General features: G+C 41.6%; 1 protein-coding gene across 3 annotated transcripts; it reads left to right on the forward strand.

Annotated features, from left to right (window-relative positions):
- The first annotated feature begins 28,078 nt into the window (after positions 1-28,078).
- On the forward strand, positions 28,079-60,584 carry LOC147616871 (transcription initiation factor TFIID subunit 15-like). 3 transcript variants are annotated; one of them, XM_086776518.1, is made up of 7 exons: positions 28,079-28,334; positions 57,283-57,367; positions 57,566-57,969; positions 58,753-58,950; positions 59,060-59,143; positions 59,693-59,774; positions 59,895-60,584. In XM_086776518.1, the coding sequence occupies exons 2-7, from the start codon at positions 57,329-57,331 to the stop codon at positions 60,408-60,410; spliced, it is 1,323 nt and encodes a 440-aa protein (XP_086632644.1). In that variant the 5' UTR covers positions 28,079-28,334; positions 57,283-57,328; the 3' UTR covers positions 60,411-60,584. The 3 variants fall into 3 exon arrangements, with proteins under 3 accessions (XP_086632644.1, XP_086632643.1, XP_086632642.1); XM_086776517.1 differs by lacking the exon at positions 57,283-57,367 and having other exon boundaries at positions 57,566-57,789; positions 57,891-57,985; positions 58,824-58,950; XM_086776516.1 differs by lacking the exon at positions 57,283-57,367.
- The last annotated feature ends 364 nt before the right edge of the window (positions 60,585-60,948 follow it).

The following is a 60,948-nucleotide window of genomic DNA, read 5'->3' on the forward strand; positions in this document are numbered from 1 at the left end:
ATCCCTTCATATAGAACTCATTATCAGATAACAATTCATTCAGAACATATCATTCATATCCTTAACACAATAATGGTCCACATAAAAGAGCCATGGACTCCATATAAAAGAGCCATGGACTCATCCGTTGTTGAGGACCAGCAAGGTCAATCAACCAGATCCATGCCTGAATTCAGAAAACAACTCTTACTCCTTATTCCAATATCTTCCCCGATGCACATGTGGGTATCTTCGACGACCCAAAGCCCGAGCACCATATGGTCAGCACCCTCTAGGATCCTTCGCAGGTCACCTAGCGCTTCACTCATAGGCCGCTTCCTTGGTCCCTCATCCACCGTACTGGAAGCTCACCATTTAAATTGAACCGAGGCTGGTCAAGACCTCGGCCAACCTTGCTACGTGAGACATCCTCCGTTGACTCTCCGTCAGCCATTGCAACTTTATCAGCCACCACGACCTCATTCATCCTCACAAGACGGTCAAAATGCTTCCCCAACATTCTTGATATAAAACAGTCATTTAAAAACAAGTCATAAATACAGTTTCTATAACGAACTCTCGTCTTTCCACATTACTTAATCCACATCCAATTCATATGTATTCCCATTCTTATCCAATAACATCATTTTTTATTTCATCACGTATTTCCTCATTTATCCTCATCACATCTAATCCACTCGCATCTACCCATATCCACATCTCATCACATCTAATCCACTCACATCTACCCATATCCACATCTCATCACGTCACATTCATTCACATCTTATCCATTCATATCTACCCCGATCCACATCACATCTCACATCCATGTTGCCTCACATCTCATTCATTCACATCTATCCCGATTCACATCCCATCCATTCACATCACATCTCATTCATTCACATCTATCTCGTTTCACATTACATCACATCACATTCATTCAAATCACATATCATCCATTCACATCTATCCCAATTTACATCACATCCATTTCACATCATATCTCATTCATTCACATCCATTTCACATCATATCCCAATTTACATCACATCCGTTTCACATCATATCTCATTCATTCACATCCATTTCACATCTATCCCAATTTACATCACATCCATTTCACATCATATCTCATTCATTCAAATCACATATCATCCATTCACATCTATCCCAATTTACATCACATCCATTTCACATCATATCTCATTCATTCACATCCCGATTCACATCTCATCCATTCGCATCCCATATCATTCATTCACACCCGATTCACATGACATCACATCTCATTCATTCACATCTCGATTCACATCACATCTCATTCATTCACATCTCGATTCATATCACATTACATCTCATCCTTTCACGTCCCATATCATTCATTCACGTCCATCACATTCATTTACATCATATCCATTACATCACATTCATTCATATCCATCACATTCATTCTCATCACCATTCCATCACATACATTCTATCCACATTACATCACATCCACATCATATCTCATTCATACACATCTCATCTCATTCATCCACATCCATCCAATCATTCACATGTACGATTACCCACATCTATTCATACATTCACATTTATCACTTCACATCCACATATATTCACGTCACATCACCTCTTTACATCACATCACATCTCATCCACATCCACATTTCATTCACATCCACGTCCCTTTTCATCACATCACATCTCATCCACATCCACATGACATTCACATCCACTTCTCTTTACATCACATCACATCTTATCCACATCCACATCCACATCCATTTACGTCACATCACATCCTTTCACATCCACATCCACATCCACATTCACATCCATTTACATCACATCACATCCTTTCACATCCACATCCACATTCACATCCATTTGCATCCACATTCACATCCATTTGCATCACATCACATCCTTTCACATCCACATCCACATCCACATTCATTTATATCACTTCTTTCACATACATACCCAGGTCCATTTACATCACATTCTTTCACATGCACATCCACATCCATTTACATTATATTCTTTCACATACACATCCACATCCATTTACTTCCCATCTCATCCTTTCACATATCCTCTCATCTCATCATTCACATCCACATCCATTTAGTTCACATCTCATCCTCATTCATTTTCACATCTCATCTCATCATTCACATCCACATCCACATCTCATCTCATCATTCACATCCACATTCACATCCATTTAGTTCACATCTCATCCTCATTCATTTTCATCACACCACATCCCATCACGTCCCACTCACATCTTATCGCATCCTACATCATATCACATCCATTCACATCCTATCGTATCCCATTTACATCTTATCACATCCATTCACATCTTATCGCATCCCATTTACATCTTATCACATCCATTCACATACTATGCCATCCCATTTATATCTTATCACATCCATTCACATGCTATTCCCATTTAGTAGCTTTTTCTAATTTGATACCGATAATATGGGACTTTTCTAATTTGATACCGATAATATGGGACTTTTTCTAAATTTCTCCCGATTGCTTGGCCTAGAGAAAGGTTCTTTTTCTCGACGACTATTTCCATATTCCTTCTTAATTCCTCAAATGAATTATAATCGATATTCCTCTTTGAATAAGAGAATTCATGGGATTTACAAAAATCAATTCTACCCATATTTCCACTTTTGATAAATAATCATAAATTGAATTATACTAAAAATTTCTCTTCTTCCCATTTAATTTCTTAGATTCAATTACCATGGGAATTCCTTTTTTTACATTTAATTTTTTGCATTCCAATGTCATGGGAATTCCTCTTTTATCATCAAATATTTCTCATAAAATAAATTCATCTAAAAAAATATCCATTAAATCAATATGATAGGAATTTCTCTTTTCTCATTTAATTGATTGAATGCCAAATGTCATAGGAATTTCTCTTTTATCATTTAAATATTCCTCATATATAAAATATATTTATCTAAAATTCATCTTTGAATTTAAAAAAAATATCCATTAATTCCAATATGCTAGGAATTTCTCTTTTCCCATTTAAATGATTGAATTCCAAATGTCATAGGAATTCCTCTTTTATCATTTAAATATTTCTCATGCATAAAATAAATTTATCTAAAATTCATCTTTGAATTTAAATAAAATATCCATTAATTTCAATATGCTAGGAATTTCTCTTTTCCCATTTAAATGATTGAATTCCAAATGTCATAGGAATTCCTCTTTTATCATTTAAATATTTCTCATGCATAAAATAAATTTATCTAAAATTCATCTTTGAATTTAAATAAAATATCCATTAATTCCAATCTGCTAGGAATTTCTCTTTTCCCATTTAAATGATTGAATTGCAAATGTCATAGGAATTTCTTTTTTATTATTTAAATATTTCTCATGCATAAAATAAATTTATCTAAAATTCATCTTTGAATTTAAATAAAATATCCATTAATTCCAATATGCTAGGAATTTCTCTTTTTCCATTTAAATGATTGAATTCCAAATGTCATAGGAATTCCTCTTTTATCATTTAAATATAATTACCATAATTTTCTCTTTTTTTAATTATTTAATTACACATAAACTTAAAAATTAGTTTTCCATTGAATGTGACAAAAACCATTCTTTTTGCCTAGGATATTGAATCCTAGAATGTGGTAGGAAGTCCTCTTTTCACGTTATGCATAAGAATGAATTATGTATCAATTTCTTAGAAATTTTACCATAGCTCCGCTGCTATTGCTAGCAATTTTTAATTTTTATGAAAAGAATAAGACATAGTAATGTAATTATGATAATATAACTGTCTTTTACCTGTAAATCCAATTTATGGATTTATCTCATAATATTATCATATTTTACAAGCATATAAGTATAAAAATCATTTTCTTAAACCTCTAGCTTCACAAGCCTAGAGTTTGATTTATGAATTGAGAATTTCTCCATGAGAAGCACTAATCGAATAGAGAATTGGTCATAGGAATGACCACTCTTTGGGGGAGAGAGAGATAAACATAAAAGCATTCTAATTTAAGCATAAATATAAACTTTATGTGATTAATCACTAAAATTTGTTAGAGGGCTTCATTTGCATTGAAGAACCATTCAATTGAATACTTCTCAAGCTTGAGAGGGGTTGAGAAGTGAAAAACATTTAGAAGATTGAGAAAAAGACCATAAAATCACATTTTACCTCTTGCTTTGCTTGATTCTTTAGTCATTAGAGAGGCCCCCAACCAGTCAATTGGTTAGTATGTTGAGGAAGGCTCCAAAGAAGGTTGAAGAGAGAGAGAGAGAGAGAAGCTCCAATCTCTCCAAATTGTAGAGGAGTTTTAGAGGTAATAGAAAATAATATTATTTTAGTATAATACTGGCATGTTATAGTTCATAGATTTTTTTACAAAAGACTAAGGATCTATTTATAGGTGAGGGAGGCCTCTAACCAAGTCCAACTAGGTTATAGGTGAGGGAGGCCTCTAACCAAGTCCAACTAGGTTATAGGTGAGGGAGGCCTCTAACCAAGTCCAACTAGGTTCTAGAATTTTACAGGTTCAGTTTGGCTGAATTTGGACAAGGTTTATCTCCCTTTTAATTTGTTTTGATTCAGGAGAGAGGAGAGATAAAAATATCACAATATTTTTGAGTTAAAAACTCCACCACATGTGTGAAATAGGCGCCTCCTTGAAGTTCCCCCTTCTCCTTACCAAGGTGTCAAAAATGTATCATTATACCCAAAATATCTCATTTTTTTAGTAATATCTCATAGTTTTTTACTAATAAACCTTGTACTCAGTCAACTCTTCATCTTATGTGGGCATTTACTCATTTTTGGGTATTTTTCTTTTATAAATTGGATTTATCTCCTCCCCACCTTTGGATTGATCCTATTGGCCCATAGGAACCTTAATTGGACCATAATCCAAAAATTTCTTAAAATCTAGACCCTTAGGCTAAGGTCCTTTATACCTATTTTTAATTAATTCCAATTGCACATTGGAAAGTTCTTTTTGAATTTCTGTTTCAAGGGAAACCATTTTAGACACTAGGAGGAATTTTATATCCAAAAATATCTCAATTTTGGATTACCTCCCTCTAGACATTTTCTCTCTCCAGGCCAAAACAGGATCTTTCTTTTATTTCAGAGAGGGAAATAATTATAAGATCAGAAGGGGAGGTTCTTACACTTGTACACCTCAAAAGCTGGAAGGGAGGAATCGTACATCCTATGCCACTTAAAAAACGCGAGATGTCCTCATCTCGCAGCTAGAGGACAACTCTTTCCCTTAAGATCCAACTGATTCTGGGGTTTCTTATAGTCTGGTCAACCCAACAGAATCTTGGGATAAAGATCCCTTCATATAGAACTCATTATCAGATAACAATTCATTCAGAACATATCATTCATATCCTTAACACAATAATGGTCCACTAGATCGAAAATTCCATCTGAACATTCCTCCACGGGAATTTCAGGTATACAGGTTCTCAATTTGTCATCCCTTAATTTGAGCCACGGTCAAAGGTCAAACAGCAGCAATCTGTCAGCACAATCCACTAATCTCGTAGTGATTTGCTGAAGTCATTATCACTATTCCAGTTATTAACATCATTACTGGGATTCGTCCCATTCATCCTTGTTCAACTTATCACCTTTCAACCAAAATTCAGGAATCATCATTTTTCGATCAGAATCCAAATCAACTCATCAATTCTCAACCAGAATTTTAAAATCATATCAATCAGCATTCGAATCTATCATCTGGATAGCGTTTTTGCTTATAATTTCAAGGTCTTAGATTTACTCGTATATACTGCCAGTAAAGAGCTGTAGTTATACCCTCGATATATACGAGTAGTCACACTCCTTGGAATCATCTTATCTAGGCCTCAAGCAAGTCAGGGATTCCACATAATTGGGGTACTTCCATCTGAAGACCCAACTACCAATTTATGAATTTCATTCTGAATATCAATTTGTACGAGTTTCATCACACAATTCCAACCTTTTACTACTACTTCATAAATTTTTGACATTTCTGGCTTTCCGGTTGATCCACTTTAGCCAATTTGCTCTGATACCAGCTGAAAGATCCCCGCCCCCTCTACGCGACGAATTCGAGGGTGCTAGCAGCGAAAGTAGCACTTCTTGCGCAAGGCAGGGTCCCTCACTCAGGGCCTCGCCCACGGATATCCGGACAAGAGACTAATCCCTCGGTTCTTCCAAAACCGAACTCGAAAAAACTTCCCCCGCCCGAAAAGCACGGGCGATTTCTCCATGATATTTTTACTCTAACGTAGTCAAGGTCATCACTAACCAAATTGATCCGACCAAACCTGTAAGTCACTTGGTCAGATCAAGGAAGAAACTTGCACTTGGATCATAGAGACCAACGCTTTTTTCCTCATCGAGAGGCACAGCCGTTGATTCTTTTCCATAAAACAATTTCTATCCAGGATTTACTTCATCTATCGTACCATAACAGAATTGAGTCTCATTTTAGGGATCTATCAGTCCAACCTAACCCCATCCAGTCCCATGGGTTAGCCAACCGCCCAACCACTTTAGTGATGGGATCCAATTAGGAATTTGATTAGGTTTTGTCCCGGGTACCAGGGAAAAGAGTTCCCAGGCCCCCTAGCCGGCTCTTCATGAAAACTTCAAGATAGTCACACCACTTACACACACCCAATATGAAATTGCCTGTTTCACAGATTCAGCTGACTTTAAAATAGTCTTTTAATGAAACCATAGTATCACTGATCATAATCCTCCAAAATATCCGGTCGAATTCTACTTTTCAATCATTCCTTCATCGGTGTACTTATGGCATCATTGACAACCAGAACACTCACCACCTATCCACTCAAGGGCCTTTTCGATAGTTCCTAACTCATAGTACCCGGTAATATATTCACGTATAAAAATCCAGATGGAATCTCCATTGAAGATCAGCAAGATCAACCAACAGATCCATATAAAAGAGCCATGGACTCATCCGTTGAGGACCAGCAAGGTCAATCATCCAGATCCATGCCCAGATTTAGATCCATATAAAAGAGCCATGGACTCATCCGTTGAGGACCAGCAAGGTCAATCAACCAGATCCATGCCCGAATTCAGAAAACAACTCTTACTCCTTATTCCAATATCTTTTTCGACACACGTGTGGGTATCTTCGGCGTCCCAAAGCTCGAGCACCGTATGGTCAGCACCCTCTAGGATCCTTCGCAGGTCACCTAGCGCTTCACTCATAGGCTGCTTCCTTGGTCCCTCATCCACCGTACCGAAAGCTCACCATTTAAATCAAACCGAAGCTGGCCAAGACCTCGATCGACCTTGCTACGCGAGACGTCCTCCGTTGACTCTCCGTCAGCTGTTGCAACTTTATCAGTTAGGTCTCCACGACCTCATTCACAAGACGGTCAAAATGCTTCCCCAACATTCTTGACATAAAACAGTCATTTAAAAACAGGTCATAAATACACTTTCTATAACAAACTCTCGTCTTTCCACATTGTTCCACATTACTTAATCCACATCCAATTCATATGTATTCCCATTCTCATCCAATAACATCATTTTCCAATTCATATGTATTCCCATTCTCATCCAATAACATCATTTTCCATTTCATCACATATTTCCTCATTTATCCACATCACATCTCATCCACTCGCATCTACCCATATCCACATCTCATCACATCACATTCATTCACATCTTATACATTCATATCTACCCCGATCCACATCACATCACATCCATTTTACCTCACATCTCATTCATTCACATCTATCCCGATTCACATCCCATCCCATCTCATTCATTCACATCACATCTCATTCATTCACATCTATCCCATTTCACATTACATCACATCACATTCATTCACATCATATATCATCCATTCACATCTATCCCAATTTACATCACATCCATTTCACATCATATCTCATTCATTCACATCGCGATTCACATCACATCACATCTCATCCATTCACATCCCGATTCACATCACATCCCATCCATCCATTCACATCCCATATGATTCATTCACATCCCGATTCACATGACATCACATCTCATTCATTCACATCTCGATTCACATCACATTACATCTCATCCTTTCACATTACATCACATTACATCTCATCCTTTCACGTCCCATATCATTTATTCAGGTCCATCACATTCATTTACATCACATCCATTCCATCACATCACATTCATTCATATCCATCACATTCATTCTCATCACCATTCCATCACATACATTCTATCCACATTACATCACATCCACATCTCATCTCATTCATACACATCTCATCTCATTCATCCACATCCATCCAATCATTCACATGTACGATTACCCACATCTATTCATACATTCACATCTATCACTTCACATCCACATATATTCACGTCACATCACATCACATCTCATCCACATCCACATCACATTCACATCCACGTCCCTTTTCATCACATCACATCTCATCCACATCCACATCACATTCACATCCACTTCCCTTTACATCACATCACATCTTATCCACATCCACATCCATTTATATCACATCACATCCTTTCACATCCACATCCACATTCACATCCATTTACATCACATCACATCCTTTCACATCCACATCCACATCCACATTGCATCACATCACATCCTTTCACATCCACATCCACATCCACATTCATTTATATCACTTCTTTCACATACATATCCACGTCCATTTACAACACATTCTTTCACATGCACATCCACATCCATTTACATCATATTCTTTCACATACACATCCACATCCATTTACTTCCCATCTCATCCTTTCACATATCCTCTCATCTCATTCACATCCACATCCATTTACTTCACATCTCATCCTCATTCATTTTCATCACACCTTATCCCATCACGTCCCATTTACATCTTATCGCATCCTATTCACATCCATTCACATCCATTCACATCCTATCGCATCCTATTCACATCCATTCACATCCCATTCGCATCCTATTCGCATCCTATTCGCATCCATTCACATCCATTCACATCCTATCGCATCCTATTCACATCCATTCACATCCTATCGCATCCCATTTATATCTTATCACATCCATTCACATCCATTTACATCTTATCACATCCATTCACATCCTATCGCATCCCATTTACATCTTATCGCATCCCATTTACATCTTATCACATCCATTCACATCTTATCGTATCCCATTTACATCTTATCACATCCATTCACATCATATGACATCCCATTTACATCTTATCACATCCATTCACATCCTATGACATCCCATTTGCATCTTATCACATCCATTCACATCCTATTCTCATTTAGTAGCTTTTTCTAATTTGATACCGATAATATGGGACTTTTTTTAAATTTCTCCCAATTACTTGGCCTAGATAAAGGTTCTTTTTCTCGACGACTATTTTCATATTCCTTCTCAATTCCTCAAATGAATTATATTTGATATTCCTCTTTGAATAAAAGAATTCATGGGATTTACAAAAATCAATTCTACCCATATTTTCACTTTTGATAAATAATCATAAATTGAATTATACTAAAAATTTCTCTTCTTCCCATTTAATTTCTTAGATCTCAATTACCATGGGAATTCTTCTTTTTGCATTTAATTATTTGCATTCCAATGTCATGGGAATTCCTCTTTTATCATCAAATATTTCTCATAAAATAAATTCATCTAAAATAAAATATCCATTAATTCAATATGCTAGGAATTTCTCTTTTCTCATTTAAATGATTGAATTCCAAATGTCATAGGAATTCCTCTTTTATCATTTGAATATTCCTCATATATAAAATATATTTATCTAAAATTTATCTTTGAATTTAAATAAAATATCCATTAATTTCAATATGCTAGGAATTTCTCTTTTTCCATTTAAATGATTGAATTCCAAATGTCATAGGAATTCCTCTTTTATCATTTAAATATTTCTCATGCATAAAATAAATTTATCTAAAATTCATCTTTGAATTTAAATAAAATATCCATTAGTTCCAATATGCTAGGAATTTTTCTTTTCCATTTAAATGATTAAATTCCAAATGTCATAGGAATTCCTCTTTTATCATTTAAATATTTCTCATGCATAAAATAAATTTATCTAAAATTCATCTTTGAATTTAAATAAAATATCCATTAATTCCAATATGCTAGGAATTTCTCTTTTCCCATTTAAATGATTGAATTCCAAATGTCATAGGAATTCCTCTTTTATTATTTAAATATTTCTCATGCATAAAAAAATTATCTAAAATTTATCTTTGAATTTAAATAAAATATCCATTAATTCTAATATGCTAGGAATTTCTCTTTTCCCATCTAAATGATTGAATTCCAAATGTCATAGAAATTTCTCTCTTATCATTTAAATATAATTACCATAATTTTATCTTTTCTTAATTATTTAATTACACATAAGCTTAAAAATTAGCTGTCCATTGAATATGACAAAAACCATTCTTTTTGCCTAGGATATTCAATCCTAAAATATGATAGGAAGTCCTCTTTTCACGTTATGCATAAGAATGAATTATGTATTAATTTCCTAAAAGAATAAGACATAGTAATGTAATTATGATAGTATAACTATCTTTTATCCTTAAACAGGGCAAAACAGGATCTTTCTTTTATTTCAGAGAGGGGAATAATTATAAGATCAGAAGGGGAGGTTCTTACACCTGTACACCTCAAAAGCTAGAAGGGAGGAATCTTACAATGTAAGTCTACTATGTGGGTTCAAAAGGAGGAGTTTTTAACTCAAGATTTGAAAAATTTTTACAGAAATCTATTTGCATAAGGGGTTTTTTAATAGCACTTTGAAAAAAAAACTCCTAAGGTTGTAAAGAAAAAGGGGTCGTTTTATTAAGCCAGAATTCATACAAAAGAGTATTCTTTAATACCCTTTGAATGCATGTTATATATAGGTATTCTTAAGAGTGCACCCCCCGAGCCCACAATCCTTATGCACAACCATAAGTTCACAAGCTACAAAGGGTACAACATGGTTATTTGGGAAGTTTATAAGCCAAAAGTTTACAAGCAAGCAATCTTAGTAAACAAATTTCTAAGCTATACATAGTTATAAATTGAGAAGCATAGTTGTTAGGGAATGAGAATTTAAACATGAACATGGCTAGTGGAAGAAATCAGAACGAGTATTCTTGGGAAAAAATGGGAATGAGAAAACTACATTTTTTAATTTAAAAAAGCATAGCAAACAAGATAGTGCCTAAGAAAATAGTAAACATCAAGCTAGAGAGTTTAATTATAAATCGATTGTCTTATCTATCACATGCATTAAAAACATGTTCAACAAAATGACATTGAGAAACAAGAGAACATAGATCATATGCATGCACATATATTAAGAAATGAGTTCTACAAAATGACATCTTGAGAAATGGGAGAACGGAGATCCTATGCATGCACACATATAGAGATCTTATGCATGCTCAAACAAATGCATTAAAATGTACACATATTATCTCTTCTACAATACCATAATGCATTAACCTATTCATTATACTATTTTAGGCCTCATAGATTCATTGGGACTTTTAAAGTTATTAATCTCTCTCTCTCTCTCTCTCTCTCTCTCTCTCTCTCTCTCTCTCTAAAAGAAGAAAAAAAATTTAACAAATGGTTTAAATTTACTTACGTGCATCACAATGCCATCTTCTTTGGTCTACTTATCTCTTCTTTCCACAAACAGAAGGTGTCAAAGTATGTGTTTACATCTCAATCACATCTCAATGGGTGGCTTTTAGATAGTAACAAGAACCTCCCTCTGCCTAATCGGTCTCCAGTGCAAAGAGTCTATTTATATCTCAAATTGGGTCTACAGTGGCATTGGCCATAAACGCCATGGCATCCTCTAGAACCTCTCTTTATGAATCCTCCATCTATGAAGATCTACCTAAGCAAATGCTAGGATCCATGGGCAAGGGCAAATGCAGGTGTTTGCAATATATGCAAAGTCTAGAGAGAGAACGCAACGTAGGTTGGAGAAGTAACTCTTAGGAAAGGGTGGGCAGGTGAAATTTGAAGTACATAGCTATAGGATAAACCTATGATATTACATGATATTCTTGTCGCTTCTTTTCACTAACATTGTCGCTAAAACAACACCTCACTCTTTTTTTTAAAAAACCTTTAGTGTTATAAGCCTAAAAGTGTCACTAGGAGTGCTTTAAAGTGTTGCTAGGAGTGTCTTTTAGCAACACCCATAGCTTTTATTGCTAACCCCTGTCACTAAACCCTTGCATGACTTTATGGTGATATGAGTACCATACTACCCTAGTTACATCTATAACAAGAAGTAGACTTCCTTTGATAAACCCCTATGACTTTTATCATTAACCCCTATCTCACTAAACCCCTATATGCCTTGTGTGGTGATATGAGTACCATACTACCCCCCTAGTTACATCTATAACAAAACGTAGCCTTCCTTTTATATGGGGTGATGCAAGATGATTGACCATTTCACACACTAAAAGAGAATGGCTGGTCTAATCAGGAAACTCAACCATGTAGTTTAGAGATAGAAGGGAGTGAGAATTAACAAAAAGTAGACTTCCTTTGATATGGAGTAGTGTAGGATGATTGACCTTTGCACACACTATAAGAGAATGGGGGCTCTAATCATTAAACTGAATCGTGTAGTTTAAAGACAGAAGGGAGTGAAAGAAGTCGTTCTCATCTCATAGTATCATTTCGTGGTACAAATTCCACATACAGTTATACATATCATGCCAAGTCGAAGCAGTTGTGTATATAGTCACAAAACCCTCGGACCCTAGTATAATCTCCCAAACCCAAAAGCATTGCCATAAAACCTTGGGATAATCTCCCAAAGCTAAGAGCAAAGACTAATGTTACAAGAAATACATGGTACTTATTACTATGCAAATTTAACTCAATTTCAAGCCAACAATTATGAAAAGCTATATAGCAATGAAATAAATGAATTGGTGATTAGTTAGATTTACTGTTTATTGATTAGATCTTGAATCAAATCCATACATGCCAATGAGTTTTTTTGAAGATCCATGGCCCTAATGTCAACAAAAAGGCCAATTCCAATAGTGAAATCATCATCCACATCGCTAGCATCTTCTAATATATTTGCTTCATCATCTTCTTGGACATGAGAACCATCTACTGAATTGGCAATTGGTGGTATCTCATGTTCTACTTCATCCACATCTTGCTCTACTTCCACTAGCTCGTCTATCCTAAACGTCCTCATTTTAAAATATCATTGTTGATCGAGGAGCAATTTGTATAGCATGCCACTCCTTTGGCATCATTTAGGTCTGGTTAAAACACAACCTAGTCAGAGGAACATGAAGAGCATTAATTATGTATACATAAAGAATGTTTATTAAAATCTTCTCATAGCTCTACCAGCTTTATACTAGGATTAAAGATATCATAGAGTAGTTGGCATGTATTGATAAGGCCTATCGAGAAAATCATTTGGTATTTACTATTCTCATAGCTCTACCAAATTCATACTAGGGTTTTGTATCTACACTCTGGCTCATGAGTGATGAAGAGTAACCCCAATGCATTTTACTTTTATGAGTTAGTTGCAATGCTCTTACAAGAAGAGCATTGCAAGAATGGTAACTCCAAATGTGTTTTACTTTTATGAGTTAGTTATAATGCTCTTACAAGAAGACCAATCTTGATAAAATCAAACTAGTATGCATGTGGGAGATCAGTCATTTGTTGCCACAAAAGGTAAAGGCAAAGTCTTTTCTCATGGCCACTATAAGCCAAAGGTGGAATCAACCCAAACTTCTAGAAAGGATGCTGAGAAAGGGGTTAAAAAAACCTAAGAAGAAAGGGCAAATGTAATTACTATCAAAAGCAAACCATTACACCAATGAATATAGACAAAGATTGGAGACAAAACAAAAGAAAGAGTCGGTCATGGCTATGGCTCGTATGCATCACCACAAAATGCTGAAAAGAAGGATTTAATAAACTATGTACAAGATTAGCTATGATCCTTCTGTCCATGATGTATGCATGCCAATGATAATAGTCAGCATGTCTAGTACTTTGATAGTGGTGTTAGCAAGCACATTACTTCACTACATGATTTATTTTCCTCACTTGAGTCTTCTCCTCAAGGAGGAACAGTCACATGTGTAAATAACTCCTTATATCTAGTAAAAGGAGTTAGTAAGGTTCTTTGCACTCTGCTCTACTAAAAATGGTGGGACAGTCACTCTCTCAGAAGTCTTATTGATGATGAGGCAATTATTAATGATGCAGTGAGATGAGGAAAGGGAAATCATATAGGCATCCAAGAGTATGCCAAAATGGATGAGGAAAGGGAAACCATACAGATATCCAAGATTATGCCAAAATGGATGTGTAAAGGGAAACCATACATGTATCCCAAGAGCATGCCAAAATGTCTAGTGTGGACATTGTGGGGCAAGAAATTAGCTACTCCATTACCTAGCAAGACATGTGCAGGTTCTCATCATGTATCTTATACTTTTGTGGATCATTCTCTCATTGCTAGTATATGCAATGAAGAGGAATCTATTTTCTTTATGGAAGCACATGAAAATGATCATTGGTTGCATGCCATGTAGGATGAGTATGACTTAATCCTCAAAAATGACACTTGATATTTAGCAAATTTTCCTTATGGTAAAAAGGCCATTGGCCTTGAAATGGGTTTATAAGCTAAAGCATAAAAAGCAGAAGGTACTGTTGATTGTTTTACAGGGCAAGACAAATGGTTATGCTTAAGAGAAGGGTATATATTATGATGAGACCTTTGTACCCATGTCTCGTATAACTATGATTAGGTGTATTATTGCACTGGCATTGCATATAATGGTTGGAATGTGCATTAGTTGGATATCAAGAATGCCTTCTTAAATGGTGACTTTGCATAAGGAGGTTTATGTATCTCAACCTCATGGTTTTGTTAAAGAGGGTTAGGAATCTAGAGTATACAGAGTGGTGCAATGTCTACATCGATATACATAAGCACTATAGCCAATGTGACCAATGTTAAAGGATAGGAAGGCCCATGCCGAGTGACATGATGCCTCTATAGCCCATACATGCATTAGAACCATTCATGAATTGGGGGCTACCTTTCAAAAAGGTGATGTCGAGATGAAACAAGTATATCATAGTTGTAACGAATTATGTAACCAAGAGGGAAGAAGCAAAGGCTTTACTAGACAACTTGGCACAAAACACAACATGGTTTATTTAAGAATCGATCATAACAAGGTTTGGTTGCCCTATTGAAATTGTGACTAATCAAGGAACTCATTCCCTAAACAAAGCCATAGAAGAATAATTAGGAGAGTTCATGTGCATAGAAAATCAACTACATACTATCCAAGGTACAATAGCCAAGAGCACAAAAAAAACACTTAAGGGAATTTTAACCAAGATTGTGTAAAACAAGGCACATAACTAGGATAGAAGATTAATAACTCCTCTATAGGCCTGGGATAACCTATAAAGTCATAATAGGCCACACACACTTTAGGCTAGTCTATGGCCTTGAAGCAGTAGCTCCCCTAGAGTTTTTGATCCCTAGTTTAAGACTTGCTCATTGAGCATAAATTAGACTACGTGGCCAATCTCCGAGAAAGGCAAGACCATCTCACCACCAAGCTCGATGAAACAAGGATCCAAGTAGAGTCATCTTAGCAAGTAATGAAAAGCTCGAGGAAAGAATGGCACAATAAACACATCAAAGAACGGGAGTTTAAGGACGGGGATTTAGTGTTATTATACTGTTATGGCTCACCCAAAAACCTCTCGAAACACATCCAACAAGAGATTACTTGCTGGTGAACCACAATGTCATGTGAGGATATTTCCAATGTCCTTTGAGCTTGTAACCCTTGAGGTCTTCAATCTCTACAACTCCTTGAGAAGCAATTCCATCATGCCTCTCGCGAGCGTTGTCATACAGTCACATTGCACTACGTGTACTCGTCCCTCCTTTCACCTCACTTCACTCACACACACACTCACTAGCATGCATTAGAGATATATTAGCAAGATGATTTTAGCAAGAGCAAGACTCTATTGCACAATGGGAGAGTCTCTTGTATTATGAGAGATATTCACTTATATACATGGCCATAAGTGTTCACACTCACTTAAATTGTGGCCGACCAGACATTTTAGGCTCATAAGAGGCCTAATGCTATTACAATGACTACTCTCATGATATATCCATGAATTAGTAGCTCTTGTTAACCACAGGAATGAGTTAATATTCCCCCCTTCCTGATGTCGATCGCATCTTCGTGATCGCGTTGAAGACCTTTGTGGGGAGAATTGGCAAACTTCGTCGATGGCTTTTAATGTGTTGAGTGATGTTCGATGGTCTTTGTTCCTCTGGAAGGAATAAGAAAGATAGTTAGTAGATGAGAAGGTTAGAGATTAGCAAAAATTCTTACTGATCTATGAAGCAAATAAACATGAAGTACATTAAAGGAGTCAATTGGACTCTTATTGAGTTGCTGCTTATTAAAGTAGCCACTTGTTGGTGAGGCATTAAAGAAGTACTCATGGAGTAGGTGCTATATTAACTTAGCCAAAAGAATAGTAAGCCATAAGCTTAATCAAAATGTATTGGCTATTGAAAATTGTTGGGAGTTTCTCGTGATATTCTACCGTGTTTAGGTAGGCCATTTGTGTGACTTCCTTGTGTTTTTATTGTTTTTTTTTGTCTTTTTCTTTGGTGATCAAAAGAGTGTTAGTAAAGTGAGCAATAACAACACTGGAGTGACGTGGGCAATTAGTAGAGTAATTAGTTTGTGCCGAGAAGCTTAACACATTAAAGCTTAAAGCGTGAAGTGTTAAGTGTTAAGTCATGAAGTGTTAAGGCATGAAGGCTTAAAGCGTGAAAGCTTAAGGTGTGAAGTTTTAAGGTGTGACGGAAGGGCTTAACCCATGAAAGGCTTAAGGCATGAAGAGCTTAAGGCGTGAAGGGCTTAAGCCGTGAAAGGCTTAACTTGTGAAGTGTTAGGATGTGAATGCTTAAAGCGTGATTTTTTTTAAATTTTTAACTACCAACCTTGCGACAGGTTCTTGTGTCCACTCCCTATTTGAGAGTGGGTTCTTATGTCTATCACGTAGCATTTACACTTATGCTTCTCATCCAAACTTACACGTATGAGGGTTAGATTCTATATACATTGTATGTTCAAAGTACCCCAAACATGGCATGTTCAAGTCTTGTGTTAATGGAATTCTATCAGGATAAGCCGTGAGTGTTGGTTGACCTAACAAATCCCATAACTTGAGGGTCATGAGATTGTGCTCTCGTTGGATAAACCTGTGCTTGGATTGTGGTGATTTTATTGCAAAGTTCTAATCCACCATAATTCTTGGGACATTATAAGTAAGATATATTGGAAGTTATAGCTCCTCCAAGGTCTCTCCTTCCAGTAATAGCAATTTCACAATGCCTACAGGAGTGTTCAAAGGTGAGTGTTTTCATGGATTCATCAATTGAATACAACGAGTCTTCTCACGTACCCAAGGTCCACCGAGGATGACATCATACTCAAGGGAATTTGGGGTAACATGGAATCGAAATTCCACATTTCCACCAATTGTTTGAGTAGCATAGTTAAAGCATCCTGGAACTTCAATGTTTTGTCCATGGGCATCTCTTGCAAGACCATTGTCTTTAGGAATGATTTTAGGTTGTCCCAAATGACACCCAAGTGTCTATTGTCATGATGTTATGACTAGCTTGAGGGCTAATCAATATGTATTTGTTGCGCTTAACATCATTGCCCATAGGGAAATCTAATCATACCATGATAGAAACTTCAAGAGGAACCATGGATGTTTCAATTTTTGTTTCAGCTTTCAGATCCCATGTCGGTTTCATATTCCCATTCACTTTCCTCTTTTTGGCTCTCAGATTTTTCAATAGTACCCATGTATATAATGGCATGCTCGGTCCTTTGAAAATTTTAACTGAGGTTTGTTTGGAAACTTCTGAATCCTTACAGTTTTGTTCTATGTAGCTCTTGATGTCTTGGTATAATGCATGTTTAGCCTTTAAAGGTGCAAGGGCTGAAGCTATGCTAGCTTCACCACAAGAGAAGAGCACTACTCCAAATGAGGATTCGAGGGATTGCTTTAATTTTATAGGGGATTCATCGAATTCCTCACGTGCTTTTTCAACCGCATCATTCGTGCAATCATTCTCTAATGACTCTTCTATAGAGAGTACGTCTTCCTCTTGAAAGGAGAAGCGATACTCCTCCGATTTTTGTATTTTGTTTGCTTTTGTATGTTTGACATTATGAGGTTCAATCACAACCAGTGATCATGTATGACACTCAACAATGCTAAGCATGCTCTCCTGAGCTTGCTTATTGCGTTACGCATATGTCATGTGATCATGATTTTCAGTTTGGGGTGGTTGGGCGGGTTCTAGTTTCGTGATTGGTCTATGAGGTGCACATGGTGATGAGTCAGAACTCGTTTCATCCTCACTTAGTGACATACTAGAACTTGTTTCTTCTTTTGACTTTCCTTGGATTATTGGGTTTTCATTATGTTTGTCCATGCAACGAGAACGAAGTTTCTTTTTTGCTTGTTTAATCTCTATCTTACATGTGGGTTTGTGGTTTGAGTGGTAGCCTTTGAGGTGGATGCTTCTGCATCATGTGTAGCTTTTGGCTCTTTTGGAGTTAGGTCCTCCACAGGCTTCTTTCCCATGTCCTTTATTTCAACCTTGGTTTCAACAGTTTGTTGCCCCTTGTTTTTCTTGGGTTTAGAAGGTTTTGCTTCCTCTTTTGGTTTCTTCTTTAAAATGTGCTCTTCTACCCATTCCGAAGTGTTTTCTTTTGCATTCTTTTTTACTATTTCTCATGCCTTGGCTTATAAGCATGTAAGCACATTCAAGGGTACCATGGAAAATTGCCCATTTTGCACACTCAAGATGTTAAGAGTTGTATTCTATAAGACAGGTTGCATTGAAGCAATGTGTGTTAGGAAATCTTGGAATATGTGATCGATGCCACATCGTTCACATATGGGTTGCAAAGTGTCAGTTACTATGCACATGGAAGTATTCCAAATAGTGGAGTGTGCCACTTTGTGCGGTTCATGATAATAGAAACACTAAAGTGTTTGCTACCCTTTGGACTGTTTCTGTTTAGGGTATGATAGATGGAGGTTTTGAGTTAATTGTAGGTGCATTGGGACATTACGGTGTGTCATGACCAAAGGTTTTACAATATATATAGTATAGAAAAATAGGATTGTACATACATTGGGGATTGGATGGATGTAGCGATGGCAATGAACAGAAGGCATTTCACCCATCACTTTGAGAGGCATTAAGGATGTTTGGTTTTGAGGGGGCTCACCCGGCTCAGCCTCTCTTGGAGATTCTAGTTCAAAGCTTTTAAGCAAGGCTGTGTAGAATTCAAAGAATGACAATTCCGAAGTCAATTTTTCTTTAGCCATTGCTTCACTTGGTTTAGATGAGGAACATCTCATATCGTGATCATCCTCTATCATGTTGTTATCTAAATGTATTACTTCTTTACAACATTGATCGAATGTTTCCAGGTTGGAGACAATGATCAAGTTGTGTAAGCTGTTTTGCTTTATGCCCATCATGAAACATCTCTTCAATTGAGCATCGTTTAGTTTCTCCCATGGCTCACATCATGAGTCCAAGATTTTTATCCGAAAGGATAAAATCTCTAATGGTTTCATTTTGTTTACCCTTGATTGAATAGAGCTCTTTTGCTACACTCAACCAATCACCTTGTCTTGAAAAGTCGTGGATCGAATTGCGAAGAGCTCGATGCTGGCTTTTCGATGAGCACTAGAGCGCATTTGTCGGATTCACGGTTTAGGAGATATGAGCCTCCAAACATGACTATTTTCTAAACTCTCATAAAAAAAGTATTAAAAAAAACCAACGGACTCTCTTTCACGACATGAACTAGCAAGGTTTCACGACGGGAAATGGAATTCACGTAAAAAATTAAATTTAATTATAAATTTTTGGGCGTAAAATGCTTAATCCATAAACTGCTTAAGCTGTAAAACGTTGATTTTTTATTTTTTATGTTTTACGGTGGGGGTTGTTTCACATTGTGAAACAGGCACGTTTCACCCAAATTTTTTTTTAAAATCGCGGGCTGTTTCACGTGGTGAAACCCTTGTGTTTCAGGCTGTGAAACATGCACGTTTCATTTTTTTTAACCACGTGGACTATTTCACACCGTGAAACCCTTGTGTTTCACGCCGTGAAACATGCACGTTTCACGATTTATTTGTTTTTTGCCACCACGGGCTGTTTCACGTTGCGAAACAAGCACGTTTCATGATTTTTTGGGAAATCTAGTGAGAAATTCAAATTTTCTTGTATGGAGGGAATTTTTTTTAATTTTTAAAATGAGAAGATATGGACATTTTCCCAAAAAGGCAAGTGGAAATAAAAAAAGTCAACACTTTTATGACACCCCCTTACACCCTTCATAAATGACCCCCAAAATGGATAATTTAACTTCATTGGTATATTTTCATTCAATGCCTTAATGAGTTATGAAAAAAAAGCGCTTAGAAATGAATCAAAGATTAATCCTTCCACTAATCTTTCCTCCTTTTTGGACTAACTAAGAGATTTAATTAACCCCACTAATCACTAAATACTTCACACCATTGAGCACATCATTGGATAGAGCATGAAATTGTTAAGCTATGTGCAATTAATCTATAATTAGAGATTAATCAAAATCTTAATTTTAGTCTCTTCTCTTTATGCAAAATTAAGCAAAAGAGAGGAAAATTTCTCCAATTGATGTAATTAGGTGTTTTGATGCATATAGATGCTCTCAAAACACTCAAAAACACTAACTTTCAACCTCTTACATGATCAAATTTGACCCTACAAAACATATTTTCTAATCTTTTTGCCTCTTGAACTTGATTAATCACCCTTAATGGTAAAAACCAATCAATTAAGAAAGATTAGTCGATTTCAAGAGTTTTTGTGAATTTTTTTAAAGGATTAAGCTACTCCTTATACTTTCTAACACTCTAATGCATACAAATCAAACAAAAAACACACAAATTAAACAAAAATTAATGATTTGAGCTCTATGTTTGACTCTAAAGGGAGCTAAAAATCACTAAAATTGCATTCTATTGCATTTTTTGTTGCAATGGAAGCAAACAAAGCCTGAAACACTCTATGTGCAATCCCTAAGACCATTAAAAATCACATTAACATCCACAAAAACAATGATTTAAGCTAAAATTTAAGTAAAAATGCATTGTTTACAAAACAAAAAAGAGGGCTATTTCTCACCAAATCACACACAAATCTCCATCAAAACCACATTTTTTTCATGGAAAACCACTAATCAAGACAATGGGCAATGGGTAATTGTAGATTAGAGGAAAACAATGGAAAAAGCCAAGGAATAATTCCCCGGCAGCAGCGCCAAATATGTTATGGCTCACCCAAACCCCCCTTAAAACACATTCAACAAGAGATTACCTGGTGAACTGCAACTATCGTGGATGAGGATCTTTCCAATGGCTGAGCTCATAACCCTTGAGGTCTCCAAGCTCTATAACTCCTTGAGAAGCAATTCTACTATGCCTCCCGCGAGCGTTGTCACACCGTCGTGTTGCACTATGTGTACTTGTCCCTCCTCTCACCTCACTTCACTCAACACACACTCACTAGCATGCGTTAGAGAGAGATTAGCAAGAGCAAGACGCTATTACACACGATGGGAGAGTCTTTTGCATTATGAGAGATATTCACTTATATACATAGCCATAAGTGTTTACACTTACTTAAACTGTGGCCAACAGGGCACTTTAGGCTTATAAGAGGCCTAATGCTATTACAATGAGTACTCTCATAATATATCCATGAAGTACATCACTTGGGACCTCACCCTAACTTGCTACCACACGCTCTTGAAGTGGAAATCGCCAATAAGTATTTCATGGGACCATTATGGGTGCTCGTCCAAGTTGTAGATTTGGGCACCATTGCTTCATATCTTGAATGTGTGACCCTTTAGTGTATCTACCTTGACTCCTTGATATAAGATAATGGTAGTAGCTCTTGTTAAACCTACGAATGGATTAACATATACCAATCCAAGCTAGGACCCAAAAGGTGAAACCTCAAAATAGCTTGGTCTCAATACCATACAAGTGCATCATGTGTATATTAATGGGAGTGTGAAGTTAATTGATCTTGTAAGAAAACTCATACCCAAAATTTTCAGTGCAAGAAAAATCAAAATCTATACTCCCATGGTGGTTCAAGTGCACCCATGTCCATACACATAATAGTATGAAGAGACAACCACCAATGACTCTCGTACTGAGGAAGACTTCGTGAGAGGGAGAACGAGAGTGTGGTCAGGAGAACAACTCCGAGTCAAGGAATAGTCTGAGATAACAAGAAACCCCAAGCCGGTTTCAAATCGGAGAGGTAGAAGGCTGAGGAGATAACCTTAGCTCTTGGAACAACTAGGGGGGGGGGAACTCAACTGAAAAAAAATATAGGAAAAGGAAGCTGAGGAATCAAGCATCATCGATGACCACACGAATCTTCATAGTATAGATAAGGACTAAGAGCGAGAAAATTCATCATAATCATTTAAAACTCCAAGCAACACAAGATCCATCAAAATAAGCGAGTGGAGAAACAATCACTCAAAAAGGGTAGCTAGATCATAGAATTGTGGAAATCATTCCAAAATTTATACAATTGTGGGGAATTCACCACCAAGAAAAGACCACATATCCATGGCACAAATAACACTTTTAATATTCTTTACTAATTTTGTGTGATTCATGTTTCTATTTCTCCCACCTTACACAAAATCTTAAGCTTTTCATTCCAACTACATTCTCTTTGCCATTTGCTAACTCTGTAGAGAACCAAGCGCCTATGTAAAGTGTCTTGTGCAGCCATGGTAATGGTTAACCACATACCCTTGCCTGTAGCATAATAGAAATAAGCGATAGTCAAGGGAGATGGCCAACTCCAAGGAGGAATAACAAGCTGAGATTCATAAAAAAGAGGCTAGAGAGAGAGAGAGAGAGAGAGAGAGAGAGAGAGAGAGAGAGAGAGAGAGAGAGAGAGAGAGAGAGAGAGAAGCAAAGTTGAAGCTGATAAAAAGAAAGAAGAAGAAGCCACCCAAATATCACTTCAGGAAAAGCTTGACAAAGCAAAGGAAAATCTAGAAAAGGCTGTATAAAAGTTAGAACAAGCAAGAAAGAAGAAAAATAGAATCGAAGAGATCTCCAAGAAAGCTTCAATAGGCCGAGCCCAAATATAAATCAAAAGTCTAGAGCAGGAGATAATCTGGGAAGAAGCAAAGGCAACGAAGTAGAGGCAAGTTAGAAAAGGAAGGCCAAAAACTCCCAAGACCAAAGAGAGAAGAGAAGCAAAGAACTGAGCTTACGAACAAGAAGAACAAGTAGCTCAACAGGAGGCACAATAATTAAGCAACTATTATTTACCTATTTTGAAAAAAGCCCAAGAGTGTTGCTTATTAGTGATACTTGTAACTTTTGTTGCTATGCTACATCTATGTCACTACTACAGCCCTCATAACCTTGAAGTGCTTAGATGTTCCTTTGGTTTGCTACCCTCGTTTTGGCTTGAGTCCTTATTATGATGGCATTAAGGGGGGCAATGTGAATAAGTCCTCCTTATGATGGCATTATGGGGACTGTGTGAATAAGTCCTCCTTATGGCATTATGGCAGACTGTGTGAATAAGGCTTTGATCCTTCTTATATGATTAACAAGTTAAGGCTCATCAAAGTGTTAGCAGAAGCTTATGCCATACAGGGGTGATTGTCTTGGGATAATCCTTGTAAGCATGGTCGAATTTGCACTTATAGCATGTTCTTTCGTAGGAATTACGTTGGGATTTGGCATGAGATTCCAAAGTGCTTGGAGAACTTTGGGGATTTGGTTTAGGGTCTTTGTGGGAACACTTTGTAATATGGTGTTGGCCTTTGCATTGAAAACATTACATTGGTGACCTCTGTAACCTATTATTGAGGTCTCTTGCTCTTTTTGCACCATGCCTTCAAACAGAGAGGCACAGTCTATGGGTGAAGCCTGTTCAAGATACATATAGGAATCATATTGTTGCTGCTTACATGGATCTTATTGGTCATAAGACCCATAGCAATCTTGCTTCTAGTTTTTTACCTTTGTAGGCAATGTCATTGAGTATTGTTAAATGGGCATAGTCCTTGGTGGAGGAACCAGTTTAGGTGGTAGTAATAGAGGTGGAGGAACTAGTTGAGGTGGTAGTACTAGCTAGCGGTGGATATAGCAATTGGGGCAGTCAATACATACCTCGTTGGGGGTTTTTATAGGTAGGCATTGGAGCTTATTCTTGATGAGGAGTGACTAGTGGGGCTGGCAAGGCCAATGGTTGCCGGTTGCCTTAGCACGGGAGCATTTATCATGCTACTGACATCCACCCTGTTGGATTTCCTTAGTACCAATAATGAGCTTGTCATGGTTCTCGTGGTGGCGCTAACAATAAGCACAAAATTATTGATGACTAGGCCTCAACATTGGACACTCTATCAGTAAGACTTTGATGAAATTGCACACCAAATTCTATCTCTTCATGGGAATAGATGTAGATGTCCTATTTGAGGTGTAGGCTAGGGCTGGCATTGAGGTTGCCCTTGGGCCTGGCCCTACCACTGCTCGCTAAAATGGTTAGCTGGGGTGGGTGTCCTGTATGACTTCAATAGAATTGTGCACCAAGCTCTATCTCTTCATGGGAATAGATGTGGGTACCCTACTTAAGACGCAAGCTAGGCGATCCCTTTATGACAAGGTAATCCCTAACTTTGGCTCTTTACCCTTCCTAGGGTTCCGTGTTTCTCGTCCAAACGGAGATGAACTAGAACTTGGTTTCTATAATGAACTCATGTGGAGAGCAAGACTCTTACTTGCATAGTGTGCACTTGTTGTTGGGTGATTTGAGGGATATTTGTCTGTGATGGTATAGAAAAAAGAGATATGTCTCAATTGGGTTCTGGTTCGTAATGGTTTGCTTGGGATAAGGCTAGCTCAAGATCAACACCAAATGTTTGAAGCATTGTGGCATCGAGCATGGATTGACTGCTTCCTATGGGAGAAAACCTTGAGTTTCCTAGTCATGTTCCTCCTCCTTCACTGGAGCTTCGACCAAAGATAGGGTGGTTAAATTCCTTCTTTATAAAATTTATGGCGCTATTGACAAAGCGAGTTCATAGTTTAATTGCATTATATACAATTAAACTATGGATGGCTAGGGTTCCCAATGCTTAAGTGACATATTCCTTACATAATGCAATACATGCATGAAGCACATTCATCAAGGATTCATCCGAGCTTGCTAGCACATGCTATTAGAGTGGGAAACTACCATAAGTATTCCCTCATACCATCACACGCATGCCCGACCAAGTTGTAGATTTGGACACTATTGCTACATAGCTTAATCATACATCCTTTTAATATATATGTATTTTCTCTTTGATGTAGAATATTAGTGGTGCAACATCTATTAATCGTAAATGGGTTAATAATAAGTTATCCCATGTCTTTGAGTCTTTTGAAAAATCCACATATGAGTTTCTTGCTTTATGTGTTTCTAAGCACATTGGAAAAGCCCTTTTCATGAATTATCTTCTTTGAGTAGCATTGAGAACTATGTGGAACGCATGGACAACCATTGAGCATGTGGTCTCAAAGTGCTATAAGTACTTTTATGCATGGCCTTCTCAAGTTTACTTATAAAGGTGCTTAAGGCAATTAAGAATATATTGGAGTTAACAAATTGCTGAGAGTACATCACATTAGAGTGTAGCATGAAGCAACCACAATAAGGAAAGCAAGAGAAAGAGTTCACAAAGTAAGATAATACATGTGAGCTCCATTAGTGCCACTTCACATGCAAGTGATGCCTAACAAGTGAAATATTATGAACACCACATTTGCATCCATGTAAATGTGCTACAAAGCTTTGTTTCCATCACCTATTAAACCAACCCCCAACCCACTATCATATCAAGTTAGGACTTGTTCACACACTTGCACTCAAAAGCCAAATCTCTCTTCACACTAAAAACTTAAAAAATGTTTCCATGGAGGAAATTTTCTATTATACGATGGATAATCTTTTATTAAATACATCAACAAAGGACATCGTGTTTCAAACTCCTTATTAATTTTTACATTCCAAGGCTTAATATGAAATATTATCATCGAGGTCATTGGGCTATTGACTATCCATTATAAGTTCCATTTCAGTAGTCAACATGAGAAAGCATGTGCTTTATTCTTTTATATCTAGAATATTATCATTGAGATCATTGGGCTATTGACTGTACACATTAGAAGTTTCATTTCACTAGTTAACATGAGAAATCATGTACTTTATTCTTTTATCTTTCTAAAATATTCGATGTAATTACCTGTAAGTCTTTTTCCTATTGCTCTCAAAAGTAATGCTTTGAAAACATGTTGCTCGAATATTATTCAAGGGTCCTCTTTTGTATCTTCAAAATATTGGAGAGGAAGCGCTCCAACCAGATTTACTCATTATCTTATGGATCAATAAATATTGATGGGTGTTGACTTTGTCTATCATCGACAAGTTGTCAATTTCAAGATTTTGCATGCATAAATTATTCATTCCAAGTAGGAGTCATCCTTTAGTTTTAATGTCAAATAAATTAAACAACAAAGAATATTCTTAAAACTAAGGTTAAAAACCTTCAAAAAAGAATTCAACAATGCTAATTAAAGTAATTAGGAACACTAATTCTAGCAAATGTCATCTATTTTAATAGAAATCAATAGAGATATAAGTCTCTCTTTCTTCTTACAAAATAGCTAGGGGTTTGTTCTCTATATGTGTGTGTGTTTGTGTGTGTGTGTAGCTATTGGAACCCCCCTAGGGGCACACTGCCACCACTGTTGTCGAGCATTCGAGTTGGAGTTATTTAACTCCATAATTTATATATACTTATTTATTTGAATTCCTTGTTCCATTGTGATAAACCATGTAGGAGCTAGGATTTTCAACTACAATATATGCTTAGGAGGGTGTTTGATGATATTAACTAGTGAAAATCACTATCATGTAGTTGAAAATGAACTCTATGTTGTTTACATAGGAAAATTAGATGATGTGCTCACATCATGGCTAGTTTTTATGCAAGGTAGCATTACAATGTTTTTTCACGAGAAACTCCAAAAGCTATTTGGCCTCTGGTCAAGCCACCCATGGATATCAACCATTTATAGTGAGATGTGTGCATTGGTTTTTACATAATGACACCATAATCTTCTCTAACTCTAGATTCCTTTTGAGCCATTTTGAAGCTTGATTGGGTGGCCAGGCCAAAATCAAAACGCAAGCAAGCAGTCCCCAAGGCGGTAGCCTTGTGGATAAGACTTTGGACTTTCTACGGGAGGTCCTTGGTTCAAATCCTCTTAGGAACACCTTATACTAAGGGTGTGTTCGCGTGACGGTGGGCACATAGGCTGTCATCCACGCACCTTAGCCCATCACTTCCATCCTCCTCTTCGACAATCCTACAGAGCGACAACAGTGTGCAATGCTTGCTCTTCAAGTTCACGCTCTGGATCAGGGACGATGGTTTCCATTGACATCAAAGATCGTGACTCAACTTGCAACGCCGCCGCCCAGTTCTACCAAAGGTGTGCAGGGTGTTCACTCCAATTGACTGAGCGACTAACTTGTGGGGTTCATTCCGCAGCTTGTCCCCCACTACCTACAAAGTGACCAATATTTGAAAGAGTGGTATCCCTTGTGGTACTCGAGTGTGTATAGTGAGTATAGTGAGTAGTATGGTGTTTGTAGTTGGGTGAAATTCCCATGTATGATTAAGAATGGAATAAGACCTTATGAAAAAAAAAAAACGCAAGCAAGCATGTACCTAACGTGGACATATATGTGCAAGAGGTGTTTGCATTGTAATGCTTAGGGGTCTCTGTAGCACCTTGATTTCTGCCGTTTTGGTCCTACTTGAACGGTTGTTTTTCAGTTCTTTTCATGAGCCTTTTGGGGGTCAGCATATTGACGCGATGTTAGGAGCCCCAGCTACGAACTCCATCTACGTCTGCAACCTCCCGCCAGGAACCGACGAGATCTTGCTGGCTGAGCACTTCGGCACCATCGGTGTTCTGAAGGTAAGAGACAGCAAGGCCTAATTAACTCTCTGAGCTATGGAGTCGATTGTTGTACACTGTTTGTTTGATGTTGTGATTGTTGTTGGAGCCCTGCCTTGAGCACCTTGATGTCGATGCCATGCTCTTTGATGATACTGAGAGCACCGTTTCCGTCTGCCGCAAGTCAGGCAGTCATGTTTTTTCTGCTGTTGTGGATTGTGGCTTGCATAGCCAAATCATGACCGAGCGATGGCAGGTGGCGTTGTATAGATGCCTACCTTATCATTCAGAGCATGGCATTGTAGATGCTTAGAGGGGACATATCCCTGTATGTCATCTGACCAGATATCCGTTCCAGGACGACACAGGGCATAAAATACATACGTTGATTAGGTTAGACTAAAGCTAGAAGTAGTGGTTCTAATGAACGATACTTAAATGCTAGAGCTAATTGAGTACTCATTTCAAGGCATGCCACGTGTCAGCCCCAAGCATGTGCTATCCCTATTTGGGGCAGGTTTTAGAGATTGTTCAGCCATTGTGAGCCATGAAAGTTGTGAGGTGAGGGAATGCACAGGGATTAGACTAGGTTCTCTAGTGAAGGTATCACAAGACCTTGAGGCATTGGCACTGTGAGAGTGCTCCGCAGGGAACACATATCCCAGAGGAGTAAGGAACCAGTGCAGTCAAGCATGTGAAGATGGGCAACCAGTTTTGGAGCTTTTGGGCCAGCCAGATGTTCAAAGTTAAGTAGGGGCCATTTGGCAGCCAAAGTGGCACATGATAGTATTTTTCTTGGTTGTGAGCTGGTGGACAGCTGGCCAATCAAATAGGGGCGAACCTGCTTCTAAAAAGGGTGTCCTCCTTCCTCTCTTTTTTAAAATTATGCGTTGACTCATTATCAGTTCTCAACACCCCTTTCGCTCCTAAATACAGCCCTAGAACTCATTATTAAGTAGCAGCCTGGAACTTGACAATCTCTAGAAGTTCTACAGTGCTTTCAGCTTGCAGTAGAATTCAGCATTTTGAAGTAGGAGTTCACATGGCTGTTTCTCTCTCTTGGAAATTAAGAGCATGGCCAGTAGTTGTTCAGTTTTCTCAGCGTTTACCTTGCATTTCCACACTTTAATATCAGTAAAGCAAGCCTTGAGAAGGGAGGGGGGACCAATTGCGTATGTTGTCGTGTTAGTGAATCTCGTGTCTTTGTTATTGCCTAAACAATTCAATGCCTTAGTGTCACAAGTGTCATCTCTAGACAAGATGACTATCGGGGAGGAACAATAGGGTTAGGGATCAACGAGAGCGCACCTGGCATTGACACGCCTTAAATTACAGTGAGGTTTAAGGATGCATATGGTTGAATAGTGTACGTTTGTGATGGGTTTTTGAGGCACTTGCCTGCAAGAATGATAGGCTGGGAACAAATGGAGCATAGTAGCTAGGCATTTCATGATGATGGAAACTGGACGAGGGCCGCGTGGAGGGGGTCCCATCCCTAGCTAGCTTGGGGAGCCTCACAACCCCTAAAGTGTGCACGGGGATGTGAGGTGCCCCCTACAAATCCAGCCCATATACCCCTTTATAGGGTATGATATACTATTATACTTGCATATGGGATTAAGGTCTAGGCTTCCACGTCATAGTCACAGGGAATGGGCATTTTTAGACTCGGGAATGTTGGGGATGGAAGCATCTTCTCGTTCCCATTCCCGTCCCATGTCACTCTATAGTCATAGGGAATGGCCATTCTCAATCTTTTCCGTCCCCGTTCCTTGTCCCCATTTTGCGTCCCATGTGACTATGTTCCATGTGTCCAATGGAGGGAGCCATATGCTTAAGCAGCCCCCCCCCCCCCCCCCCCCCCCCCCCCCGTGCGAAGAGAATCTCCAATGTTATGCTGCGGGCGGCAACAACCTTGACCACAACGCCACTAAGAACCCACAGACGTAGGTGAACGATGACCACCATCAACATGAGGCACCCTCCCTCCATCAATAGGAGGAGACTTCAACCAGACGCCCATCACCACACACACAATTCCTCCTCAGTGTGTGAAACGGCTGGCACAACTCCAGACAACACACCATGAGATTCATGAACAGAAGGGCACGGGCAACACCGGGCGTACGCCGTAAACTCGCTTTGATACCATCGATGGAAATCAGATAAAGGCCGCGTGGAGGGGGTCCCAACTCCTTTCGGTCACCTAGCCACCCTTGGGATCCTCACAATCCCAAAATGAGGTCTCCCTTACAAATCCAGCGTATATACCCCTTTATAAGGTATAATATGGGATTAAGGTCTAGGCTGCCATGTGTCCAATGGAGGGGGCGTAGGCTTTAGCCAACACATTGAAACACGTTTCCTAAACGATTCATAAAAATCCCAGACGTTTAAAAAATGTTGTATACAAATATGCGTGAAAAAAGCATGATGTTACTAAGATGCATAAATAAACTTGACAACTGCGGTGCATATGTTCTATCATAGAAATCATGCATTACTTGCTTTCAAATAGAGATAAGAGCATAGATAAAATGAAAGGCAAAGTTCAAATTTCAAACTTCAAACACATGCAAAATATGAAGACAAATTGGCAACATGATGTTTTTTTTAAAACCATAAAAAATATAGTGTTTTTTAAACATGTTTCAAATGCTAGGTATGAAACACCTTTTGTAACTATTTGCTCTATTTCACATCATGAAATCCATGCTTGGACACTAGACAGGTGGAAGAAGACATGGGGACAGGGTCCATAAGGTTTGATTAAGAAAAAGCACCATTCTTGGTCAAGAAGCAAGAAAAAGCAAAAAGTCAAACAGAGTTGACCACGAGTCAAGGTCACCATTGGAAAGAGGAGATTGAGCTGGACCAAAAAGCTAAAAGGCGCTTTCTCAAAAAGTAGCTCTAGGACCAAAAAGCAAGGCCCTGAAGTTATAAAAGCATAAATCAAGAACTTTGGCTATTATTAATAATATTTAATAAAAAGGCAAAAGCAAAGCAAAAGCATCACTTTTTGGCAAAAAGCAAGGCTTCCCTAATTATAAAAGAAGCATGAGCCTCTCTTGAGCATCAAGTTGAAGAAGAACCTCTTCATCGCGTTGCCATCTTCATTCAAGCGTGGAGATTATCTTCTTCATCATCATTTATGAACCAAATCATGGAGTTTTTCATCGCCACCCACTGATTTTAGAGCATCTCTAGCAACTGTAACGCCACATCACCATCTTTCCGTGCGACTGTATTGATCCGTACAGTTGTACGAATTGCACGGACAGAAAATTTCAGAAACCCTAAAAATTTCAAAAATCCTAAAACTGCTCAAAAAACCCCAAAAACTGCTTTTTGGAGGTTTTGATCGCCCAAAAACCATTAAAATAGGTTCTATATCAGTTTTCTTGTCAAAAAGAGCTTTTCTAGAATTTTCATCATCGACAAGGCTATAGGAATTGTGGAAATTATTCATGGGATGAGCAAGTGGATTTAGAGCTGGGACATGGAACTTGGCAATAGAGCTTGGGCATGAAGCTTGGACATGAACATGGAACACAGAGCTTGGATTTTGGATTGGGATTTGGACTTGGACTTGGACTTGGATTTGGATATTGGATCCGGTACTAGCCCGGTGAGAGATAATTGTGGGTCATCCCCGTGGTGTGCTCGACATCAGAGATCTTGTGCGTCGACATCGACATCGACTTGGATATCCTACGTTGGCATATTTGTTTGTTTTGTATTCATTGATTGTATTGATCCTAGCCAGCGTGCTCGTGGATTGTTCCTGAATAAATTCCTGAAAGGGGGCACACATGGTTAAGTCTATCACTGCACGCCCCGCTGGGCTTATAGTGGTATCAGAGTAGGATTTCTCTTGAAGAAACTTTCTTGGGGTGACAGAGCCATGTCGAGAGCAGAGGGAGACCAAGGGCCTAATGAAGGGAACAATGATAAGGCGGATCCAGGACTTCAGGATGGGAACTAGGGTCATTAGAAGAGTATCACGACTTTTAGCAGTTTAGGAGATTTCTCTGAGACGAAGTAGTCCTTGCTTGGAGAACCAAGAGGGAACAGGACCAAAGAGGAGCTCAAATGTTTGAAGATTTCATCAAGGATCGAGCCACCGAAGCCAAAGGAGTTGAAGCTGCTAAAGTCTATCTTCGGGCCAAAGTAGTCACCATTGTAGGAGGATCTAGAGCTACCCGTTCTATTTATCATGGAGGAGACAAGGAAGCTACTCCTAGGCCTACTCTTTCAGATGCAGTTTCTTCAGGACAGGTAAGGGAAAGGAAGGCAAAGAAGCCAGAGAGATCGGAAGATCATCAAATTGACATCATGACAGGAAGTTCGACAAATGGCTTGCAGTGGTGCTAAGCCCATTGCATGTTTCGACAAATAAAGCCATGGGATCTTTGTGAACCAAAGCTAAAACAGAATCCTTTTGAAGCATTGAGACTTTATGCTAGCAGAAACTTTCTGACCTCTGTCTTTCCTCTTTTTCTCACAGAATGAAACACAATATGTTCTGGCTTTTCCATCCCTGATGGATCCTTCAAAACAAGTTTCTTTGGGGATAACCTGTACATGGTTTCAATAAACTGTCATGGAAAACATTATATATCTTCCAATGATTTGAAAGGTCCAAGTGATGACATACATGGTTGAAATTCTTGGTATCCTGAAAGGTCCATATACCATCATTCCCTGACTTTGGCAATCCAAAGATATTCAATGGGTGCAATAATCCTGCTGGTGTTTGTCGATCAAACTTGATCTTCTGACAAAACAAACATTCTCGAATCATAAAGTTCAATGTCCTTCTCGTACTAGCCCAATAAAAGGTAGCTCTCCAAAGCTTGAAGTGTAGTCAAGGTGTCTCTATGTCCAGGTAGGGAGGAGCATGGCACTCTTCCATTACTTTGGCCTCAATCCCTTGTGTTACACATGACCTGGATCATAGTTTTTCCATACGGCAACCATATGGCAAACGCATATGGGTATGGAAGTAAAAAAAAAGTACGGTTCACACTCCCAAGAAATTCCATACGTTGGATACCATACGGCACCCTAAATTTAAGGAAAAACATGCTACATATGACACAAGAAACCAAAGAAACTTGAAACTGCAAAGATTTTGGGATTAGAAAAAACATAAATGATGTAGAGCCAGAATCCAAACTCCGAACTTTATATTATTGTAACTTGTTTACATCATACATGTATGATCAATGATGTATCATGTAAAATGTTACATAAGTAGGGACTAGGGAGTGTGGAGTGGGCAAATGCCAAAACCTATCACTTGTAGGCATAGTTTTTTCATACGGCAACCATACGCCATACGTGTATGAGTCATATGGCAACCATACGACATACGTGTATGAGTCTGGAACTATGAAATAAGTATGGTTCAAACCTTGGAGAAATTCCATACGTGGGATTTCATACTTGATTCTTAAATTAAAGGGTAGACATGCCATTTTCAAAGAAGTGAACCATGAGAGACTTAAAGTATGTGAAAGCCATGATAGATGGTCTATCATAGTTTTCACAAATTGACCATGTTTCATCCGTCATGACTTTCACACATTGACAACTAATCTCTCTGTCTAGAGAAGATGCAAAACATTTTCTTTTTTGGCTGGAGTATGAAAAGTTTTTCCATACGTGACCATACGTTACCATACGCATACGGGTATGGAAGTATGGAATATTTTCCATACGAGTATGAAAAAAACTATGACTTGGATTTGTATCATAAGAAAACCCTTCTAGATGACATAAAAAGTCACCAAATCTGTATTCTACAATCTGTTCCAAAACATCTTTGAAATCCTCTTTGGTAGCATAAAGATCCTTCATCAAAGTGAAATCCACAAGGGCTCAAGGCTCTCTGAGATAATGCATTTGCTATCTTGTTCTCTTTGACGTTCATAGGCCACAGCATGGTCTCTTTGGTACAAGATTGCTCCAATGCAAGCTCATCATGTTAAACCACAAAAAAGGTCTTGAACATCCAACACTGGTCCTCTCTTGGACTTCGAGAATTATTCGCTATTGGATGCGAAATGGATGCTAGGGAAGTACTTCAAGGACTATCCAGATATACTTCAAGCTTATGAGGAAGCGGTTGGTCCAGATGTATTTGAAGTACAGATATGGACGATCAAGACAGATTCAAGAGGGAGGGATTGTGCCTCTAGCTCTCTTCATTGTATGTATATACATATATATATATATATATGTATATATACATATATACATATACATATACACATATATACATACATACATACATACATACATACATACATACATACATATATATATATATATATATATATATATATATATATATATATATATATATATATATTTTGGACTGGAACTGACCATTATTTTGTTTATATAATGGCTATTTGGACATGCTCTAGTTTGGGTGGCAACGATGCTAGAAAGCCCAAGCAACAAGATTTGTATATGGATGGCAATGATGCCAGAATGAGATTTGTATATGGGAGGCAACGATGCCAGATGACCCATTGGACGGCAATGATACCCGAATGAGATTTGTATATGGGAGGCAACGATGCCAGATGACCCATTGGACGGCAATGATACCCGAATGAGATTTGTATATAGGAGGCAATGATGCTAGATGACCCATTGGATGACAACGATGCCAGATATATTGGACTTCGCAGTCGGGAGGTCATTGCGACCAGATGGCCCAGATGACTGTATTGGATTTTGCAGTCGGGCGGTCATTGTGACCAGATGGCCCAGATGACTATTGGATTTCACAGTTAGGCGGTCATTGCGACCAGATGGCCCAGATGACTGTATTGGAGTTCGCAGTCGGGCGGTCAATGTGACCAGATGGCCCAGATAACTATTGATGAACTCTCGGGCGGTCCCAGTGACCAGATGGCCTTGAGGAAAAGTCTGAGTGGTCCTAGTGACAAGATGGCTCAGCACGGCTTCGATGAAACTAGACATGACAATTCATGAACAGGAGGATCATTACTTGTGCATTGCATACTGATGTATTTTTGAATTTCTTCGACTTTGAGTGCTGTTTTTGATGCGTGGACAATGCTTGGATTTATGGCATGTGATAGTCCATTGGGCTCCAGACTACGTGGCCAGTACCTGGAATACCCAATAGACATGAATGATGCATACTTGTTTGTTGACTAGCTTGTGTCTAGTTTTTGCAGAAGGAGTATGCATTTATTTTATCTAACACACATGTGACAGGCCATGAAAATGTATGTAACACGCGGAAGCTCTGTGTCACCAATTGGCCGACCATTTGGTCCATCTCTAGATTTTGTCTCTCGTTCACTTGAGGCCAGGCCAGTGTCTCATGTGAAGAGGCCAGTATTTTGCTGACATGGACGGGAGCCAAACTGTAGTAGGATGGTGTCGTATGGACGGGAGCTAGACTGGTGCCACCCGTGTATGACCTGGACTGTGTTCGACCCATGGGACTGTCACGCCATGGAAGAGCCAGTATTCGTGCCGTGTTTTGCCTATGGGACTGTCACACCATAGGGAAACTCGTGCCTGGAACTGTGTCTTACCTATGGGACTGTCAAGACCAAGTTTTTATGTTTTACGTCGTGCCAGTTTTGTGCCGACAGATATTTTGTACTTGTTCCATGAACGGGAGATATGTCCATGTTACTATTTGCACATGCACACATGTTTTGCATGTTTGAAACTGTTTTCGCATGACATGTATTTGTGTGTTTGCCTGCTTGATGTGTTACTTACTGAGCGGGGACGCCTGCCAGTGAGTCGTGAAGTCTGCTCTGTATTCTGACGAGTTTTAGTGCATGTGAACAGGTGGTAAGTATATGGTACATGTTGTTTTTATTATTTTATTTCTAACCTTTAGTTTTATAAGGTTAAGTGTTCGCATTCACTTAAATGCGGGCACCCCCTTTGGGCACCCACTTAGGGGCTAAGGTGGGGAGCCCCACTTAAGTGAGTGTGGGGGTGGGCATGGTCACCTACCCACACTCCTCACCCACATGCAAGCGTAGAGAAACTCCACTTTAATTTTATAAAAGAAAACCTCCTCCTTCAAGCGTGGACACACCACCCGGCGGATCGCTTCTACCTTGCGCTCGTTCTCTAACCGGCGACCATCCCTTTGCGCATGCTTTCTTCTCCATCAGTGCTGGCGACTCCACAGGCTAGAGTGGCTGCGCATGCCTTTTCACTGGCGATTGTATGAGCTATTGCTGGCTGTGCATGTTCTACTACAGGCGGCTGTACCTCCAGAGACTGCAGGCGACCCTTAGCCAACGGCTGCCACCTGCGCTTCAGTCCTGCTACAGCCGGCTGCTTGGCCATATTCTCTTCCGGTCATAGCCAGGCGACTGTATACTGCAGCCAGGCCACTACAGCAGCACAGAGGCGGCTGTTTCTACTTCAGCGTGCTGCCTCTGCTCCTACAGGCGACAGAATATCCGCTGGCTGCGCTGCTTGTTCCTTTTGCAGGCCGTCGTGGGTCACCTCCAGCTAGCATCGCATCTTTTCTTCAGCAGACTGCGCCCGTTTGCCCACAGCATAGTAGGCGGCTGCACACAAGTGGCTGTGCACAGCAGCCAGTCAGCAAGTCATTACTTTTTCTCCAGGCGACTGTACTCTACATGTTGCACTTCCTTTTCAAAGGCGGCGTCTTCCGTCTTCAAGTGGCTACAACTAGTGTTTTTCTCTCATGTAACTGTACACATGGGTATTGGACTTCTTCAGCCATCCACAAGTAAGTGAATTTCAGATTTTAGTAAAGTATTTTTGTGTTAAATCTGATAAGGGATTCCCGACTCCCTATACGGCCAACACCCGTACGGTGCCGGGTTGTCCAAGCTATATTGGTGAACCTCGGTCCAAAGGTGCTGAGATCGGGAGAGCCAGGCGTTAGTATGAGAGCGCCTGTTTGTGCGTGGTTTCGGAACACCAGTGAGGCGCGAGTCCAGTGAAAGCACAGGACCGTAGAGATTGGACCACACTAGTGGTCATTCTGCTTCGAGCATCTACATCGAAATTCGATTTCGAGCCTATTTGTTTGGTACTGTTTTCATATGTACATGGACATCATCTGGTTCTTGGAACCCATGGAGCATTGTATTCATTAAATACTCCCAATAAATATATCATATATTGAGGGGGGGGGGTCGGCCCGTTCCGGCCCCAGTGCTGGTGTCCATCTTTCCATTTCATTTCATTTCAATTTCAAGTTGTATTAAGTTGTCCATTTCAAATTTGTGGTTTTAAAGTTGTGCTATTAAGCGTGTGGGTGTCCAACGGAGTCCTTCCCACTTGACGGGATCGGTTTCATTGGTACGCGGTTGTTTCCCTCTTCCTAGTGGGGAAACGAACCTGTGTACTGGACATCCCGCTTTTAGCAAACTTAAAACACAATGGACAGCCAAGGCAACCCTTTGGAAGTGCCAAATTCGAGGGGTCCATCTAGTGCCTCTCGTGGGTCTGATGCCCTGCGAGGTAGACACAAGCCCCTTGAAAGGGTTGTTGATAGTGAATCAAAGGGTCAACTATCTCCAGGAAAGACAGTTATGCTTGAATAAGAGCCTGATGCTATGAGGGCTGAAATGGAACATATGAGAAAACTTTTGCAGGCTCAAGAGCAAGAGTTAAAGTTTTTGCATGAAGATCCCCATCTGCAAAGTGCTATTGAAGCCAGGAAGGCATGGTAGATGTAACTTTTGAATCAATGGCTCGTGAAGTGGGCAAGAAACCAAGGGAGTTGGCACTTGCCTACCTCCTCCGCAAAGGTGATATCAAAGAGGGGGATGACGGAGAGCTGAAATTCAGAAATCCACCTCATTTGAAGCATGGAGATCCCGCATCCCAAAGGCTGAAATCTTTTATGCAAAAGGAAGAGGTGACAGTCACCTCTCGACATGCATCCTCTCTACAAGGCACAAAGCCTGACAGATATATGTATGCCAGACTCCAGTGCTCATGGAGGGCATGAAAGTCACATGCATGCAAGACATGTATCTCATGGTGACAGGTCTGCTTCTAGAAAAATTTTGCCTTCTGAGTTGTCTCATGGAGAGACATTGCCATATGCCGATAAGTCACATGCATCTGAATTTCGAGTTCGTGGAGCACATGCCACCGTGCCCCATGAAACTTCTATGACGGCCCACGGAGCCCATGCAGATAGGGCTGCTTTGTTGGATAAGGGGAAAAGAAAAAGAGAAGACCATGAGCCTCATGCCAGGAAGCTCAAGGAATTCAAAGCAGGTGACAAATCTGTTAAATTTGATGCTTTTCATGGTGAACATGATGCTTCTAAGGTATTAGCATTTGTGGCACAGTTCGACATTGCGTTTAGCGATGAGGACTTCACAGAAAAGTCAAAAATGCGCCATGCTAGCATGTTTTTGAAAGGGGCTGCTGCTCATTGGTGGATCACTGAAAAGATCACCAAGGATCCCATTTCTACTTGGAAGAAATTCAAGGATAGATTTTATGCTCAGTTCTTGCCACCAAATGCAGAGCAAACTCTCACTCAAAAGTGGGACAGGCTGGAACAAAGAGATAATGAAAGTGTGCAACAATATGTTAACAAATTCTGGAAAGTGTTGCTGGAAGTGACTCCCTTCATGCAAATCACTGAGGATGAAAGAAAGAGGAAGTTTCGTTCTGGACTGCATACGTTGCAACAACTCACAGCTTCTGCTCTTGCTCTACGGAGCAATTGGTGCCCAAGATTAAGCAGGATCAAGGAGGTTCAAAGGGGAAGGACAAGGCTGTCCCAAATCAGCAAAAGGGTGGACAGCCACCTAAAAAGAACTTGCGGGAGCCCTACAAGGGTGCCAAAGCTGAAAATAACACATCTAAAGAGCAGGGCCCAAGGAAGAACAAATTCGGCTTAATCCCGGAGCAAAGAGAGCAATATGCCAAGGATGGAAAATGCTTTTCTTGTGGTAGCAAAGACCACATGTTTTGACAATGCCCAGATCGCAAACCAAAGCACGAGGACAAGCACACCAAAGCTAATGTACATGCAGTTCTTGATGTGCAAGGAAATACAGGTCATGATGCAAAAGAGTGAATATTTTGCAAGGCTTGGGGGCAAATCAAGGATCAGCCCGCACTCTTCATGTTTGATGACTGTGCAACTGACAATTTCATCTCGATGCAAATGGCAGCTGCATTGGGTATTGAGGTTGAAAACATGGGACCTCAGATTGAAGCCGAAGCTGCATTTATTGGTAAAGAGGTGCAGGTTACCCCTTTGATAGGGAAATTGCGCATCCATATCCAGGGCTACCTTGATAATGAGCATTTCCTAGTTGCTCCACTGAATGGATGTGATGTATTGTTGGGCAAGCCGTGGCATCATAGGCTTGAGCCCCGCAAAGACTACAAGTCTAATATGATTTCTTTTATGCATAAAGGCCGCATGCATTTTATTGATGCTGGCAAAGAAGGGGATTCCATCCTACTTGTATCACACATCCAAATTAATAAAGCAATGAAAAAGAGTCTTCCAGCGTACTTGGTTTTTGTGCGTGATAGTCTTGTGTCAAATCATCAAAATGTGGATGCTATGTCTAATGATAGGCTGAATTTTCTTAATGCATTCAACGACTGTTTTGTTGACTCATTGCCCGGTGAATTACCTCCCCAAAGGCCCGAAGATCATCGCATAGATCTTGTGCCAGGTAGTTCTCCACCCAACAAACCCGCATACCGAGTGAGTGCTGCACAACAAGAAGAAATCATGAAGCAGGTCAACGAGCTTTTAGAAAAAGGTTTGGTTCAGCCCAGTTCCTCACCTTACTGCTCTCCTGTGCTTCTTGTTCAAAAGAAGGACGGATCATTCCGTATGTGTGTAGACTATAGAGCTTTGAACAAGCTTACCATCAAGAACAGATTCCGAATTCCACGTATTGATGATATCTTGGATAAGCTTGATGGCTCAGCTTGCTTTAGCAGACTTGATTTGAAGAGTGGTTATCACCAGATACGCGTGGTGCCACAAGATGTCCATAAGACTGCATTCAGGACAGCCTTCGGATTATATGAATTCTTGGTAATGCCTTTTGGTCTCATCAATGCTCCTGCTACTTTTAATCGTATGATGGATAGGATATTCCGACCCCATCGCAAGTTCACAGGAGTCTTCTTTGATGATATCTTGGTTTTCTCCAAGAATGAGCAGGAACACAGAACTCATTTGGTCACAGTGTTCGAAGAGTTGCGAAAGAATAAACTTTTCGTCAATGCCAAGAAAAGTGAGTTTTTCCTTTCAGAGATTCATTATCTGGGACACATTGTATCCAAGCATGGAGTTACAATGGATCCTGCAAAGATAGAGACCATTCGCAATTGGCCCGAATTGCAAAACGTACATCAAGTACGTAGTTTTCTGGGATTATGTTCGTACTACAGGCGTTTCATAAGGCATTTTGCTTTGATTGCCACTCCTCTACATAATCTCACGAAGAAGAAAACTGCTTTCAAATGGACTTCAAAGGAATAGGATGCTTTCTTACAGCTCAAGCATGCGATCATATGTGGTCCAGTATTGATTGTTCCTGACTTGCACAAGTCATTCGTGGTTGAATGTGATGCTTGTGGTGATTGCATAGGAGCTGTCCTAAATCAGGAAGGGCATGCAGTTGCATACGAGAGCCGTCGTTTGCATGATGCCGAGCTTCATATGGATATTTATGAGAAAGAGCACTTGGCTGTAATTCACGCCTTAAAGATTTGGAAACATTACCTTCTTGGGGCTGAATTTGTAGTCAAGACAGATCATCAAAGCTTGAGATACTTTCTATCTCAAACCAAGCTTTCAGAGAAGCAGATGAGAATGGCAAACTTTCTTTCCATGTTTCATTTTCAGATTGTGCATACTCCAGGAAAGAAAAATGTGGTGGCCGATGCACTATCTAGGAGGCCTTATGTTGCTGCAGTCTCAGTGGCCTCTCATGGAGACCTATCTCCTATGAGAGATTTGTATCATTTGGATGCTGATTTTTGCCATATATGGACTGATTTAATGGCTGGTCATTCACATGCCTCTTATGTTATCAACGAGGGTTATCTCATGAAGGATAATTGCCTATGTGTGGTAAAGGATTTGCGTCCAAAGGTTATGGACGAATGTCACGCCCCACCTTATGCTGGTCATAGAGGTATTATGCCTACTACTCGCATGATTCAGAGGTATTTCTTTTGGCCGAGCATGCGTAAAGACATTGAGGCTTATGTGCGTGCATGTATTACTTGCCAAAAGGTGAAATTTGACAGGCAAAACCTCCAGGTTTGCTTCAGCCATTGCCTATTCCCTCGCAACCTTGGGAAAGCATTACTATGGATTTTATTATGGATTTGCCTAGATCCCAGCATGGGAATGATGCTATTTGGACTATTGTGGACAGGTTTAGCAAGCAAGCTCACTTCTTGCCCGGGGACGCCTGCCAGTGAGTCGTGAAGTCTGCTCTGTATTCTGACGAGTTTTAGTGCATGTGAACAGGTGGTAAGTATATGGTACATGTTGTTTTTATTATTTTATTTCTAACCTTTAGTTTTATAAGGTTAAGTGTTCGCATTCACTTAAATGCGGGCACCCCCTTTGGGCACCCACTTAGGGGCCAAGGTGGGGAGCCCCACTTAAGTGAGTGTGGGGGTGGGCATGGCACCTACCCACACTCCTCACCCACATGCAAGCGTAGAGAAACTCCACTTTAATTTTATAAAAGAAAACCTCCTCCTTCAAGCGTGGACACACCACCCGGCGGATCGCTTCTACCTTCCGCTCGTTCTCTAACCGGCGACCATCCCTTTGCGCATGCTTTCTTCTCCATCAGTGCTGGCGACTCCACAGGTTAGAGTGGCTGCGCATGCCTTTTCACTGGCGATTGTATGAGCTATTGCTGGCTGCGCATGTTCTACTACAGGTGGCTGTACCTCCAGAGACTGCAGGCGACCCTTAGCCAACGGCTGCCACCTGCGCTTCAGTCCTGCTACAGCCGGCTGCTTGGCCATATTCTCTTCCGGTCATAGCCAGGCGACTGTATACTGCAGCCAGGCCACTACAGCAGCACAGAGGCGGCTGTTTCTACTTCAGCGTGCTGCCTCTGCTCCTACAGGCGACAGAATATCCGCTGGCTGCGCTGCTTGTTCCTTTTGCAGGCCATCGTGGGTCACCTCCAGCTAGCATCGCATCTTTTCTTCAGCAGACTGCGCTCGTTTGCCCACAGCATAGTAGGCGGCTGCACACAAGTGGCTGTGCACAGCAGCCAGTCAGCAAGTCATTACTTTTTCTCCAGGCGACTGTACGCTACATGTTGCACTTCCTTTTCAAAGGCGGCGTCTTCCGTCTTCAAGTGGCTACAACTGGTGTTTTTCTCTCATGTAACTGTACACATGGGTATTGGACTTCTTCAGCCATCCACAAGTAAGTGAATTTCAGATTTTAGTAAAGTATTTTTGTGTTAAATCTGATAAGGGATTCCCGACTCCCTATACGGCCAACACCCGTACGGTGCCGGGTTGTTCAAGCTATATTGGTGAACCTCGGTCCAAAGGTGCTGAGATCGGGAGAGCCAGGCGTTAGTACGAGAGCGCCTGTTTGTGCGTGGTCTCGGAACACCAGTGAGGCGCTCTCCGCGGAGTCCAGTGAAAGCACAGCTCCGTAGAGATTGGACCACACTAGTGGTCATTCTGCTTCGAGCATCTACATCGAAATTCGACTTCGAGCCTATTTGTTTGGTACTGTTTTCATATGTACATGGACATCATCTGGTTCTTGGAACCCATGGAGCATTGTATTCATTAAATACTCCCAATAAATATATCATATATTGAGGGGGGGTCGGCCCGTTCCGGCCCCAGTGCTGGTGTCCATCTTTCCATTTCATTTCATTTCAATTTCAAGTTGTATTAAGTTGTCCATTTCAAATTTGTGGTTTTAAAGTTGTGCTATTAAGTTGTATTAAGTTGTCCATTTCAAATTTGTGGTTTTAAAGTTGTGCTATTAAGCGTGTGGGTGTCCAACGGAGTCCTTCCCACTTGACGGGATCGGTTTCACTCTGGGGGGTCTTCTTTCAGCCCTAAACACTCCTGGCAACATGTTGATGCAAAACGTAGATATAGAGAGAGAGTAGAGAGAGAGTAGAGAGAGAGAGAGAGAGAGAGAGAGAGAGCTGGAAATTTAGGTATATTCATACAGTACAAAAAGGTACTCTTACACACAGCCCTAGGCTGCCTTGAATAAAAGGTGAATAACACCCAAAACTGTCCCCCTATGGGACTCCTATTGACCCAAACTTCTAGAGGGTTGAATGGTCAGAACTATGAGCATCTTGGCCTATTTATAGGCTCTTGAACCAATAAATGAGCTGGTCGACTGCTGGTCGGCCAGCCGACTGGCATTAATTTCCTTAAAGGTGATGCGCCTCTGTAGCCGCCTCAGTCTGGTCAGCCGACAGCCATTTTTAGCAGCCAACAATCCCCTCTTGCAGCCTGCCTTGTCATCCTGGTCCCCTACAGCCAATTCAGCACTTGATGCTCCAAAATCTGGTCTTTTTCCGATTCATAGTCTTTATCTGGCTGCCCCCTTCTGGAATTAGCCTTGAGAAGGTACATGGCATTGATCATGCACATGACATTCCCCTCTGCTAAACTTGATGACGGGAATCCAACCTGCTCTTGGATGACTGTCATCATCCCAATCTTTTCCCGAAATCCCTCTGTCATCCATCCATCCCTGGCAACCCTTTTCTCTGAAAGCCCGGCCTGTTCTCCAAAACACTCTGTCTCAGACGAAGATCTATGCATCTGTTCCATCTAGTCCACAATCCATTCCTGCCCCGACTTTGAACACTGTCTTGGTCTTCATTCCTGAGAAATGAGTCTGGCACTCTCACATCGCCCTTGGAGGATAAACCTCTCTTGGGACCGTTGCCCGGGAACCTATCTGGCTCACAGGATTGCCATCCCCTTGACTTGGATATCCTACATCGGCATATTTGTTTGTTCTGTATTCATCGATTGTATTGATCTTGGCCAGCGTGCCCGTGGATTGTTCTTGAATAAATTCCTAAAAGGGGGCGGGGCCTGTTCCCCGCTCAATGTGGTGTACTGTGCAAGATCTCCATTTCCTTTTCTCTTTCCCCTCTCTCTCTTTATATTTTTATCTCTTGGATACGTGGTCTGTCTGCACGTCCCGCGGGGCTTACACCTTTCTTTAAGCATGGAATGCATTTCATTGCTACTATAAAATGGAGCAAGTTATGGACATCAGAGAAAGGAAAGTTTCAGCATGGCTAGTATGTACAAGTTAGAGAAGCAGTGGGATTTGGTTAGACCCGGAATAGCTTGGGAATATGCGAAAAGATTCAACCACGCCAAATAGTGGAATTTCCTCCATAGCAATTCGAATAGTTTTCGGAAGGGGGCCAAGTCCTCTATTGGAGCTTTCATTTGGTGTTAGGTGCGTCAATCGTTAGATGCATGTGTTGTCACACTCCTCCACATGGTCAATAGGCAGGTTGGACAATAGAGCACAGGGCCTGGGTAGGCAGGAATTTCGGTCAAGTGTGTAGCAGTGGGATAGTGTTGGGCAAGTGTAAATCACAGCTGAAAACAGAGGTAGTGAAAGCAAATAGAAAACAGAGATGTAGGCCCAGGTACAAGACATGTAAATGCTAGAAACTGATGTTTACTGTTGAAAACTGAGCACGAGGGGAGCCCGTAGGTGAAGCAAAAGTAGCTGCTAATGACCTCAACTGGATGCAAAAGAATGAGATAAACTGGGGGAAAGGGGGTCAGTCCTTATATACTCCCCCAGAGTGCTGGTCGGCCAGATGTAGCAGGCCGACAACAGGACAATAGCATAAAATGCTGTAAAATACCTAAAAAATGGTAGAAAAATGTTGAATAATATCTGATAAGATATGCCAACGTAGGGCCTCATAAATGGCCAATACAAGCATGAAAATGGTGATGTAGACCATTTGGAGATGATATAATCCAACACCTCCTCTTTAGTGCTAGAGGGGCAGTCCAACGCTGAAGTAACATCTCCATAGTAGCTCTCGGAAGTGGTTTGGTGAAGAGATCAGCCACATTGTCCTTGGTAGAACAGTAGGCTAGTCGAAGAAGTCCCAACTTGATCCATTTATGTACAAAATGATAATGCACTTCAATATGTTTGGATCGTCCTCGTATCACAGGATTCTAAGGTAGAGCAATAGCACTCTGAGAATTGGAGAAGATAGTAATCGGGGAAGTATCGGCACAGCACAAATGCTCCAGAATCTGATGAATCCGAAGTGCCTTAGTGGAGGAGACAAGTTAGGATTTATACTCAGCCACGGTGGAAGAAGCAGAAATAGTCCTCTGCTTTTGAGACTTCCAAGAAACCAATCTAGAATCAAGCATGAAGCAATATCCAGATGTAGACCTCCGAGTATCAATACAGCTTGCCCAATAAGAATCTGTGAAGCCAACCAAATCAGCACCACAAGAGTAGGTGATGCCATAATCTGAAGTACCTCTTGAAAGAAAGTGAAGCAAAGTTGGGTTTGTTGTTTTAACTTAGAGTAGGCCTTGTTTAGTCTTTTCTTGCTCTAGCTTAATATAGACTTAGTTTGGTTCTTTTCTATGTTTTGTGATTCTTTGTTGTTATACCTTAGAGCAAACTTTGAGTGCTAGTCTCTATCATTGCTGAGTATGCCCATCACCTCCGGAGAGTGATAGAAACACAGTTCGTTGGTTTTATAAAGCATGTTCTTTTGGACTAACCTTATATAAACCTGCACCTACTCTTGGGCACTGATGACGTGAGTAGGGATGTTATAGCTTATTGTCCACGCTATGCATGATAGAGTTGATGAACCTACACTTCATGTTCAGACAGACATTGGAGTTAATGGTTGCACATTTGAGTCAAAGTCTTTTTTAAAGTTTAGCTTAATGTTTGGTTTTGGCTCTTAAGTGCTTTAGCTCTAGAGTTTAAAGTTCTTTGTTTTGCTATTTTGTGTTGTTGTTTAGTATCTCAGCTCAAAAGGTTTAAGTTCTTATTAAGAAGAAGTGTGTATGCTTTTGTGTGTGTGTGTGTGTGTTTTTTTTTAAAATAAAATAAAATAAATAAATATATTTTTTAAAGTTTCTTTCATTCATGTAATTGTTTTGTTGTTTAAATATATTTTTTTAAAGTTTCTTTCATTCATGTAATTGTTTTGTTGTTTTGTTGTTTCTTGTTTTTTGCTTTTTCTTTTTTGTTTTTTGTTTTTTGTTTTTTTTGTTTTTTTGTTTTGTTTGTTTGTTTGTTTGTTTGTTTTTGTTTTATTTATTTATTTATTTGTTAATGTCTTAATCAAAAGTCTTCGTTTGATATTATCTTTTGATTTCCTCTCCTTAGTAGCTAGGTTTGTTAGTTTATTTATTTTTGATCTTTCAAATGCTTTGTTTTTGTCTTTGTCCTTCTTCACTATTATTTCTTTCTCAAATCTCTCAATTCGTAAGTTCAGATTTTTTTGACCTTATGAAGGTATATATAGAAAACACAGATGTAGGCCCAGGTACAAGACCTGGAAATGCTGGAAACTGATGTTTACTATTGAAAACTGAGCACGAGGGAAGCCTGTAGGTGCTGTACAATGGTAAGAAGCAGAAGCAGCTGCTAATGACCTTAACTAGATTCAAAAGAATGAGATGAACTGGGGAAAGGGGGTCAGCCCTTATATACTGTCAGAATATGCAGCGGAAATGATGACCAAATCTGGGAACACAAGAGCAAAAACGCAGGCAGAAAAAACAGCACAAAAAGAGAGAGATGTAGGCGTGTAACTCTGCTCTATATACACAAGAAGATCCCGAGATATGATACAAATAAGGCATGGGGGCTGAGGAGCTATATATACTCCCCTAGAGGGCAGTCGGCCAGCACTGGAAGAGGCCCACGACTGGACAAAACCAACGACTGCTGAAAAACAGCAGTCGGCCAGCATCTGGTGCCCCATGTCTGCACAGAACAAGTCGGCCAGCACTCAGACAGCCCACGACTGCTACAGATGCAGTCGGCCAGCTTCAGAGTGCTCCTGGCATCACCTGGCAGCCCTCCCAAGCCTCAGAAAAATGGGAAAAAAATAGGGGAAAAATACGGAGAGTGGGGAAAAATGATAAAACACCTCATAAGGGCGGGCACACCCACAACAAAGGCCCTGGTGTATAAATCTAGACAGGAGATGACTTCTAACACCCCCTCTCAGCTCCTAGCTGTGTGACCAACCACTGGGAGCTGGGGTGCCGCCTGAGCAAATCCTGAGAGCGACTTCGTGAAGAGGTCCACCGTACTGTCCTCCGTCGAACAGAACTCCAGCAAGATGTCATCAGCAACAATCTGTTCACGAACAAAGTGCCTCTGGATGACCATGGGTTCCTCCAGTGGAAGCCCAAACCTGCAATGTAACCTCCTCCTGCTCCGTAAAACTGCTCCTTGGCCATAAGTAGATCCCCTCGTGTCCGAATCTCCTCCCCAAACTGAGTCACTCCAACCGCGGAGTCGGACTCCATCCAACAATCCCCCTCCTGTGTACAAGAGTCTATGATCCTTCGCATGCCGCAGAAACCACAGGAAACGCAATCCTGCCTCCCAAAGAGACATCTGCAACCAAGAGCTTAACTGCCTCATCAGGAAGCTTCCGTCCAATCCGGTGTCCATCAACCAGATCCATGAACCATACAGCTTCTGAGTCACAGAGACATCACACTGCTCACAAGGATCAACACCTGTTACGGTGCACAAGCAAGTCCTGGAAACCTTCTGAAGACCACGCAAGGCCTTCTGAAACCTGTCAACCACCCTCTCTGAATCTGGAACCACAAAGCCTGGAGAAACCACCTCCTTCTGCAAGTAATCACCTGTCACCTGCCTGGCTTTCCGAAAGGTCCCCGTGGAAAGAACATCCTTAACTACTGGAAGTTCTATGTCTCGAACACGACGAGACATCAGAGCATAAGTGACCTGTTCAGCTTCCTCTAACTCACGAACACAAGAACTACCAACCTCAGTACTGGAAAGTTCCTGCCAACTGCTGCCATCTACTGGTAAGCTATCCACCATCTGGTCCCGGAAAGCTCGCACCTGCAGCGTATCCACACCTGAGTAGCTATTACCATACTGCCACTCATCACAATCTTGAGGACCTGGGAGAGAGAGTGCTGAAAGCCTGTAGACTCCATTCTCCACTCCACCTTCCCAAACCACTTGGCCTGTTGCTTTGTCCCGGAGAGCAACAAAATGCTCATCAAACTCCACCCGTACGCCAGTCTTGCAAACCTGATGCACTGACAACAGATGAAAACCAAGTGCCGGAACATACAACACCTGGGAGGAATGCTTCCCCCCTCTGCCATCGGGAACTATCTCCATCCTGCCCTCACTGTGAACTGGGATAGTGGACGTATCCCCAGTAAGAATATGACCAGGAAGCCTGCAGAGATCCTGTAAACCGGAACGGGAAGGAGTCATGTGCCTGGAAGCACCACTATCGAGAATCCACTCCCGAGTATCCGTTGCGGAGAGTCCTCCAATCTCCTCCCTGCCTGAAGAAAATGAAGCATCGGTGTCCATCACCTCCAGGTGCACAAAAGCCGGAGTCTTCATGATTGCTGAGGAGTCTTCACCCTTCTCGGTCTTCCGCTTGGGACACTGCCTCCAGTAGTGGCCTTTCTCGCCACAATCATTACAGGTCCTCTCTGCCTTCAGTTTCTCGCGGTCAGCGTCGGACTCCTTCTCAGAAGACTTCTCCGATGAAGCCTTCCCTTTGCCCGAATTACGGCCTTTCGACCGTTGGCCAGTAAAGGCCTCCGAACCTCCACCCTGAGGAGGGTTCGTAAATCGTTCCTCCTGGTCCAGGACCATAGGCACAAGCTCCTCCCACGTGATGGTGCTGAGCCTGCCACTGGTAATCAACGACGAGTAGAATGCTGAGTACGAAGAGGGCAAATGTGACAGCAACGTTATGGCCATGTCCTCTAACGATATCTCCTTCCCAGCCTGAAGAACTTCCTGCTGAAGAGCCTGCAGCTTGTTAATATGCTCCCGCATCGTCGCCGACTTTGCAGGGCTCATAACCCGCATCTGTACTTCCAAAGAAATCCTCTTCATGGGTGATACCCTGTTGTACAGAGAAGCCAAATGCTGCCATATACCTCTGGCCAGCGTCATGTGCTTTACATGATTGATTACCTGTGGTGTGCAATTGAGGAAAATAAACGAACGGACCCTGGCGTTGACGCGATCCCACATCTGCGTCTGGGCCTCCCGGTCCTTTCGGGTTGACGGTAACTCCCCTTCCTCTACTTCCGGCCGTGGAACACCAACAACGACAAAATGGGCGAGGTCGTAAGACTCCAGAACGGATTCCATCATCACCTTCCATATGCCGTAGTTGCTCCCGTCTAACTGACGGTCCACCGGAAACGTGGGGAGTGTCGGGATCTTCACATGTCTCTCGGCCATCTCATACAGATCTGCCATAGCGGGGATGTACTCTGAAAAGGGTGGGTGGGTGGGAACAAAGAAGAATTGATACCTGCAAGTGGCTGTCCAGCAAATCAGCCCGCCTTCCTCTTGCTTCTCCTCTTCCCGAACAGTCCAAAACAGTCCACCAATCAGCCACAAAACAGCCCCCTCTTGCTCACACAAATCCCAAGACCTATCTAGAGCCTAGGCTCTGATACCATGTCAGAATATGCAGCGGAAATGATGACCAAATCTGGGAACACAAGAGCAAAAACGCAGGCAGAAAAAACAGCACAAAAAGAGAGAGATGTAGGCGTGTAACTCTGCTCTATATACACAAGAAGATCCCGAGATATGATACAAATAAGGCATGGGGGCTGAGGAGCTATATATACTCCCCTAGAGGGCAGTCGGCCAGCACTGGAAGAGGCCCACGACTGGACAAAACCAACGACTGCTGAAAAACAGCAGTCGGCCAGCATCTGGTGCCCCATGTCTGCACAGAACAAGTCGGCCAGCACTCAGACAGCCCACGACTGCTACAGATGCAGTCGGCCAGCTTCAGAGTGCTCTTGGCATCACCTGGCAGCCCTCCCAAGCCTCAGAAAAATGGGAAAAAAATAGGGGAAAAATACGGAGAGTGGGGAAAAATGATAAAACACCTCATAAGGGCGGGCACACCCACAACAAAGGCCCTGGTGTATAAATCTAGACAGGAGATGACTTCTAACATATACTCCCCTAGAAGCACAGTAGCATAAAATGCTGTAAAATATCTATAAAATGGTAGAAAAATGCTGAATAATATTTGTTAAGATATGTTAATGCAGGGCCTCCTAAATGGCCAATACAAGCATGAAAATGGTGATGTAGATCATCTGGAGATATATAATCCAACACCTCGAAGATAACGAAGAACTCTAAAAGTTGCCTGCCGATGAGACCTTCGAGCGGCTGATGAGAACTGGCTGAGGACACTCATAGCATAGGAGATCTCTGGACGGGTGTTGGTAAGGTAAAGCAATGAGCCAACAATCTACCGGTATTCTGTGGAATCCACCAAGGGTGTATCATCCTCCTTAGATAACTTGGCATTGGGATCCATGGGATGAGAGAGGTGTACAATCTGACAACCCATAAAGTGAGAGTAGCTTCTTCACATACTTCTGCTGAGAAATGAAGATACAGTCATCTTTATGGCAAACCTTCAACCCAAGAAAATAATGTAGAAGGTCAAGATTAATCATCTCAAATGTCTCTGAAAGCTTGGATTGAACCTGTGTGACCAACCTAGTATCTGAGCTAGAAAGCATGAGGTCATCAACATACAAAACAATGACACAAATATCTCCATCAGAAAGAAGCACATAGAGATTGCTGTGATGAGCATATGCCCTCTCAAAGCCAAGAGATAACAAGAAGGCATCAATCTTCTGATACCAGGCATGGGGTGCTTGTTTGAGACCATAAAGAGCCTTTTGCAGAAGATACACATGGGTGTCCTGTTCTTGAATCACAAAACCAGGAGGTTGCTCAACATAAACTTCCTCCTCTAAATCTCCATTCAGAAAAGCGGATTTGACATCCATCTGGAACACGGGCCATCTGAAGGGTGCAGCTAGAGCCAAAACAATCTTGATGGTGGTATACCTGGCTGTAGGAGCAAATGTCTCATTAAAGTCTTCACCTGCCTTTTGAGGATATCCTCGAGCAACAAGGCGGGCTTTGTACTTATCCAAAGTACCATCTGCATGAAGCTTGACTTTGAAAATCCATTTCGCACCAATAACACGACGATGTAAAGGTCGTGGCACCCAAGACCAAGTGTTATTCCTCTCAATAGAGGCCATCTCTGCTTCCATGGCTTGCCGCCACTGTGGCTCTGAAAGAGACTCCTCTAGACTCTCAGGCTCATCGATATCCTGGAGAGAACTCATGAGAGCATAATTCACCGTGTGATGAGATGTGGAAGCTCGAGATGAACGGCGAGGTCTAGGGGTGATGGTAGGGATCTGGTTATGGAGCTGTGCATCAATGAGACCAGAATCTCTAAAGAGTTGCTGAACCCACCGAGCCTTCCTCTCAAAGCGTGAAGAAGGAGATCCAGTTGCAATAGAGGACTCATTCGATGTTGCTAGAAGTGATGAAGTAAGCACCAGCGAGGGTAATCCCGGAGTCAAAGCAGGACTCGTAGAGGGACTGGGAGCTGTAGAAGCTGATGCAACGGTAACGGGTGATTGTGAAGGAGCGGCTGGTACCGGGGTTGTAGTAGGGGAGGAGGAAGAGCTGGACGTGGAAGAGGTAACATATCACTAGCATCTGTCGGGAATGGATCATCCAGAAAGTCGGAAGATGCATTAAGTGGAGAGGAATCAATGCCAAACAAGCTCTCATCAAACTGAGAGTCTGCCCTGTATCTCTGGAGCTCTGACAGAAAGTCGGAAGATGCATCAGGTGGAGAGGAATCAATGCCAAACAAGCTCTCATCAAACTGAGAGTCTACCCTGTATCTCTGGAGCTTTGACAGAAACTCAGTACACAGACCTTTGCATGACATCCTCGATCGGATGGGCAAATAGAGAGGGTGAATCGAGTTTTTTAGGATATTCTTCATGGATATGTCTCCACAAGACCATCAGAGTGCGATAAATACAACCCGATGGTCGAGGGTGAGTTTGCCTATAATAGTGCTAAGCATGTGGCTACTGGTTATAGTCCATTTACGCTTATGTACGAATACCAACCTAGATCTCCAGTAACAATCGGACTTGAGAATATTCAGATTGATGCGGCCAAAGATTTCCTAGTAGATATGCAAGAAATGCTAGTCAGCGCACGAGATGCTATCAGGAGTGCACAAGTTCATGCACGATTTTATGTTGATAGGCAGCATTTATCACTGAGGAAGATTACCGAGGGGATGCTAGTATATTTGAAAGTGCCCAAGAGTTATGGGACGTTACGTACGGGGAAGGTTGGGAAGTTATCCCCTAGGTATTGTGGACCTTACACGATCTTTAGGAAGATTGGTGAGGTTGCTTATAGACTAGAGTTGCCTCCAAATGTGAAAGTTCATCCAACCTTTTATGTTAGTCCACTGAAAGAGTGTGGTGACTAAACATTGATCTCAACTTTGGTCATAAGTTGATTGAGGGAATAGCATGACACAGGGAGGTGTGCATGGCTAGGTCTCCATTGGGAAGAGTGCATAGGCTCGAGATTGGTCATCATTGGTGCTTCTACAGCCGTGTACAGTTAAGCCCGACTCTTGGTCCTCCAAGATCTTGCGTTTGGCTTATCGTCAGTCTCTGTTTTAGAAGTCATCTCCTGTCTAGATTTATACACCAGGGCCTTTGTTGTGGGTGTGCCCGCCATTTTTCCTCACTCCCCGTATTTTTCCCTCCCATTATTATGTGGCTTGGGAGGCAGTCTAGTAGTGGAAGGTGGACCCAGAGCCTGGCCGACTGCATCTGTGACATGGCCGACTGCACTGTATGAGTCGTGGGACTCCTCTGCTGCTGGCCGCTCCTCTGCTGCTGGCCGACCCATTTTGATGCTGGCCGACTGTATTTATTCAGTCGTGGAGGATTTCTGTGTCCAGTCGGCTGCCCTACAGCAGGCCGACTGCTGATGTGGGGGCATATATATAGGCCCCCAGTCCCATACCACTCTTTGTATCATATTCGGGATCTTCTTGTGTATATCAGAGCAGAGTTACACGCCTACATCTCTCTTTCTCTTGTGCTGTTTTTCTGCCTGCGTTTTTGCTCGTGTTCCCAGATCTGGTCATCATCTCCGCTGCGTATTCTGACATGGTATCAGAGCCCTAGGCTCTAGATAGGTCTTGGGATTTGTGTGAGCAAGAGGGGGACTGTTTTGTGGCTGATTGGTGGACTGTTGTGGGCTGATCGGGAAGAGGAGAAGCAAGAGGAAGGCGGGCTGATTTGCTGGACAGCCACTTGCAGGTTTTAGTTCTTCTTTGTTCCCACCCACCCACCCTTTTCAGAGTACATCCCCGCTATGGCAGATCTGTTTGAGATGGCCGAGAGACATGTGAAGATTCCGACACTTCCCACGTTCCCGGCGGACCGTCAGTTGGACGGGAGCAACTATGGCATATGGAAGGTGATGATGGAATCTGTTCTGGAGTCCTACGACCTCGCCGATTTCGTCGTTGTTGGTGTTCCACGGCCGGAAGTAGAGGAAGGGGAGTTACCGTCAACCCGAAAGGACCGGGAGGCTCAGACACAGATGTGGGATCGTGTCAACGCCAGGGTCCGTTCGTTTATTTTCCTCAATTGCACACCGCAGGTAATCAATCATGTAAAGCATATGACGCTGGCCAGAGGTATATGGCAGCATTTTGCCTCACTTTACAACCGGGTATCGCCCATGAAGAGGATTTCCTTGGAAGTACAGATGCGGGTTATGAGCCCTGCAAAGTGGCCGACGATGCGGGAGCATATTAACAAGCTGCAGGCTCTTCAGCAGGAAGTTCTTCAGGCTGGGAAGGAGATATCGTCAGAGGACATGGCCATCACGTTGTTGTCACATTTGCCCTCTTTGTACTCAGCATTTTACTCGTCTTTGATTACCAGTGGCAGGCTCAACACCATCACTTGGGAGGAGCTTGTGCCCATGGTCCTAGACCAAGAGGAACGATCCACGAACCCTCCTCAGGGTGGAGGTTCGGAGGCCTTTACTGGCCAACGGTCGAAAGGCCGTAACTCGGGCAAAGGGAAGGCTTTATCGGAGAAGTCTTCTGAGAAGAAGTCCGACGCTGACCGCGAGAAACTGAAGGCAGAGAGGACCTGTAATGATTGTGGCGAGAAAGGCCACTATTGGAGGTAGTGTCCCAAGCGAAAGACGGAGAAGGGTGAAGATTCCTCAGCAGCAATCATGAAGACTCCGGCTTTTGTGCACCTGGAGGTGATGGACACCGATGTTTCCTTTTCTTCAGGCAGGGAGGAGATTGGAGGACTCTCCGCAACGGATACTCGGGAGTGGATTCTCGATAGTGGTGCTTCCAGGCACATGACTCCTTCCCGTTCCGGTTTACATGATCTCTGCAGGCTTTCTGGTCATATTCTTACTGGTGATACATCCACTATCCCAGTTCACAGTGAGGGCAGGATGGTGATAGTTCCCGATGGCAGAGGGGGGAAGCATTCCTCCCAGGTGTTGTATGTTCCGGCACTTGGTTTTCATTTGTTGTTGACAGTGCATCAGGTTTGCAAGACTGGCGTACGGGTGGAGTTTGATGAGCATTTTGTTGCTCTCCGGGATAAAGCAACAGGCCAGGTGGTTTGGGAAGGAGGAGTGGAGAATGGAGTTTACAGGCTTTCAGCACTCTCTCTCCCAGGTCCTCAGGTTTGTGATGAGTGGCAGTCTGGTGATGGCCACTTAAGTGTGGATACGCTGCAGGTGCGGGCTTTCCAGGGACCAGATGGTGGATAGCTTGCCAGTAGATGGCAGCAGTAAGGAACTTTCCAGTACTGATGTTGGTAGTTCTTGTGTTCGTGAGTCAGACGAAGCTGAACAGGTCACTTATGCTCTGATGTCTCGTAGTATTCGGGACATAAAACTTCTAGTAGTTGAGGATGTTCTTTCCACGGGGACCTTTCGGAAAGCCAGGCAGGTGGCAGGTGCTTACTTGCAGAAGGAGGTGGTTTCTCCAGGCTTTGTGGTTCCGGATTCAGAGGGGGTGGTTGACAGGTTTCATCCGGTTTCCAGGACTTGTTTATGCACCGTAACAGGTGTTGATCCTTGTGAGCAGTGTGATGTCTCTGTGACTCAGAAGCTGCATGGTTCATTGATCTGGTTGATGGACACCAGATTGGACGGGAGCTTCCTGATGAAGCAGTTGAGCTCATGGTTGCAGATGTCTCTTTGGGAGGCAGGATTGCGTTTCCTGTGGTTTCTGTGGCATGCGAAGGATCATGGACTCTTGTACACAGGAGGGGGATTATTGGATGGAGTCCGACTCCACGGTTGGAGTGACTCAGTTTGGGGAGGAGATCCGGACACGAGGAGATCTACTTATGGCCCAGGAGCAGTTTTACGGAGCAGGAGGAGGTTACATTGCAAGTTTGGGCTTCCACTGGAGGAACCCATGGTCATCCAGAGGCACTTTGTTCGTGAACCGATCGTTGCTGATGACATCGTGCTAGAGTTCTGTTCGACGGAGGACAGTACAGTGGACCTCTTCACGAAGTCGCTCTCTAAGGATTTGCTCAGGCGGCACCCCAGCTCCCAGTGGTTGGTTTCACAGCCAGGAGCTGAGAGGGGGTGTTAGAAGTCATCTCCTGTCTAGATTTATACACCAGGGCCTTTGTTGTGGGTGTGCCCGCCCTTATCAGGTGTTTTATCATTTTTCCTCACTCCCCGTATTTTTCCCCTATTTTTTCCCATTTTTATGTGGCTTGGGAGGCAGTCTAGTAGTGGCAGGTGGACCCAGAGCCTGGAAGACTGCATCTGTGACATGGCCGACTGCACTGTATGAGTCGTGGGACTCCTCTGCTGCTGGCGGACCCATTTTGATGCTGGCCGACTGTATTTATTCAGTCGTGGAGGATTTCTGTGTCCAGTCGGCTGCCCTACAGCAGGCCGACTGCTGATGTGGGGGCATATATATAGGCCCCCAGCCCCATACCACTCTTTGTATCATATTCGGGATCTTCTTGTGTATATCAGAGCAGAGTTACACGCCTACATCTCTCTTTCTCTTGTGCTGTTTTTCTGCCTGCGTTTTTGCTCGTGTTCCCAGATCTGGTCATCATCTCCGCTGCGTATTCTGACAGTCTCTTCAAAGTAATAAAGCAAGTACTATTCCGGTAATGGGATAGGGGGCCCTTCATTGGGTAATTCGGGACCCCATACGGTGTACAATTTCTCTCTCTCAAATCTTTTAAAGTTTGAAGTCTTAAAGTGGATTGCTAAACTCGCGAAACTCAGGATACAGAAGACGGTGTGAGCATTTGTGTGATAGGATCCTCAAATTACGAATACTTCCGCTGCATGTTACGTCTTGCTATTCACTCTTGTGTTTAACATTGTGATTAAACCCTAATAACCAACACTATTCCTGTCCTCCCACTTGGACGGTTTTTGTTCCCCCAACAGTGGCCGTTTTCATTCCACTGTTTTCAATTCTGTGCATTACATGTGAAGTGACCTGTAAATTTCGGTCGTCATGTGCAGATTTCAGATCATTGATAAGGGAGATTTGGAGATCATGACTATTTGCAAGCTTTCTACAATCTGCAAGCTGCAGATTTGTTTCATCTTTTAGCTTTCTTTTCATTAGCTGAGTTCTTGAGCCTACTTTGCCATGAATCTGCTAACTGCACACTTCCTGTTAGCTTTTGCAAACACTTAGCTAAGCCCTTCTTGAGTTTTCGTTGCCTATGAATCTGCTAATTCCAATGCTTCTTGTAGCATGTCGGGGCGCAGCAGCAGCTAAGTGGGTTGCAGAAGGGGTGCTATGGGAGGAGGGGGCATGCGCTGTCCGAGCCTCTTCTTTGTACCGTTCGTTACCACAATTTTTTTAGGCATGCACCATTTTTTAAATTATTATTTATGCTTTGCACCTGCTCTTTCCTGAGAAGTATGAAAAAATAGACAAAGTGATGTACATTATTCATGTAAAGATTTGCATGTTGGCTTGTTATTGGCATTTTTGTACTTGTGGTATTTATGTGAATTGCCTTGCTGCTTACAGAAAGATAAGAGGACCGGGCGCCCAAAGATATGGATTTACCGAGATAAAGCAACAAATTCTCCCAAGGGTGATGCAACAGTAACTTATGAGGATCCTTATGCTGCTGCTGCTGCTGTTGAATGGTTTAACAACAAAGACTTCCATGGCAGCATAATAAGTGTTTTCATCGCTGAGACAAAGAATAAAGAACCAGTAGAGCCTTTAAATGTCAGCGTGGTGCTCGGGTCAGTGGAATATAGTGCAGACCCTCTGATTGAAGATACTGTTAGTTTGGGAGCTACTGGAGGAGGTGGGACTGTAGATAACAGCTGGGGTGGGTCAGCAGGTGGGCGAGGAAGGGGTCGTGGAGAGGCAGCAGGGAAGGCCTGGCAACAGGAAGGAGACTGGTTGTGCCCGAACCCAAGGTCTGTGATGACTTTGGTGAGCAGCTCATTCGGAAACCCTTTGTGGATGAACTGTGCACTGTATGTATGTATGTATGTTTGTGTATGTGTATGTATCATAGTCGTCAAAATGGCCCCTTTTTGGGGTCCCAATGCCATGCTCATGTAGCCAAGACACCTTCCTGTTGTTAACAGTGCTCCCACGTTTGCATATCAACTTGCCAGCCGATGGATCCCAATGGTGTTCCCAATGGATCCCAATGCTGATATGCAGTGATTTTTCTTCTCATCAAAGAAATCAGTGAAAAAACATATAGCTCTACACAATCTTTGGAATGCAGCTGATGCTAGCAGTCTTTCTGTTCTTTCTATGGACATCTAAATTATTGTCTTATGCAGTTTTTGAAAGTTTTGTACTTAAAGTTACGTTACATGTCCTTACAAAGAAAGATGAATGTAGCTGTCAAGTAGAGGATCAAGTGGTACGATTCTCGGATCCTTGAGTCAAGTGCATAGTAACAGGAAACAGCCGTTTCCTGAGAGGCTATTATGATGTGGCATGGTTACATGGTGTTGGGATCTGTTTATGTTTTCCTTTTTTGCCCTTTTGAAATTACGTTGGGACCTTTTGACAACTATGGTATGGGTGAATGTGTGTATTTGTCTGTCTGTATCTTTGCATGAGTATATCCATGTGTGTGTGAATGCTGTATATGTCGCTATCTGGGAAGCTTTTCTTTGACAGAATCTTCAGTGACGGGTTAAGAAGTTGCATTTTCCTTGTTCTAATAATGTGCTTGGCAGCTGTACCAATGTGAATTTTGCCTTCCGAGGAGTTTGCAATCGATGTGGCACTGCACGTCCTGCTGGTGCAGGTGGTGGCGGGGGACTAGGGGGAGGCCGTGGTAGAGGCCGAAGAGGTGGGGCCGAAGGAGGTGATCGTGGAAGAGGACCCGGTGGTCCACCTGGATTATTTGGACCTAATGACTGGACTTGTCCTATGTAAGTGTGAAGGCAAATCACGTTTATGGTGCTCGTCTCAAAGACTGCTCCTCTGTGGGTGGAGTGTAACACTTAACATGGTTAACTATTGGTTGCTTTTGTTGGGCAGGTGTGAGAACATCAATTGGGCGAAAAGAACTAAGTGTAACATATGCAACACGACAAAACCTGGTCTAAATGAAGGCGGAGTCAGGTACTTTCTCACAGACTTAAATTGTAAGCTCTCTGATTGAACTGCTGAATGTACAAGCTAAGGTTGGCAAACTACTCAGCCCTTCTAGGGCTGACTCAGGGTGCTTAGTCAGGTCAGGCATGTGCTGTTGTTGGCCAGATGTGGTTGCACAGGTGGCCCCTATTTAATGGGCTACCTGCTGTAGTGCTGCCCAAGTCTCTGTTGCAGCCCTTGGCTGCTAGAAATCTGCTTACACATGACGTGAAAGTAGATTGCTAGGTTGCTATCTTAGCTGGTGTTGCAAACTGATACTTGCTGTGTCTTGTAGTCCTATCCTATGGCCATTGCTCACCTGAGGTTGCACATATCTGTCCTAGCTGGTGGTGCAAACTGATACTTGACTCTTTCTTGTAGTCCCTTGCTCCTATCTTTATAGCCATTGAATCACCTGAGGGTGGTACATATCTTCCGCATACCATAGCTCATGGTTCACTCTCTGGCCTTAAGAGCCTGGTAGCTTCAGCTGAAAGCCAGGTGTGAATGATCTATTCATGTGACATGGAATATCAGGGAAGGACGTGCTGGCGGGTACAAAGAGCTAGATGAAGCAGAGATTGAAGAAACTAAGCGGAGGCGTCGAGAAGCTGAAGAGGTGCTCTGTTCTGTAACTTATGATTGCTTGCGTTGTGTTCACGTGCTGTGTGAGAATTGCTTCCATGGAGCTCGTGGTTTTCTGGATGTGCTGAGCAATTTATTGCTTTTGACTTGTCAGGATGACGGAGAGATGTATGATGAGTTTGGTAACCTCAAGAAGAAGTTTCGTGTGAAGGCTAAGCAAGGGGAAGCAGGAGCAAGTCAGCAAACGGCTATTGGTGGTGGAAAAGCCAGTTGGGATAAGGAAGACCTTGGTGTGGTGGAACGTGAGAAGGCAAAAGAGAGAGGGAAGGACAGGAGTAAGGGTCTTGAATGGGAAAGCAGAGAAGGAGATGGGCACAATGGGTACCGAATGTCACAGTATGATGATGAGTACAGCTCACACTACAAGGATGGAGCCTATGATAGGGGAAGAGAGAGAGACCGTGATCTGCATGACTATGACAGAGAGAGGTATTCAGATCGTGACCGTGATAACTACAGGGAGAGAGAGAGAAGCAGAGAGAGGGATCGTGAATGCGATAGAGAGAGAGCAAAGGGGAAGGATAGAGATCGTGAAAGGGGTAGAGAAAGAGAGAGAGACAGGGGATGGTCGAGAGAGAGAGAGCGTGGCAGAGAGAGGTTTATGGACTGATTAGACTCTGGAGGATCCGTAAAAAACAAGTCAAGAACTGAGCAGTTTTTGATTTCTACCTTTGTAAACCCCCCCCACCCCCTCCCTTCCCATTGCATTTCATGCGGCTGTATTTGCATTACTCATGGAAGGTACCCATTGTGCAGAAGGTATTTGATTGGATGGTTGTCTCGTGACACATGCTGTGATGGTGTTGTGACTCATGGAGTGTGATCTTTTTACATTATGCTGTTGCTAGCTGATTCAGTAGAAGAAAGATGTCTTAGTTGACAATGACGTGTGCAGTAGTGTCTTTAAGGAAGGGAGAGTGCCATGATCTATTCACATTACTATATCCTAGTAGAATTTTGAAATGCGGAATGCTGCTGCTAAGTGTTTCATGCCTTCTCAGAATGTAATCATGGTGATGCTTTTTATGGTTATTCGGTAGCTCTTTTCCACAATGCAAAGGTACAATGTACTGCACTTAGTCTTTTATTTGATGTAGCATGTGTTTTGGAAGTGCTCAAGCCAGACGTTGTTCAGATGTGATGTAGTG

This window comes from Cibotium barometz, chromosome 37, assembly GCF_041138505.1.
Source record: "Cibotium barometz isolate CiBa-2024 chromosome 37, ASM4113850v1, whole genome shotgun sequence".
Lineage (NCBI taxonomy): Eukaryota > Viridiplantae > Streptophyta > Polypodiopsida > Cyatheales > Cibotiaceae > Cibotium > Cibotium barometz.

Excerpts from the sequence above, each read along its gene's own strand:
- LOC147616871 (XM_086776516.1), top strand. The coding sequence starts at position 28,122 with ATGCTTAGGGGTCTCTGTAGCACCTTGATTTCTGCCGTTTTGGTCCTA. Across the intron at positions 28,335-57,565 it reads GCACCATCGGTGTTCTGAAG|AAAGATAAGAGGACCGGGCG; the intron begins GTAAGAGACAGC and ends TGCTGCTTACAG. Across the intron at positions 59,775-59,894 it reads GGCGTCGAGAAGCTGAAGAG|GATGACGGAGAGATGTATGA; the intron begins GTGCTCTGTTCT and ends TTGACTTGTCAG.